Source organism: Rhinolophus ferrumequinum (assembly GCF_004115265.2).
Source record: "Rhinolophus ferrumequinum isolate MPI-CBG mRhiFer1 chromosome 5 unlocalized genomic scaffold, mRhiFer1_v1.p scaffold_110_arrow_ctg1, whole genome shotgun sequence".
Lineage (NCBI taxonomy): Eukaryota > Metazoa > Chordata > Mammalia > Chiroptera > Rhinolophidae > Rhinolophus > Rhinolophus ferrumequinum.
This window is the reverse complement of record NW_022680355.1, coordinates 9,604,867-9,676,955: the sequence shown is the minus strand read 5'-3', so window position 1 is coordinate 9,676,955 and position 72,089 is coordinate 9,604,867. Positions and strand designations below refer to the sequence as shown.

The following is a 72,089-nucleotide window of genomic DNA, read 5'->3' as shown; positions in this document are numbered from 1 at the left end:
TATCCAAAGGGCTTCCCAGTTGCAAAGGGGAGCAGGAAATGTTTTAAAAGAGAGAAAACATTTGAATTGGGCTTTAAAACACGAGTACGACCAAACCAATATAGTATTGAGGGAAGAGCATCAGAGGCAGAGGGAATGACGTACAAAAGCACCAAGGAGTGAGAAGCAAGTGACATATAGTGCAAGACACATCTCCCATGTGGCTGGAGCATATGGTGATGTGGGAGGAGGCGAGCTGGCTCAGGGAGAGAGGGCATGGCAGGAGGTGGGCTAGAGGGCAGAGTGGGGTGGAGGCAGAGGGTAGAGGTGGTGGGGAGCTGAGGGCATAGGGAGAGAGGACACTTCCTCTCCTGCCTCCTCCCTTCGTGTCATTTCCCTGCAGTCCAGGTGACTAGGCTCTCTCCCACAATAATGTGACTCACTCCTTGTCTTCTCTGCCCCAGCCTGAGAGCAGCCTGATGGAGGTGAGTGCTATTACTAACATATTCCTTCGTACACAAATGTCAACAATTAGTAATGGATGAGGCCAGGCCCCATGCGTGGGTCACCAGCTGCCAGAAAGCCGGCTCCAGAGGTGCCATCAACTCCCTGACTTTGCTTGCAGACAGGTTCCTGCCTCAGGAAACAGGACAACACACTCAGAAGGGACACACCAAGAGGAAAAATAGAAGGAAAATTACTGCAAGAGGCTGACCCAACACTTTCCAGACAGGGAGTGGCTGTGTAAAGCCCAAGGTTTTCCTCAAACATTCCAGAACAGTTTTTTTAAAAAAAATACAGGCTTGGTTACTTTTGCTGTCCCTTCATGAAGGAACCTCAGTGGGAATGGGAGCAAAGAACAAAAAGCCCCATTTGCTCGAGAGGAGAGTGATTAGCTAGCTATGTGGGAACAGACTCATAAGCAGGGAAGGGGTTTCTCAAACTGGTGTCATTTGGGAGGTTCCTTCAAAAATACATCAACCGGGAGACTATGGGGCTGTTGGAAATGCAGAGATCCTATCCTTTGAGGGTAGAGAAGTAACTGTAATCTGTAGTCAACTGCTGGCAGTTATTGTTCTGTTAACTAGTGGTAGTTATTGTTCTGTTAACAACCAGTGGTAGTTATTGTTCTGTTATTCCTCTGTGCCAATATCCCCGAGAGAGTTGACAAATCTCTTGGTATTTTGCACTTTTTCAGTGTTTTACTCAGCAAATACTTACTGAGTGGCTACCATGTGCCAGACACTATTCTAGATATTGGTAACATAGCCGTGAATAGCCAATTTATAATCCAGTGGTGTGAATTCGTTTATCCACATTTTACACTCACTTTCTCATACTGCCGAGATAGACAGAAGGGAGGTAAGAGTGTGCAGGCCAAGCTATTAGCAGTCAGAAGTCACTGGATGCCTGGATGTCGGGTGAAGGGAAGCCTGCAGGTAGGAGAGAGAAGAAAAGTGTTGTTGAAGAATCTGAAGAGAGACTTGCTGACATTACCATTTGGTTTGAGACCCATCTTAGCCATAACCAAGACTTGGAAAAGGACCTAACCACTCAGTCCTCCTACCCAAAGGAAAGCTCACCCAAAGCTCATAGATCACCAAAGCTTTCTCCTCTCCTCTGTGGAACTGGAAATATGTGGGGACCATGTGACTCAGCCTGACAGTGAGAAGCAGAAGAGGAGCAGAATGCTAATTACTACTGGAAGGGTTCTCCCTTGCTCTCCTATGTGCTGTTCCTTCTCCTTCAGAGCCCAGGTATGGAGGAAGCAAAAAAGGACAGAGGACCCGCCCCCAGCAGGGACGGTGGCTGCAGGAGAGGTGCAGGATGCAGAGCCCTGACCTTGCTCTTGGCGCTGGCCCTGGGATAAGGTTGATTTTCCTCGCCCGGATGTGTCTGGCAGCCGTTGACTACACAGCTGCAGACAAGGGCTGATCTCAGAGCTCAGGGCCTTGAAGCACATTCTGGCACCTGTGAGCTTCCCGTGGTGCTTGGCTGTCATGGAGCATGAGGACAGAGCAGGTGGCTAGAGGTGGCTTCCAGGTAACAGTGACATTCTTGAGCTCAGAGATTTTGCATCTGAGCAGCCAGCCTACCAAGGAAGCTGAGACACTTTCTTGTCTCATCAAAAGAAACATGAAGGTTTGGCATCATCGCTATATTACATCCTATGCCCTGCTGTCTTTTCTTCCAACGAGTGAACTACCTACCTTTCAGTTCAGGCTCAGCTTCCAGTCAAGCTTTGTGACTTAAGGCCACAAAAACTGGGAAAGTTCCTTCCGAGAAAATAGCACCATATTTTTCGTGTGTTGAGTACATGGGAAAGCAGGTAATTGCTTCTTCAGTTCATTTAGTACTTTCAAGTGTTATATTTTCATTACTTGAATGTACTTGTTGAGGATGAGAACTGTGTTTCTGCTAATGATCTATTTTGAGCCATTGAACCAGCCTGGATTGATTTCTGGTTGCAGTACACTTGGCTCGTTGGTTGGGGCCTGTGTTGAAAATGGAGACCAGCGTTCCTCATCTGGCCTTTTCCAGCCCGGCCAGATTACCCGGGAGACAGGCACCCGGTCTGTTTGTACAGTACACATTTAGACTCTGAGTCACCTTAGGTTCTCTCCTTGGTATCACTTTGGATTAAACTCAACAGTGTCCTAGAACTTGGCTTCTCCTTGTACAGACAGGTCGGCTTCCCAGGGCAGATAAAAGGGCTGCATATATTAGACGCCCACTCACTGGGACAACCAGGGATTGGTATGGGGTTTTATCACTGCCAGCCCTACAAAACTCACATAGGCTGCCCGAGGCAAGATAGTGAAACAAACCCAATTGATCCAAGATTTTTTTCCATCTCTCCTTATGTCAACACTAGCTAGCATATCCTTCCATTCCCACTAAAATATAGCTTCATGCAGTCAGTGTCTGTTGACATTTATTTTGCCAAGTTGTATGTGCCAGGCACTGGTCTAGGCACAGCCAACATGACTGTGAACAGAATAAACAAAGCTCCTCCCTCTTGGAGGTGTTGAAAGCTGCCATGATATCAGCTATATAAATCTTTCTTTATACTATGCATAGATCCCTGTACATAGTATAAAAGTATATTGAGAAAATTTTTTTTTAAAAAGTATACTGAAAACAAAATGTCAAATATCCTCTCAAATAGAAAAGCAAGTTACAGTCTGAAGCATGGAGAGGGAAGTAGACACTGGCTTCTCAGCGCAGTTGGTTTGAATATGAGCCTTGGGTGATCCCTGCTGCCGCCCCCACCCCTCAACCTGCCAGCCCCAGCTTTCCTTCCTGAAGGCTGCCTTCTCTGTCATTAGGCAGCTCTCTCACTCCTAATCAGGACAAGATTATGTCAAAGGTAAGAGCCAGCCCCTGCTCTATTTAAAATTGAATGACAGAGGACAGGTAGGAAGCTGGCAATAGCCTACTTAAAATTATCTGAACACCAACAACTCTCCCAACTCTAGACTTATACCTATATATCATTCTCTTTATCGGAACTACTCCACAGCGATATCTGATGAAGTTCTATCTTTTCAAGGCCCTCCTCAAATCCCTAGTTTCCCCCAAATGTGACTTAATCTTCCCCCAGTCTCACAGGACATGTCACTAGTCCCTTTTTATAGCAATTCACACCACTGGCTCTGCACTGGAACTGCTTCTATGTGTGCCCTTTTCTTCCCATTGAATTGGGAACGCCAGGGCCTAAGGCAGGTATTGTTATCTCTGTATAGATTTTAGTCCATGGCACCGAAGTGACAGAGTGCTTCACAAATCACTCTTTGCACAGCACAGGCTTTGTTTTTAGACAGACCCGGATTCAAATTCTGACTCTGTTTTCTTACTAGCAAGGTGAACTCAGGCTAGCTGATTAACCGCCCTGAGCTTCAGTTTCCTCATCTGTAAAATGCACATAACAATAGTTACCTTGGAGTCTAAGGACAGGCCAGGAATATGGTACCCAGTATTACCCATGTTATCATGACTGTGATGACGACAACAATGATGCAACATCCTCATCAACTTCTATGTATAAACAACACAATACAACTGACACCAACAGAAAACAACTATTCCATAAGAATTTCTAGAGTCTTCCTCACACCGGACATGCTAGAGTTGCTTCAGGTGATGGCTTGAATTTCTTCTAATGGTGGCACTGCAGGAATAGACAGATGAGTCATAATGTTTTGAGATGTCTTCAATGAAAGTAAAAAGAAGAACAACTACAAAGATACAGAAACGAACTCCGCTGTGTTCTTTTATCAGCTACTCAAAAAGGAATATTAATGAATAAAAAACGGACAATTTTTTTTTATTTAATTTATTGGGGTACCAACTGCCAGCAAAACTACACAGATTTCAGGTGTACAATTCTGTATCACATCATCCATAAATTACATTGTATGTTCACCACCCAGAGTCAGTTCTCCTTCCATCACCATTTATTTGATCCCCCTTACCCTCATCTCCCACCCCCCACCCCCCTTACCCTCCAGTAACCACTAAACTATTGTCTCTCTTGTCTGAGGTTTTTTGGGGGTTTTTTGTGTTGTTTTTTTTTTCCTTAGACGTTTATCATTTATATCCCTCACACTGTGGACCCCCGTCCCCCCATCTACTTTCTCTCTGACATCGCACGGAGCCATCCCATTTCCACTATCTCCACTCCCAATGCTGTACTCTGCAATTTTTTGATCATCAGTGTTTTTGTAGAATCTTCTGACAAAGTTAACATTTCAACTGAGACAAAATCTAGAATCATCTTACTGAAAGTCTCTTTTTTTGCCCATTTATTTGCTCCCTGAAGTTCATATCTGTGGAGAGAGATTGCACTACATTAGGAGCAATTTCAGCACATTTTTGAAGCATAGAGCTTCCTGACAGCATCAGGTTAAAGCTCTGCCTAGAGTCAGAATACAGGCCATGGCTAAAAAGGGAGGTGGTCATGGCAGTAAAACCTAAGACCCAGGACCACTTTTTAAAAGTATAGTTGATATACAATATTATATTAATTTCAAGTGTACCACATACTGATTCGACATTTATATACCTTATGAAGTGATCACCATGGTAAGTCTAATAACCATCTTTGTAAAAATGTACGAAGTTATTACAATATTATTAACTGTATTCCCTGTGCTGTACTTATTTTATCACTAGCAGTTTGTACCTCTTATTCCCCTTCAACCATGTGGCCCACTCCCCACCACCCCTCCCCTCTGGCAACCAGCAGTTTGTTCTCTGTATCTATGAGTCTGTTTCTGTTTGATTTGTTCATTTGTTTTGTTTTGTTAAATTCCACATATAAGTGAAATCATAAAGTATTTGTCTTTCTCTGTCTGACTTATTTCACTTAGCATAATACCCTGTAGGTCAGGAACTTTTTTTTTTGAGATGTGTCATCTAAGGTGAATGACACTGCATTTTTTTCTCCCTACTTCACTTTTGCACACAAGAAAAGTTGATTTAAAATAAACATGAAAATTGGAATGTAAATTGACAAGAAGTGACAAAAGGGCAAGGAGTGAGAAGGAAGGGTTGTCAGTGATTCTTGGGGATTTTGATGGGGAAGAATGATGGTGACATTGTGGAATATTTTAACAGAAAAACCACTGGATTTGGATTTAAAAGATCTACAAGTGAGTTCTGGCCCCTTCACTTGACAGCCGAGAGATGTTGAGATATTAATCCATCAGAACTTCTCATCCTCATCTCTAAAATGGAGATAAAAATAAATCACCTACCAAAAAAATCACCTACCCCATAGAGATGCTGGCGAATTGAGTAAGACAGAAAACAAAGCACTTTGTAAATGAGAAAGCACCATTCAAATTAAAGCAATTGTTTTGAACTCAGTGATTTTTGTTTGTTTGCTGGGTTTTTTAAATTAATTTTTATTAAATTTATTGGGGTGACATTGATTAATAAAAATCTATAGGTTTCAAGTGTACATTTCTATAATGCATCATCTATATATTGCATTGTGTGCTCACCAGCCAGTCAGTTCTCCTTCCATCACCATATACTTGACCTTCCTTTCCCTCTTCTACCACCCCCCTCCCTTACCCTCCGAAACCCAGTTGATTTTTTAAAGAGTGTAGTAAGAGAACCCAAGTAGATCAAAATGCTAACAATAGTTAATATTTCATAATGTAGTGTTTGGGCAATAATGTTGTTTGTATTTTTATTTATACTTTGCAACCTTTCTACAATGAGCATACATTACATTTGCAATCAGAGAAATTTATATTAAGTAGTTAATATATGTGTGGCTTCAAGATGCATACCATGTAGTGAAAGTGTAAAAGAATACAAAAGGATGATACATACTGATGTCAGGGTAAGATTACTGCTGGAAATAAGAAATGAGATGGAATAAAGAATGCATGGGGATGCTAACTGTATCAGTAAAGATTAATTTCTTAAGCTAAATGGTAGGTACATAAGTATTTTTTAAATTATGATTTATGCCTCTGCGTGTTTTAAACATTTCCTTATAATTTTAAAAATAAAATATCAGTTCTGGGTACAAAGGTTTATGTGCAAGCATGTATTTTATTTTATTTTTGCAGGGTTATTGCAACAGTCAAAATATTTTAATTTAAGTGTCCAACAATAGAAAATTGGTTAAATAAATTATGGTGCAGGAAAACAAACAAGATAGATTGTTAATATTACGATTATTGTGTTATGAACCTTAAGTCACCTAGTTTCATGGAGCTAGCTGCTGCATCTAGCTATTATGGGTAGAAATGACAGAAAATTGGTGTCTAATAGAAATTTTGATTCTTCCCATTTAATTTTCTGCAGTACTTTATTAAGCCCACGATGGGTGTAAATGTATTCACTAGTTGAGTATTCTTGAGGATTTAGAAATGTTCAGTCAGCATTGTAGCATTGTACATCTTGTCATAACAGGTAAGAGTATTTAATACTTGAACAAGAAGACATGAAGAAGGAAACATTTGAAAAGCCCAAATGAGGCCATCTACTCTCACCATCTACAGACCTCCGACTTTCGTATACTGGCCTCTTTACTTTCCAGAAGAGAAGGTTTGATTTTGGTTGAATTTTTGTTTCCTTCCTCTCATCAAATTGCTTATTAGGTTCCACGATGGATATTACATAGTAATGGGCCTCGCCAAGGATTTGAAATTTCTGTCCATCCCCTTTTACACAACTTACCCAAGAATTCTAAGGAAAGTAGCTTTCAAATCAATGATAAAGGACAATTAACTGGCTTTCCATTTTGTTCTCAGGTGATTAAACTGTGATTTTTATGGCTCAGTGTCAATTTTTCCATTTTTAAAAATAAATAGTAACATTGTTTTATACTAAGTGTGTATGTTGCTGATGCAGACGTGGCTAGCAACCGCTAGGTGTCATAAGAGTGAGGTACAGAATCTTTTCGGAGGATCATTAGGTTTTAAGCAGAAGAATGAGCTGGGTTTGTCTTCAGCCCCTTGAGACGCCTGTTTCTGCCCTGTTTGCTTCAACAAAGTGGTGATTTGTGCCAAACTTTCAGGAAGGGACACAACAGAGCTTTGAGGAAATATATACATATATGTACTGCTTTTCTCAGTAGTATTTGCATTTCAAAATTTATCCCAACTTGTTGAAATGTTGATTCTCTATTAATAATCCGAAACGTGTATGTGTGTGTGTGTGTGTGTGTTTATAGTTTAACCATTTGACTCAGCTCCACTTATTAGTTTTATTCTACATAAATGTCTGTGTTATTTCTCTTACATGCTGACAAAAAAGAGTAAAAATGGGAGCGTTTCATTAGTCCCTTAGTAGCTATCTCAGGTATCAGATCAACCATTGCAGTGTCACAGTGCTTGTTTTCAAGAAACCCTTATTTTACTTATAATGGCCCCAGTCGTGATGCTGGCAGTTCGGATATGCCACAGAAAAGTCCTAACGTGCTTCCTTTAAGTGAAAAGGTGTGGACAATATAATAAGATATTTTGAGAGAGAGAGAGAGAGAGAGAGAGAGAGAGAGAGAGAGAGAGAGAGAGAGAATACATTCACCTAACTCTTTTATATTGTTATAATTGTTCTATTTTATTATTAGTTCTCGTTAATCTCTTACTGTGTCTGATTTATAAATTAAACTTTATTGTAGGTGTGTATGTTTAGGAAAAAACACAGTATTTCTAGGGCTCAGTGCTGTCCGCGGTTTCAGGTACCCACGGGGCATCTTGGACGGCGCCCTCATGGATAAGGAGGGATGACTACACCATAACATGCCTCTCATAATGACACAGCTCTCTCCAAAAGACCCTTAATTTTCCTGGTTCCACAACTTAATTAGTGGAAAGACGATCTCATGACATCTCTTGTCACTCAAATTAACATTTTTTACCTTCCATAATTTTTTATTTACAGGTCCTAATGTAGATTTTCAAATTCAGTTCGCTTATTATCTCCTGAGATCATGAGGATTATGTGCACTGTTTACCACAGTTTTCCGGGCTCCTAGCAAAGTACCTGGCGCATTGTGGATGATCAATGGCTACCTGCTGATAATACACCTAAAGCGCAAAACAACAGCTAAAGTGTATCAAGCAGCCTCTCTGCGCAAGGTACTCTTCCAAGCAATGGACGGTTAATCCTCCCAGCGACCTCACAAGGAAGGACACTTACTCTATTATCCTCACTTCACAGATGGGACAGAAAAGGTTCAACAACTTGCCCTGGTTTTTACCAGTTAGGATCCACCCTCAACTAGCAAATGGTGGAGATAGGATTTATTGTATTGTGATTCCAAAGCCAGCCTTCTCCCTCCACACCCACCATCCCCCCGCCCCGCAGGTTATTGAGATATAATTAACACATAACATTGTATGTGTTTTTGATGTACAACACAATGATATGACTTACGTACACACTGCACAGTGATCACCACAATCAGCTAACACATCTCTTACCCCAGGAGGTAAGCCACCTTGACTTCCATTTTATTTACATGACCTCCTTGAGAACATTGAGTGCCTTCTCACTCCTCCCTTCCTATTTCCATTTCGATTTCCTCCCTTTCTCCTAGAACACTGGACATTTCCAAGACCATCTGTATCTGCCTTTAAGATAAAAACTTGAAGTTTTATCCTTACCCAAATCCCTGCTCCCAGCAAAACCCCAGAGGTCTGACACCTGAGAAGACTTTGCCAGAATCCCTTGTCTCTCCCTGGTTCCCAGCATGTTGTGCAAGCCCGGCCTGCTCCACCCCCTCCACCCCCACCCCCCAACCCCTTGAAGAATTACAAAAGCGGGCCTGGGAACAGCTCATGGGTCTCATTTGGTTTTGCTGCTGGTTTGGGCCTCTGCCTGTGCAGGACTCTGTTTCTCATCATCATCTCCTGTTTGCAGCGAATCCCCTGCCTGGGGCCTGGTCTTGGCTTTCCTTCTGCTTGATTGTTCTTCCTCATGTAGACCTTGGCCTGGTCACCTGTTGCTTGTCCCTTCATGCCTTGGAATGCTCAGATTCAGAATTTGGCCTTGCTTTCCATAACTAATAAGGCGATCTGCCCTTTTGATGTCTGTGAACATCTTGGCCTTGAACCTGTATTTCTTTTCCAGGCCGTGTGGAGAAGTTCGAGTCCCAGTTCTGGTCCATTTAACCCCTCTTGGGCTGTCCCTATAGCCTGAGGCAGACATTTTTACCCTAGGATTTTCTCGTTTTCTCCCTTACCAATGAAGAGCCCTTAGTGTATTCCCTTAACTCATTCTTTTCTTCCTCTTCTTGCTAATATTCCTTGGCTTATTTCCACACTATTACCTCTGGTTTCACGAGAGAACCAGATGCAGATGTGGGAACTTTCCTAATTTTTTCTGCAGAGTTGCTGTGGTGAAGCCATTTGTGCTAACAATATGATACACTTTTCTCTGTGGGGTAGAAGTGGGGATAAGGAGGGTACAGGGTGTTGACTTTAAAGAATGCTTCAGAAACTGTATGTAAGGGGCCACAGAGATAAAAGGCAGAAACGAACAAAACTGTGACCAGGAGAATATTCTGAAGAAAATAAAATCCATTAAAATAAGATCTAATTGACTCCATTAGATATGCTTTCCTTTTGTACTATGTGTTTATGTCAGGGAAACTGCTGGGACCATCTGTTAAATGTTTATTTCCATTGTTGTTTCTGAGGTGCCAAAAAAGCCTGTAATGGGAAGAAAGGAGAAATAGCCTTTAAGGTGGTTGGAAAATGATCAAGAAAATAAAAGCCAGAAACCAAATTCAGGCTCAAGTTTTACTCTCCTTTTTATAACCAGAAAGTTATAGAATAGGCAAGTCTGCCTTTTCAAGGAATTATTACTTGGATCTCTGCTTTTTTTCCTCATTATTGATACCACTCCTTTGTGGCAAAGGGAATGGGGGACTTGGGAGGGAGACATTTTGTAATTTGTCAATACTTTTTTGAAAGGACAGAGGAAATAGAGCAAAGACAGGAAACTAAACACTCCACTTGTTAGCTTTGCTGGAAAAAAAATTTGAGAAGAAGGGTGAAGTTTTCAGCCAAAATAAGGTACAAGAGCTTGTCTGTACAATTTAATTATTCATGCTTCCCCTGCCCACAATTAGGCTGGATAATCAAATACTGGGTGACCCAGAAAGACTGAAAAACAATGAAGCATTTTCCAGTGACCTCACATACTCCTAAGGTTTAATCCTGCTTGCTGACATCCAAGAATAGCTTTATCATGGAAAAATTGAAGAAGAAAATAATTAGCATTTCTGAACAAACCTTGAAAACTTGTGTTTACATTGGATTAAATTTCTAAGGGGAAAAATTGGGGTTTTCTGTTCCCTGAACTATAAGAATTTGTGTAGACAATACCTAAATTGCCAGCAGTTTCAGAGTCAATTACCCTGAATCATGTTGCCAAAAACTAATTTTATTTGGTGAAAAGCAAAGTGAGTCTACTTGTTTGGCCAAACCTCAAATTAGCCTGCAGATGACAAATTCTCATTTTTTCCCACCTAAATAAAAAAACATCTACTTAAACATTGTGAATTTCTAGGAGATTAAAACTTACTTTCAAGTACAGTAACCATTTAACAAAGATCTTTGGGCACGTTAATAAAATAAATAAATAAACCCTTTGGCTGGTGTACAACAGCAGAATTTGGTAAAAAAAAAAAAAAGTCAATCTGTTTAAAGAAAGTTATAATGAGATTTCAATATTTTATGAACTAAATTATTTTAGGCTCATCCTATGGAAGGACCATGTTTTTGGTGAAACTAAAGATTGTAGTACTTAATATGCACTATCTCATGTGGTCCTCACATGAGGACAAGGCAGGTCTTTTTATCCATATGTTCTATCTCTCTTTTTCTTAAACATTTCAGAGTAAATTGTAGATATGATGCCTCTTTACTTCTAAAAACTTTGGTGTAAATTTTCTGTTAACAAGGACTTATGTGCTTTTTATCAAAAGAAAAATAATATCTCGTTCAGGATCCAATCTAGGATCACAGGTTGTATTTTGTTGTCACATCTTCTTGATGTCCTTTAATCTGGAATGCTTCCACATTCCTTTGTGTCTTTTATGACCTTGGCATTTTTGAATGATACAGGTCAGTTATCTTGTACACTGTCTCTCAAAATATGGGAAATCTCAGCAGAGAAATAAAAACAATGAAAAGAACCAAATGGAAGATTTAGAATTGAAAAATATAATAACTGATATAAGAAAATCACCTGATGAACTCATAAGAAGAATGGAGCTGACAGAGGAAAATAAACTTGATCATAGTTCAATCAAAATTATCTAATGTGAAGTACATAGAGAAAAAAATTGTAAAACAAAACAAATAACACAACAAAATATTGTAAAAAAGCAGAACCTCAAGAACCTTACGGAACATTATGAAAATGTCTAATGCATATATATATATATACATATCCAACATATATATATATCTATCTAACATATATATACATATATATCCAACGTTTATATATCTATCTAACATATATGTGTGTGTATATATATACACACACACACACACACACATATATATATATCTAACACACACATGTATGTCCTAAAAAAGAAAAGAGGGAGATTGAGACAGAATAAAAATATATATTTGAAAAATGATGGCCCAAAGCTTCCTCTATTTGGTGAAAGATATAAATTTACAGATTCAAGAAGTTTAACAAACTCCAAACAGGATAAATTCAAGAAAACCATGGCTAGATATACCATAATCTGCTTGAAATAAATGATATAGAAAAAAGCCTTGAAAATAGCTGGAGGGAAAAAAAAGACACATTAGATACCCGGAAACAATTATCTAAATGACTGCAATTTCTTTTCAAAATTATGGGATCAGAAAACAGTGAAACAACTTCTTTTCTGAAGGACAGCATCAAATTTTTAAATGTTTCTATCCTTTATCTTAGAATTACACTTCTAGGAATTTGTTATAAATGAATGTACCTAATATTGTTCATCATAGTATTGCTTAAAACAGCAAAAACTATGAAAAATATTTATCAATAGGGGAGGAATTATTGCATATCCATATAAAGTACTATGCAGTCATTTAAAATTTTGTTCATATACTTATTGACATAGCTAGATACCCACAATCTTGTTAATTTTTTAAAGCAAGTTATTAAAAGGCATGCATGATATATTTTCTGAACTTATACACAGCAAGTTCTTATTAAAGTAAGGAAGAAACTTTGTCTTAGGAGAAAAGACCAAATGGCCAAAGTACCATTAGGTTCAGAAATGATGATTTTCAACATTATTTCATCTTAGTGTGAAAAATTTCAAACCATGGCCAAGAAGCCACGTCACCTGGATTTCAGTGAGTTCCTCTTGAAAAGCTCATTTAATATAACTACGGTAGATTGTTTCAATTGGTCCCCAATAAATCATGCCTCCCTGAGTTCCCACCCCTTGTCTGTGACTTTGCCGCTACTTCCATCAAGAGGTGGAATGTATTTCCCTTTAGCCAACTGGCCTGGTGGCTTGCTTTGACCAATAGAAGATAGTGGAAATGATGTTCTGGGATTTTTGAGCCTATACCTTAAGCAGCCTTACAGCTGCTGCTTCTGTTTTTTGGAACCTAGCAACTCAACTAAGTAAAGGCTGTTCTACCGGAGAAACATCACATGAGGAGCAAGGTTCAGGAGGATGGGAGACCATGTGAAGAGAGAGGACACACAAAGGAGAATGGAGGCAGCACAGCTAACAGCCAGCACCAAGGCCCAGACTTGGGCGTGAAGCTATTTGGAGTTCTCCAGCTCCCGTCACACTGTCCCAGCAGATACCATATGGCAACAAAGATGAGCCATTTTCGCTGAGTTCTGCCTGGACGCCTAATCCACAGGATCAGCAGCAAACAGTGGTTGCTTTAAGCCTCTAAATTTTGTGGTAGTTTGTTATACAGCAAGAGGTAACTAAAACAACACAGTTCAGTTAAAAAACTTGACATTAATTTATATACTGCTTATAGCTAAAGAAGAAACTCTCAAGAACATTATATAGTGACCATTTGAATAAAAGTACAAGAGCAAAATTGTCCCTGTTAAAAAAATTGAATTTGGGTATTCAAGCAAAGCTTAATGAATTTGCTTTCCAAGCAGGCATCAATCATCAATATCCTATTATAAGAAAAAATAAATGGAATTCTGGCACTTAGAATTGTTATGTAGCGTTAAATTCATTTTACAAAGGTATAGTTGAAAATTCACATTGACAGAGTAAAGAATTTAAAGCAATGTTCTGCTAAAATGACTATCATAATTCATGGCAGTGAAAATTTTGAGTTCATTGTAGAGACACCTGCAATGCAAACAAATGATCAAAGTGATTGAACTCAGTGACGCTCAGTGTATACATCTGTATTTAAATAACTCATACTAGCTTTGACAAGTATTGAATCTTTCTTATTCCAACTCCTGAACAAGCAATGTAGGTCCCGTCATCCCACATAGTTGACATTATGAGAAACAGATACCATTCAGTAACTACAAAAAAAAACATAGTTTGAAACAAAAGTGTGCATTTAAAATCATATTCTCCCAATTTTATTCCAGTGTCAATCACTGGCATTCATTTCAGAAATCAACCGAGTATACGATTGTAGAGATTCTTCTTGAATACATTAAAATCATTCCCCCCAAAAGAAAACTAAAGAGAGCACTATTCTTTTAGGATAAATTCTTTCCAAATTTAAGACAGTAAAATTAACAGCACTTATAAAAATAATACGTTGTGTTCTTTTTACAATTACTTATACACATTATTTTATTTGATCTTCATAATACCTTGTTTCCCCGAAAATGAGACCTAGCCGGACAATCAGCTCTAATGCGTCTTTTGGAGCAAAAATTAATATAAGACCCGGCCTGATATGATATGATATATGATATGATATGATATAGACCCAGTCTTATATTATAGTAAAACAAGACCAGATCTTATATTAATTTTTGCTCCAAAAGACGCATTAGAGCTGATGATCCGGCTAGGTCTTATTTTCGCGGAAATATGGTACGTATATATCAGTTTATAGATTAAGCAACAGAGGCCTATACAGATGAAAAAGGTGCTCACTGCCACTAGAATAACAGTATCTTTTACAATGTAAACCCAAGTTTCCTGAGAGTTAAGCAAATGTCTAATGCTTAGTTCATGTATTCTAAGTGGGAGATCTCAACATGTAGGCATAGTCCCACTATCACGCAGATAGGAGAGCGGGATACAATGCTGTTCCATGTCTCTTAAAGCATAAATTTCATGAGAATCTTTCAAATGACTGTCAGACTTCTGTCATTTTTCCTGATAACCAAGAAAGTAAAACAACTCTTTTTTAAAAGGAAACCATCATTTCCTATGATATTTCACCCTGTAAAACAACAAAAAACCCAGAAAATTGGGAGTAGATATTGAACAAAAATGATACCCAGATAGAATCTAAAATATTCTATAATATTCTGTACTTTAGAAAATGACTGTAAGTTATAATGTTCCATTATGTAAAGAAAGCTGTCCCAAAAGCTTAAAAGTCAACAATTTATCATGGGAGCTATTTTGTTGCTAGTTGTCAGAATGAAATATACCAAGAAGTCAATTAATCACAAGTTTATCTTTTAAACAATAATGTACTGACACCTCAGCAGAGATCAAAGAATTTAAAATTCTAAGAAAATTTATAATTAAGTTGAAAATGATAAATATTTATAAGAAAGCCAGGATTTTAGCAAATTAACTGTAGAAGAGTTATGAACATACCATGAATGCTAAAATGACCAGGAATGGTGGTTTTGAGAAACAGATACCATTCAGTAACTACAAAACAAACAAACAAACAAACAAACAAACAAAAAAACCATAGTTTGAAACAAAATAAATGACCAATAAAATGAAATAAATACTGATTGCAACTTGAAAATGTTGACAAATAGACAGGATTTGGGAAGTCATTTTTAGAACATGATAAAGAAAGGCAGGAAGAAAGAAGAACAAGACAGATTTGGAAGTTAGGGGAGAAATAGAAACGCATTTATTTGGAGGCAAAATTCTCCAAATTCCTCAGATGCTTTCATTAATAACTGAGTCATTTTCTTTTCTTTTCTTTGAAGATGATTTGGAGATTATTTACTTTAAGATGTGATGGACAATTACAGTGAAAATTAAATGTTCAGTGAGTGAGGCATACAAAACCATCACCATCTCCTCTCCAGTCTATTCATCACTAAATCTGCATATCTTTCTCTATTCTTGATCTTTGTGAATGGTAAAACCATCCATCTGGTTTTTAAACCAGAATCCCTCTCCAAACCCTCTCATAGAATCTGTCACCAAATCCTATGACGATAATGTAGGATTATATTAATAATAATCCTAAATATTTCTTGAAACGGCCCACTCCTTCTGGTTCCACCTTTTGAGTCCGTGCCCTGGCCTCCTAATTGGTCTCGAATCCATAAATCTAATACCCAGTTGCCACCATGATCTTTCTAAAATAAAACATTGATTATGGTATTCTACTTAAAATCTCTCAGTGACACCTCATAGTTTTCAGAAAAGTGTCAACTCATGGATCCTGCCTGATTTTCTAGCTTCATCTTCCCAACCCCATACATAGACATTTTGTCCCAGGCAAACTGAATAATGCATACTGTACTCCAAGCCATGTTATTCCCTCATGGGAACAAGTTACACATATAACTGTCACCGGACATTTCAACTTTGATTCACATGTGATCATCTCTAGAATAGCTTCTTTAATCCCTCAATCTGATTTCTACATCTTTTCTCTGGCTCCCATCCCATAGCCTCAGGTCTAAAACACAGTCAATGGCCTGAAGTGGACTAGGGAAGAGCTAGCCAGGCAATTGTCCAGGGCACCAATCTTCAAGAAGACATATGTCATTAGGAATATTCCAGAGAGAAAAAAAATGTTTATCAGTACTGTATGTGATTAGGAATACTTTGACCAGCTTCTAGAAATCAGAAGGTGAGAAGACCCAAGGATATGCTTGACTAGCAATACATTTCTAAACTGCCTTTCAAAGAGGGTGAGTTTGGTTAGCTTCTGTGTTTTAGTTGTGGTAGTTAGAGTACGCAAGTTTGGAATTAGAGCTGAGCTGCTTAGGACAACACAGGAGAGGGTATCCTGTGCCAACAGAGATCCTTCTCCATTCTTCCCTGCACTGTGTTTGTGGTGGGGTGGTCTCTGCAAAACTGTGGTCTCTCCCCAAAAGAGATGTGGAACAAATACTTAAAGAACTTTGGTTTAAAGGGGAACCAAATATCTAATTATCTTTCTCAAAGTCACGCCATGTTTCTGCCTGGTCCCAATTATAATATTTATCAAACGATCTTGTAGTAAGTCCAATTACTTGCCTAAATTCTCCATCAGCTTCCCAAGGACTGAGACTATGTCTTTTTTGTTTTGTAACACATCTGAAAAAGGCACATATTTACCCAAAGTGTTTGATCTTCAAGTATGTGTATAATGAACTGACACCCAGAGATCAAGATTTAGCAGTGTCTATCTAGCACTGTCCACAGAAGAATGACCTTCAGTCAAATAGATAAGAATATTCTGTTCACTAAAGAGGCAGGCATTCTTTATTATGGAATAAATACAGATACTTGTAAGCGAAATATCCCTTAAAATCATCCGTCTCTCTTTGGTTTTCCAAGTAAACTACTGGTTGCTCTTTTCCTAGCTATCTTTATATAAGGGATAAAGAGTCCTACACGGAGAAGACTAAATCTGTGGTCACTGGAAAAATATATCAATCATTATAAGTCAATGCAGTTACATTCTCAGGTATGTATTACTCTCTTATAAATGTGATTAACAGGAGATAGGATCTCTAAATCTAATCAGTTACATGTACATGAACAAAATTTAATTTCAGGACCTCTCAATCTGGTGACCACGTTAAAGCACTATCATCCTTTCTGAGGTCTTGGGAAAATCAAATCAAATTATATATATGATCATTTTCAAATTATAAAGCTCCTACACATATTTTTCCCTTTTGACAAGAATAACCTGCATATTTCAAAGAATATTTTAGCTTTGATTGTTTTCTCCCTAAAATTTCATTTCATTTTGGTAGTACTTTTGGCCAGTAGAAATTTTATTCTCTTGACCTGATTTAAACTAATATTTTCCTTCTTTCTGCTGCCAGTAAAATATTGTTATACTCAACTTTTCTCAAGAGAAAGATGTTCTGTATTTCTTCAGAGTAAACTACAACACTGAAGGAAAAAAAGGGTACCTCTCGACCTGATGACTCTTTTTTTCTGGAAAATATACAGAATACTGTGAAAAAATAAGCTATTAAGATCTTTTAGGATTAAGTTGCATGACTTTAATAGAAAAGAACCCTACACAGATGTGGAATTTACAAGAAATGATGTATTTTTCTGGGAATGACCCATGTTGATTTGGCAGTTGTTTAAATATTATGTCAACCAATTATATTTAAAATCTCAAGCAGATTGGAGAAAGAGTCCCAGAAAAAAGGTAATATCAAGGGCAAGTAAAATTATTTTCTGAAAACTTCTGTTATTTGACTTGAGTCTTGCAAAATTCAAAACAAATATGAATAATCTTAAATTTTGTCAAACTGGGATATTGAATCATTTTAATCAGGCCACTTGATCCTTGGGGTAAATGTTTTGGAATTAAGAAATTTTCAGATTTTCAAAAGGTAATATCATGTGTTTGTCATATATTGAGTATAGTAGTAGTAAATGGCTCTCTGAAAACTGTGTTTGTGCATACATAAGTTTATTATGACTTTACTGATTAAACAATGTATAACACAAAATTATAAATAGTAATAAAAAATAATACTCTTTCCTGTAATTTTATATAACCAATCAATTTTAACAGAATGTGTTAATGTTTGCCTAAGTCTTACATCTATCACCAACTTATGGTTATGATGAAAGAATGTAATTAAGTCATGAATGTTGTTTGATATTTTCCTTAATTCTTAAATCTTTTTTTTTTTGGGGGGGGGAATTATTAGTTCATTCTCTAGCTTCTTTAATCGAATACTTGGTCATTTATTTTCATATACATGTATGTGTTCATACACAGATAGATATAGACATGCAAGGTCTGACAATTAAGTTTGCGAAATTGTTGCAATGCTGTTGCTAACCTTTTTTTATGTCAGGGGATTATTCGTTATGAATTTGTACCAACTGGACAGTTAACCAAGTTTATTATTTTGAAATGCTGAAAAGGCTGCATGCAAAAGTTAGACAACCTGAACTTTTCACCAACAATTCATGGCTCTTGCATCACGACAACGTACCAGCTCACAGGGCACTGTCTGTAAGGGGGTTTTTAGCCAGTAAACAAATAACTGTATTGGAACACCCTCCCTACTCACCTGATCTGGCCCCCAATGACTTCTTTCTTTACCCGAAGATTCAAGAAATATTGAAAAACATTCAGGACATCAAGGGTAATGTGATGACAGCTCTGATGGTCATTCCAGAAAAAGAGTTCCAAAATTGCTTTGAAGGGGGGACTAGGCGCTGGCGTCGGTGATAACTTCCCAAGGGGGAGTACTTCAAAGGTGACTGTAGTGACTGCAGTGATATTCAGCAATAAGGCCTGTAGCACTTTTTCTAGGATGAGTTCGCGAACTTAATAGTCTAACCTCACATAAATGTACATATATACATGCATACATACATACATATACACCACACATATTAAATACATTCTAGGCCTTACATTTCTAAGTTCCACTGTAGCTGCATATATACACATTTTATGTTGTATTATCATTATTGAGTTTTCATTTGACTCTCAAACAGGTTGGATTAAATTGTTTCTTGATCTTTAGAAAAAAGTGGTGTGGAGACACTATTTTAAGTCCCATTAGATCTTTCCAAATTCCCCAGCCTAATTTACCTATTCCAACATTTCTGAAGTGTGTCCAGCAAAATATTTATATTTTACTTCAATTGACAAGTCAGTTTGGGAAGAAAGTTGAAGTGAAATTGAAACAAGTTTCCTTAAGGCAGGATTAATATGCTAATATGCATTGTTAATCTATCTATGTATATATAAAAAGACACAGAATGCAACATTTCCATAAAACTATATGACCAAATATTTTTGTTTCTTACAAAATGCTTAAGTCTCATAGAATAATTTAGAGATGTTTAACTGCTCTATCAGTATCAGTATCATTAATTCTACCTATTATCACCATTTAGTAGTGTATTAGGCAGGGTTGTTAACTACAAATAATAGAAGTCACTCTGAACAAGTTTAAGCTTAAAATAAATTTATTAAAAGTAGACCAAAAAAATTTCTCCAGAGAATCAGCTTAATATCCAGGTCACATCACTGGATTACTTTTTGGCACCACTAAAATGGCAGTAAAATCATTAAATAAGGAAGTCACAAACTGAAAAAAAAAAAAGCAGGTGAAAAGACCAGCACAGTTTGGGAGCCAAAAAGCAAGTGAATGACTGCTTACTTACTACTTTAACAGGTTAGGAAATGTTGAATGTTTGTTTCTAGTATGAAAATTCCAAATATAGGCTGATTAGCACATAAGGACCCCAAAATAGTTCAAGGGTGAGAAGTACCATTTATCTCTGAAACTGGGGAAAGGTGAGGGGAGGAATATGGAACTAAAAATAAGATAATTCACTGAAAACCTGTATAAAAAAGCAATTTGGTCTTGGAAATTGTCCCTGATACCATGTAGCAGGGTGATTGTTGATTAAGACTGCAGGTTTATTCTATGGAGAGATTTCAGATACTGAGATACCAGGCATAGGTCATGGCAGAAATACAATACTAAAAAAACAGGGAGAGGTTCCATTATAAGAACTCTACATGTTGATGATAACAATCCACAGCCTCTCTCTCTCTCTCTCTCTCTCTCTCTCTCTCTCTCTCTCTCTCTCTCCCCCCCCCTCTCTCCCTCCCTCCCTCCCTCCTCCAATTATACTTCCCTCTAGGAGTCCTTTCCAGGAAATCTAACCAGGCCAAAAGAAAATCCCTATAGACTGAGTTGAGGGTACCCACTAAAATGACCCAATCAGATCATCATACAGTGAAGACCAATAATTGACAAGTTCCATCCAGGAAATAGTTTCCAATCAGCTTCTTACTACTTAAAAATTAAATGTGAATGAGAGAGGAGGATCACTAAACTTTTAAGAAATATATCAACAGAAAAGACAGAAACCAAAACAAACAATCAAATAGTGGACTTCAGAAGAAACAAAAACAGATTTCAAAAGAATTTTTAAACTGTAATTAAATTCCTTAAAAAGATGAAAGATGTTTACATTTGTGAAACAAGAATAGAAAGCTATTAAAACTTTTCAGAGGACAAAAAAGAGATTGGGTATTAAAAACATGATTATGGAAATTAAACTTTTAATGGACGAGTTAAAAGAGAAATAAAACCAGTAAGTGGAATCCTTCTAAAAAAAGCATGTATGAATGAATTCAAAGAATAGAAAAGAAATGGGAACTTGGAAAAAAGATATTAGAGAATTAGAGGATATATCAGTTATTTGTTATTCCATAACAAATCACCTCCAAATTTAGTGGATTAAAACAATTTATTATTTCTCACAATTCTGTTGGTTGACTGGGTTCAGAATAGAGGTTCTTCTCCATTTCTGCTTAGGACAGTTACATAACTACGTCATCTGGGAACTTGCCTGGGGCTTTATAGTCCAAGATGCCCTCTCACCCTCCAAGCTCTCTCTCCACATCACCTCTCACTATTGAGTAATCTACTCCAAATTTCTTTACAGAAGAAAAAGAAGGATGTAGAAGTGTCCAGTCCCCTTATGTCCTAAGCCTAGATGTCTTAGATATCATTTCTGCCACTTTCTATTGGTAAAGCAAGTCATAAGACCAGCCCAGATTCAATGAGAAAGACAATATACTTCACTCGTTGATGTGAAGACCAGCAGGTGAATAAAGGGTGGGGAGGGATTGTTGTCCACTATTTTTATAGTGAATCTTCCACACCACATAAGATCACTTCCGGGATTTCCAAAATCCCCAAAACAGGAGTTTAAGAAAGAAAGAATAGAAACACGAGGAAAGGGTAGAAAGTTAGAAAATAACCATACTTTGTAGTAAAAATTATCAGAATTGAAGGACATGATTTTCCAGATTGAGAAGGCCCAATGTGCTCCAACAGCAAAACAAACAAGGAAAAATGCCCATACTAAGAAATATTGTCATGAAATGTTAGAATCCTGATCATAAATAGAAGATCCTCAAAGCTTCTAAAGAAGAGAACAAATAGGCTACATTAAAAAAAAAAAAAATTAAGAACCAGAATAACAGTAGACTTATTAAAAACATAGAACCTAGAAAATGGTAGAACAATAGCTTCAAAATCCAGAGGAGGAAAAAATGACTTCCAACCTAGAATTCTATACCTACAGAAACTATCAAGCTAGTTTGAAATAGGATGAAAATATTGTTAAACAAGTAATTTCTGAAATAATTGAAATACCATACATACTATTTCAGGAACTACTGGAGGATGGTTCTACCAAATTTAGTAAATAAACTAAGAAAGAGGAAGAAACTTGATCCAAATCAGGAGAAAGATAAAAGGACAATGTGAATAGAAAGGAAAGATGACTGGAGATCCATGGCTAATACTTATGCACAACCCTAGTAGATCAACCAATTTGCACTGGAATAGAACAGAGTACTCCAAAGGTAAATCTTAAAGAAAAAGATAAAATTTATTCATTATCTAATGAATTTATTTATATTTTTTAAAAATTTCCAATATCAAATTTTATTTTAAGCTATAGCAACTTAAGCAATATAGTATTGGAATAGGAATAAGTGAATCTTTGGACTAGAGTAGAAATTCCACATACTGGTATATGTAGAAATTTAGTATATGCTAAAGGTGGCATTTCAAATTAGTGAGTAAATTATAATAAGTGGTGTTAGGCCAACTGGATATCCATTTGAAAAAACAAAATATATCTTTAATTCATGCTAGTTACAAAATGAATTCCAAATGGGTTAAAGTTCAAAGATGAGATAAATGTCTAAAAGTATTCAAAACAAATAAATGAAAATATATGCATGACCTTGGGTGGATAGGTCCTTCTTAGGACACAAAAATAAAATAAAATAATAAAAGAGGAGGGAATGATAAAATTAGCTATTTCAAAATTAAAACCCTTATATGCCAAGTAATATCATGAATAAAAACGTTTTTATAAAATGGTGGACTGGAAGATACTTTGACATATATGATAGATAATAAAATTGATTTCTGGAATAGACAAAGAAAAATCTCTAAAAATGGGAGGGAATGCAAACAGTCCCCTCCCTTCTTCCCCCAAATGCAAGCAGACAAAAATGCAAGAAGGGAAATAACAATGCTCAATTCCATTAGAAATAAAGAAAATGAAAATTAAAACAGTGATAGACCACTTTTAACCCATTAGATTGGCAAATTTTTAAATGTTTGTGAATATAAACTGTAGGCAAGTATGTATTCTCACCACCAGCTAACAGAAATCTAAATGACGTATCTCATGTCCCAGTAAATTTACTCTTTAGTATCTTCCCTAAAGAAACATTTGCACTATGACAAGAAGTCATGTTCATGATATGTAAGAGTGAATTTGGAAACACCATCAATGTTTACCATTAGCGGAATGATCAAATAACCTAAGCACTTCTTCACTATGGTATATTATGCATCAATTAAAAATAATAGCTGACACTTATGTGTGTAATAATTCATCCATCGTGGGACACTCAAGTTGCCTCCATATCTTGACCATTTTAAACAATGCTGAATGCACATGTCCTTTTGAAGTAGGGTTTTGGGTTTCTTTGGATAAATACCCAGAAGTGGGACTACTGGGTCTTTCTTTGTCTCTTGTTATAGCCTTTGTTATAAAGTGTATTTTGTCTGGTATAAGTATTGCTATTCAAAATTTTTTGGGGTTTTTTTTGTTTCTATTTTCATGAAATATCTTTTTCCATCCCTTTACTTTCAGTCTCGTGTATCTTTTGATCTGAAGAGTCTCTTGCAGGCAGCATATGTGAGGGTCTTGTTTTCTTATCCATTCAGCCTGTTTTTTTTCTTTTTTTCACCCCAGAAAACCATGTTCTTTTATTTTTTGCATTAAAAATTATTTATAACATAAGTAGTATGTGCTTTTGGGTGAACACTGCAGAATTATATGAGATTTTCTTTTTTAAATGAATTCTCCCACTACATCTCATTGTTTAATATTAACAGTTTGGTGTATCATTCCAGACACTTCTGTGCATAAATAAACTATATAAACATTTATACATTTTTTGTACAAACAAAATCATAACTTACGTATGTTCTACAACATACCCTTTCAAGTCAGAACATGTGAGCACCTTCGTTGTTTGTATGATCGCATTAATGGGCATTTGGGTTATTTCCAGTTTTCCATTATTGCTAACAGTGCTGATATGACAATTTGTATTTAATCTTTGTGTACTTGTATGAATTTATCTACAAGGTAACTTTCTAGATGGAGAATTACTGAGTCAAAGAATATGCAAGATTAAAATGTTACAGAAATCGCCAAGCTGCCGAAATCAAATTTCGTCCACTTACACGTTCACATACATGCTGATGTGTGCAATTGTCTATTTCCCCACTTAATGGCCAAGTCATTTTTGAAATCTTTATTTACCTGTGAGTGAGGCTTGTATTGCAGTATTTTAATTTGCTTCTCTTCAACTGTAAGTGAAGTTAAACACCTCTTCTTATATTTATCAGCCTTTTATCAATTTTCTGATATTCATTGCTCACTTTTGAATTGTCTGTTTCTTATTGGTTGTAAAAGTGCTTTACACATGAAGGACATCATCAAATTAATCTTTGGCTTGTCATAATTATTGGCAAATATTTTTCATGTTTGTTTACATTTCATTTCCAAAATATATAATAACAGTTATCAGTATTCCATTTATGGAGTCCTGGTTTCTTGCAGAGTTGCATTTGTAATACTAGAACCTCAGTAAGTGAGAAGGTACTTAATGCGCATATTGAGATTATGCAGAGTGTTACCACTCACACTGAAGAGCGAGAGGTGCAAAGGGTCCTGTCCTTTGCTTGGTCTGGAATCTGATAACTGTAGGGAGACAAGAGATAGCATGGCATGATGGAGTGAAGTCCTAGACTTTAGTGCTCCTCCCAGCTACCCTGTCCTCCCATGGCCTCCGTTTCTCTAAATGAAATAAAATGGGGTTGAAAAAGTTTAACTCCAAGGTCATTTCCTGTTTTTGCATTTAATGCATCTGTTCATATACGGTGTGCCCTCAGACTGGCCACTGCCCTTCTTGGGAACTATTTCTCGTCTTCCATAAAAGGCAGAGATAGAACAGGGTGATGGGGTATCACTGAGGACTCATATCAGCCTATGTCTTTTGATTGGCACATTTAATCCATTTACATTTAAATTAATTATTGATAGATATGTAGTTATTGCCATTTTATTATTCATAGTTTTGATCTTTGTTTCCCCTTCTTCTTAAAAATTTCCTTTAACATCTCTTGTAATACTGGTTTGGTGGTAATGAACTTTTTTTTAGTATTTTCTTGTCTGGGAAGGTCGTTATCTGTCCTTTGGTTTTAAATTATAGCTTTGCTGGGTAATCTTGGTTGTAGGTCCTTGCTTTTCATCAGTTTGAGTATTTCCTGCAATCCCTTCTGGCCTGCCAAGTTTCTGTTGAGAAATCAACTGATAGTCTTATGGGAGCTACCTTGTAGGTAACTAACCGATCTTCTCTTGCTGCATAAGATTCTCTCTGTCTTTACTTTGGCATTTTAATTATGATGTGTCTTTGTCCACACAAAAACCCTCCTTTGGTTTATCTTCTTTGGGACTCTGAACTTCCTGGGTTTGTATATCTATTTTCTTTGCCAGGTTAGGAAAGTTTTCTGTCATTTCATGGTATCCCTTTGATGCAATTGTTGTTACATCTGGTGTTGTCCCAGAGGCCCCTTAAACTAGCCTCACTATTTTAGATTTTTTCTTTTTGCTATTCTGATTGGGTGTTCTCTGCTACCTTATCTTCTAACTCATTGATTTGGTCTTCTGCTTCACCTAATCTACCTTTGATTCATTATTCTTTATTTCAGTTATAGTATTCTTCATTTCTGACTTTTTTTTTTTGTTCTCTATCTCCATTTTTATGTTTCCTATCTCTTTGTTGAAATTCTCACTGAGATCACTGAGCATCTTCATAACCAGTGTTTTGAGCTCTGCATCTAGTAGATAACTTGTCTCCATTTTGTTTAGTTCTTTTTCCAAGCTGCACGGGAGAGACTAAGCTGGGAACTGAGGCCTGTTTCTGCTAGCGCCAGGCTAGGGGCTACTTAGCAAGGGGTACAATGCATGCTGAGGCCACATGCTGCTTGTGTGGGGTTTGTGAACCTTTGAGAGATTTTAGAAAAGTTGGCAGCATGAGCCAAGACAGGCCATTTGTATGGAAAAGCCACTGGAAGCTGCTTGAGTGGGCTCACAATTTGGGTGAGGCAGGGTGTCAAGGAATCACCAGGACAGGGCGAACAGTGATAACCAGGTTGATGGAGATTCAAATAATGGTGCCTGCCTAAGTCTGCATGCTGGGAGGGAGGAGGTCTCAATAAAAGAACAATGGTTCTGCCAGCACTTCTGTCTGGAAGAAAGCTGCCCCTACAGCCGTTGCTCTGAACCTAGACAATTCAGTTTTCCCCGTATGTACCTTTGAGCTGCTGCCCAGGCACTAGAGTTCAAAGTAAGTGAGTCTGTCAGTGAGTAAATCCATGCACTGACCCTTTAGGAGGAACACCTGGGACTCCAGCAGCCCTCCTTCTCACTCAGCCACATTCTTTGCTGGTTTTCACAGCTAGTATTGGGGAATTTCTCTTCCTGGCACTGGAACTCTAGGCTGGAAAACCTGGTGTGAGGCTGGGACCCCTCACTCCTCATGGGGGACCTCTATAGCCAAGATAACCCTCCCAACTTTTAACAGTCACATGTGGGTGTGGGGCCAGCCCATTCCACATTTCTGCCTCTCCAACCATTCTCAATGTGGCTTCTTCTGTATATCCTTAGTTACAGGTCTTCTGTGCAACTATACATCAGGCAGTTCTCAATGAAGTTGTTCTGTAGTTTAGTCGTAATTGTGAGGTGGTCATGAGAGGACAGCACAGAGTTTACCTACTCCAGTATCTTGACTGGAAGCTCCCACTATCTAATGAATTTAATTGACATAGTGCAACTGGTAGAAAGTTAGGAAATGAATTTGTTACATATGAAGAAAGCTAAGCAAATGGAATACAATTATGAATTCCAAAAATAAAAACTTATAGTATACAATGTAACTAAGCCATGGATAATATTTATAGTCATAATAATGTAAACACTAATATCGGTCTAATCCAAAAATATATCTGTATTGGGAAGATACAATGTAAGGAAATGAGTGGGTAGTGGGGCAGGACAGAGAAAGTAGAACTAATTATCTTTCATACACGAATGTAAATAGATAATGTATAAAGCTAAAATTCAGAGTAGCAGTTAAGTACGTTATCAAGAAATAAGGAGAAAAAGTGCCAGAGCAAATAGCTGATTTGAAAGTGGTTACCTCTGGGGAGTGAGTATAGAAAGATGTACATATAGGATGCTACTGATTCATTTTAGCTTTTTAAAAACAAGTTGACTTTTAAAACTAGGTATATCTATAATTTTGTTTTTCAAAACACAATTTAAAAATAATAAAGTTTCCACTGGTGGGACTATAAAATGGTGCAGCTGCTTAGGAAACCAGTATGGCAGGTTCTCACAATTTGAAAATAGAATTATGCTAAGATCCAGCAACTCCATTTCTGGGTGTATATTCAAAAGAACTGAAAGCAGGACCTCGAGGAAATATTTATACACCCAAGTTTATAGCAACGATAACTACAATAGCCAAAATGTGGAGGCAACCCAAATGACCATCAGTGGATGAATGGATAAACAAAGTGTGTTATGACATGGATGGAAACTTGAGTTCAATGTGCTAAGTGAAATAAGCCAGTCACAAAAAGACAAATACTGTATGATTCCACTTATATGAGGTTTCTAGAGTAATCAAACTCATAGGAACAGTCATAAGGCATTTGTTTTAAAAAAAAAAAAAAAAAAACTCAAAAGATACTATTAGATGGTATTAATTTTATGATTCATTCACCAAATATAAAATTTTAAAACAATCTATTGTGAATTAATTTAGAATTATAAAGTCCCCTAAAATTTATAAATGAAATTTAACCTCCCATTAGCATTTTATGGGCCACTAAAATCTCAATAAAGTCTATGATGATCACCTAAAAAGTAGTGCCACATCTGCACATGTAACTTCAGTGCAGTGACTTCTCAAGATAGTTGTTATTACCAGTATGATGAAGAAAGTCATAAGAATTCAGAAAGAGATAAACAGTTTAAAAATAAAAAACAGTTAACTTGACTAATTGCACCCTTCTATAGGTCAACTTTTGGATGTAGAGCTCTGGCCAAAATATTGCCAATTGATCAGAGTATTGCTATACATTGAACAATTTGATTGCTATACAATTTGATTTCTTCTCTTTGACCCACTTCAAGTTCTATATCCACTGAAATGCTTTGTGACTGTTCTAAGATACTTACTTGGCTTTATTTTGTTTTGAATCAGAGGAGTTTATTCTAACTTTGATTTTGAAGGAGCCTATTTATTTTTAAAGTTTCAAAGAAATAAAACTAATGATTTTAGTGGCTGGAGAACACCAATAGGGCCCACATAAATGTTTCATATATTTTACTCATGTTTCTGGATTGGGACAAAAAAATGTATAATTTATGTTTCCATGGGTTTGAGGTTCACATGAAAACAGTTTTTAAAAAATTTATTAAGTAGTCTGAATTATAAAATGTTTATAAATTGTTTAATGGATTGAAACAGTATTTGCCAAAAGTGAATTGCTATTAAAATTAACAAAAACCTCATACAAAATAATTTATCACCTTCTAAACTCTATTTTGATGGAAACATATTTTACAATTTCCATTAATATGTAATTTTAAAATTCCATTTCTCAGAAATCTTACAAATTCACTATATTTGACATTATAAAATAATGTCAAAGATAGTGAAAACTAGGAATTATAACCATAGCCTGAAAATTTATGCCAATTTTTTATCTCATAAACTATACATTTTTATTTTAATAATGCCAAGGGATGAAATCTATTTTTACAGGTCATTAGAATCACAAATGTTTGGAAGTCCTTATTCAATAGCCCTCAAAACAAATTTTACAAAACAGTATACCTGTTGAATACAAGAACAGATAAAACTGGCAATCTAAATGTCCACTAACTGGTAAATGGATAGATTGTGGTATTCATACAATGGAATATTATATAGTAATAAAAATTAATGAACTGTGGCTTCACTCATCTGCGTGGATGAATTTTAATGTTTTTCAGCAAAAGAAGGTGATGGAAGCATATACACGGTATGATTGCATTTACATAAAATTCAAAAAAATGGGGAAATTATGCAGTGTAAAACTATAAATACAAACAAGGGGATAACAAACAGAAAACTTAGGATAGCGGTACCTCTAGGGAAGAGAGTGAATGTAATCCAAGGAGCCACAGTGGGTATGAAAGGTATAATTTCTACTCTTGAAGAGGGGGTGTGAGTACATGGGCATTTACTATTCATCCATAAAATACATGTATTTGACTCCAAAGAAAATAGAATAGAAACCATGTATGCAGACAACTCTTTTTGAAGAGACTTGATCTTGATTGGAGCATAAATAAAAGAGTAGAGGGGGGAAATGTGGATATTTAGTTTTGCTTTTTTGCTTTTTAAGATATGGATAGAGAATATCTGAATGGCACAGAAAGGTTCCATTAGCAGGAAGTTGAAACAGGAGAGATGACTAATGAAACAAGTTACTTGAGTACTCTAAAGGACAGAGTTCAAGGCACACCTGAAGAGGTTAGCCTTTGAAAGCAGGAGGAATACTATCTAATTCAATTAAAGGGGAACAGGAAAGGATAGAAACAGGTACAGCAGATTTATACATTTAGTGATGGGAATCCAATGTATGTCACATCCAATAGCTGTTCCTCTTGAGTGAAGCAAGGTTATTAGCTGAAGGAAGGGCCAGAGTTGGTTTTGAGAAAAAGTGAAAGCGTACGATAACAGTTTGGGAGAGTGAGAGAACAAAAGTTGATCACAAACGAATGCAGGCTCCTGGACATTTCAACTTACTTGTTTCCATTTTCTCTACCTAGAATGTATTTCCCCTTCCTTTTCAGCTAGAAAAATGTTCCCATCCTTCAAGACTCACCTCAGGTTCTAAGTCCTCTGAATCCTTTCCTGACTATTCCATGGTATACTTTGCCTTTAAGTCTTAAAATACTTGACTGTATCATTTTTCACTTACTCATGGACTGTCTTGCACTAACTCTTGTGTTGTACATGATTTAATTTTTATGTATTGTATCCTTAACTACAGTTCTTGAGGACAGAAATTGTCTTTTTTTTAAACACTGTTCCTCCCTCTTTCAGAAAGTGTATTCTTATACACACAGTGAACATTTCTAAATGTCATCTACTGAAACAAATATCCTTAAAAGCAAATGATAAGACAGACATGAATAAGTGAATTTTGAATTCTCCATTATTTTCTTATAATTGCTCCAGTTTTTCAATTTTTGGTTTTAGAACCTACTTTACATTTATTTTTTTTAACAACAGAAATTTATTTTCTCATAGCCAGGATAGGTTTTTCTGAGGCTTCTCTCCTTGGTTGGCAGATAGCTGCCCTCTTGCTGCCTGTCTACATGGCCATCTATATTTCAGAAGTTAAGTGAGAGAGCCAATGTTAACACATATTTAGGTTAAGATTTTAAAAATTTTAAACAAATCATTCCTGCTCATTAACTATTAAATTTTTGTTTATAACTTTAAATGTTTTCCTATGGACGTAGTTATTCCAGAAAATAAAATAGAATGTTATCAGCAAAGACAAATTATGTCAGGAATGCCATCTTGTGGTTGAGAGTAGTCCATTACACTAACATATCCTTTTAGTGACAATCTTTAATTCAGAAATAAAACATCCACTAAATTCATACATGTATGGTTAAAATGCATTGTCACTACAAAGAAAAAATAAGTATGTGCATCAATCATGTGTGGTTTTAGTTGTCAAAAAACTGTTCATTGGAGACAATGGACAGTAGAGGAATGGACTCCAAATAATACAGAGAAACTGCTACCTATAACTATAAACATACTTCTATTGAGACTATTCAAATAATCTGAATTTTAGAAAACTCTTAAAATAGTAATTTTACATTTCTGAATCCACTAAGTAGTTCTATTGATTACTGCATCCTGGATTTAAATCACGTGTCTTATTTTCAAACTATAGCACTCTAACTATAAACATCCACAGGGGAGAGAAGGACAAAGCATTTATCTAATTCAGATGGTGTAGGGTACACATAATTGTAGCCTGAATGAAGAGTGAGTAGAGTTGAAAACACTGGTCTATCTTAACAGATGAACTTACTACTTCCTCCACACAAGTTAGCCATTTGAGTGGTAAATTATCTTTCTCATCAAGAGGCAACTAGTAATGGTTACACATGTAGTATTTAACAACTGTGCTTAAATATTTAACTGCCAAATTCAATACCAGACATTTTGGTCCACGTAAAAGTGTGGGTGAGGAAGTGGAAACTGACATATGCCTCATGAGTACAAAGCACAGCACAACAGCACAAGGGTCCACACACTATGCTACCTTTTTGTCACTTCTGGATTAAGGATCCAAGGAGCACGTTCAATGTTCAGTCCAAAAGATAATAATCTACATATAGACATATATATTTACATTAAAAAATGCGATAGTACTCCAAATCAACTTTTGTGATTTATTATTGCAGGCTTATTACCAGAAAAAAAAAACATTTTACTCAGAAAACTCTTACATGAATTGATTTTGTATTAGTTTTTCCACATGACTCTTCAGGACATTCACATCAGCTACACAGACCTGGTACTCCATCTTCTCTTGCTGTTTTGCTCTCTCTAATAAAGCCTCATGTGGTGGCGGTAATGCATTGTATGAACTCAGTAAATAAAGCTGACTTGATGACATTTGGTTGATTTCTTTAATCTTTAAAGCCTGCATGATAGCAGGTGTGAACTTTGAGTAATGAGCCGTTGATGAGACAATCACTGGGCAAGTTTTGTCTTGCATTCTGTCTGCAACCACTTTTGCAACAGCAGTGTGTGGATCCAAAATATACCCTGAAGTATTGTAGGTGGAGTGAATAGCTGCAAGGCACTCTTCCTCAGAGCACCAGTCGGCTACAAAATCCTGCTGAAGTTTCTCAACTAGAATCTTTTCTATCTGGAAGTGATGCTGCTCTTCTAATTGGTTAAATAATTTTGTCATTAACTGTCCATCTTTATTAGCCATCAAGTGTAAATGTCGTTCCAGGTTTGAAGATTTGAGAATATCTATTGCTGGTGAAAAGGTCTGTGCTAATTTTCTTTCCCTTAGATCATAATGTCCTGTTTTTATAAAATCAGTCAAAACATGGTTCTGATTAGAGGCACAAATAAATTTTCGAATAGGGATTCCCATCATTTTGGCATACACCGCTGCTAAAATATTACCAAAGTTTCCTGTGGGAATGCAGACATCCACTGGGCTTCCAAAAGAAATAAATCCTTGGCTAACAAGATCAAGATATGCAGAAGCATGATAAACTACTTGGGGAAGCAGCCGGCCCCAGTTTATGGAATTAGCTGAACTTAAGACTGTTCCATATTCCACAGTAAGAAAGCCAGTAAAATCAGAATCTTTAAACATTCTTTTTATAGCTGTCTGGCAAAAATCAAAATCTGACTTGACACCTACTGCCCATCCATTTTCTTTCTGACTACCAATTATTTGTGCTTTTTGAAAATCACTTACTCCATTTTCAGGAAAAAATGTGGCCACGGCTATTCTTTGCTTGTCATTTTTGTTAAGACGACTAAAACCATTTAAGACGGCACTCCCTGTGTCTCCTGAAGTCGCTACCAGTATCATATAATTGCAACTTGGTGGAATACAGTGTGTAAACATATGAGGCATAAGCTGTAAAGACAAATCTTTAAATGATCCTGTTGGTCCATGAAACAACTCCAGCATAAACTGGTTGCCTGAAAGGTGCCTGACAGGGGCAATTTTTGAGCAGGCAAAGTTTTCCCCATAGGCAGTTTCAATCATTTCTCCCAGTCTGGCAGCAGGTATATCAGCAGGATGTATACACTTTTCCAATAATATTTGTGCTCTTTCTACGTAGGTTGCTTCTACAAGGCTTTTCCACTCCCCAGAGTTTAATTTTGGAAATTCCTTCTGAGGAACAAAGAGTCCCCCATCAGAAGCTAACCCTTCAATCACAGCTTCGCTAAAGAATTTTGTTGAAACCTTCTGTTCACAGTCTTTAGGCCAAATGTATCTTGTTGAAATGAATGTTTCTGAGTCCACATCTTGGTATCTTTCAACTGCATTAAGCACTTTGTTGGCTACCTCCTCTGGGGAAGCCCCACTTTCACAAAAAACACGAGTATCATACCACTTCTTATAATACAGTCTTCTAAATTTAAGTAAGTCTATCATAGATGTTCCAGAATTCTGACCTACAATTCTATCTATTTTCATTAATTTTAGACGACTAACTATATCTATTAGAGGTACATCCAGGTATACAATTATTCCATTTTTCTTCAGATGCCACATGCTAGCCTCATGCATTGGATTGGACCCCGTAAGGGAAATCACACTTCCAGATGCAGAGAAGTTTAACACAGCTTTTCCTTCCTCTTCTAAAAATTGCTCATTACCAACATCCTGTAATTTTTTAGACACACTCATATTCCAGGTTTTTTCAAGGATATCATCATCCACATCTATGACACAACAACCCAGTTTCTGACCTATTATTCTGCCTACTGTTGTTTTCCCAGCACCAGGCGGTCCCATCAGAATAATATTTTTGTCTCCAATAAGAGAGTGGGTTGAGTGCCACGACTTCCTTAATTCTGCAAGTGCAAAGGTTCTTGAAAGAAATAGCTGGGCATGTTGATCCGTTTTAACATGTATAACAGAAAAACATTTCTGGGTTATTTGTTTCAGATGCTGACATCGGTTAAAGTGGAGCATTTTCTTTTCACTTTTCTGACCAAGCCAACCTAAAAACTGGCTTTAGCCCTTATCAAAACATAAAAACAAAACAAACAGATATTTGGTTACTAATTTCAACAGACTAACAATCCCTAAAGGATTGACTATAATCATGCCCATAGTATATAAACTGTTTTAAAATCTTCCAAATTTATGGGACATTTAAAACAGTATTCGAAACCCAAATTCTCATGTATTGCATATTATCTTTTTAAATCATTCCAAATTTCAAGGCATTGAATAATCTAAACTTTAATGATCTGTAATTATTAAGCAACAGAAACTGTATTCACAAAATGCTATATCATAGATGCTTTTTAAAATATATATATATTAAATCAAATTAGCATTTCTTTTCCTGTAATGAAAACTGTTTTATGGTTTATAACCCATATAAATAAGGATTATTTGGAGTTGGGATGCTATTTACTTGCAATTCACAAAAGCTAAATAACACTCTTTATGTTTAATTTCTGTTTAGTTATATGAACATGTGACAGACTATTAGACTATGATGTTACTCACAAATTTCTTAGTTACAGAATTCATAACAGGAAACCAGAATAAAATATTTGCTTATAAAATGCTTAATTTTTCAAATCATAGGGCAAAGGTACAACATTTTCCTTCTCATGTGCCTTTTACATGTATACTGTTAAAAATCATTCTTACATTTTCCTTATTGAAGCCCTTAAAAAAAGCTAAAGTGAAAGATATAGTATGCAAATAGTTAAGAAAAATTTATAATCAGCAGCAAGGTCAAAGGCTACATATCTATTGCCTTATCTGCATGGGACCATCACTTCTGTCTGTCCTATAACCATCATCAGTGGAGAGACTTTATTCAAATTCCAAACTCCAGAGTGACAGCAAAGAAACTCAGGAATGTTTCCGATAAGAGGAAAAATGATTCTGGCATTCAAAGCAGCTCTATAATTCCCCCATACTTGTCAAATCCATCTTTGGAAATATACTTACCACTAAAAAAAAAAAAAAATGCATGCCAGACAAGTCAAATTTTCAGTCGTATGTAAAATGCAAGTTAACTTTTGCAGCATTCATTTAACTTGACGAAGGTAATTTTACAGACACATAGTGGGGCTTTTCACATGTTTTGTGGTAGAACCAAATTGCAACTAAGCATATTAAATATGAGATGGTACGTTTAAATGTCCTGAAAATTTTCAATCATTTACTACTCTGACTATCAATGCTACTTAAACTGTTTTTTAATTAACCAATTAAAGCATTTCAAGCTAACACTGAATTTAACTTACAAGTTAAATTACAACTGTCAAGAGAAGGAATACATTTCCTTATTTGGCTTTTCAGCTTGTACGTGCTGTGCTTAATTCTCACTGACTTGTAAACATATGACACACAGGAAACAATCTTAGATGAAGTTTGTTGATGTTGAGGCAAAGTCTATCTTTGCGAAAGTGGAGTCTATAATGGAAAAAAATTTCAAATTAATCATAGCTGTATACAATATCACAAAATGCTACACATAGATTAGTCTATTATTAAAATATCTATCTGAAATATTTAAAGTACAGAAAAATAATGAATTGACCCTTTTCATGTCAACTTGTTATTCAAAGGTTAAGATACTGCTTTTTTTCAGCATGTGTCTAATTATAGAAATTTTTACTAAACAGTACAAAAGGAATTTCTACTATCAATCAATATGAAAGACAATATAAACAAATAATAACATATAAAATCTTTCACGACACCTACAATTATAACTGTATGCTTAGTGATCAAGGAAAAAAATCAGTGGACTAAAAGCTACGAAATGAGTGTTTGAATTACTCTTTCAGGTTGTTTTATCCACCTGAGTCATTATATGATTTGTACGTAATTATCTACATACAAATGAAAATGCATACAAGTAAAAACTGCAAATGAAGCATCTGCCACACACAGTTACCTCTAAACTATTTAAATGAGTTTATAATAAATTCAAAGCATGTATCAGTGGCTGGCACATAATAATATTCGTATATATAGTAATAGTAATTGTCATTCAATTACAACGGACTAAAAGCATACAAATTGAATCAGAGTATCTAGGCACAAGGCTAGGCATATTTTTTTGTAGTTTGATTTGTTTGTAAACCTTCAGAGAAAATACTGGTACTCATCTGTGAATGAAGAACTGTTATGCCACGCAGTCTAATTCTTTCCCTGGAGTAAAACCAAGGACTAGAGAACTGTATGCTTGAACCTGAACTTCTTTTACTAAACTGTATTCTGGTATTGTACCGTAACACTAGCAATTTGGTGGGCACTGAATAAAAACAGCCTAATTAACCTCCTATTCAGGAGGTTTTTGCTTATAAAATTGTGTCTTCCTTTTTAGTTCCCAATGCATACCTTTTTGATGTCTGTATTAGTAATAACTGTAAATTATCTGAGTAGCTGGTTTGTTTTTATAGACACACCAAATCTTTTAACTGATCTTTTCTTCCACTTTATGTTGGTTGCTACAATGCTTAACATCAATGACTTTTAAAGAAGACTGTAACATCAACATTATGCATGTTAACTTCACCTAATCTTTTATAATCATACTTTCCCTTTGCTTTTTATGAATTAAAAATACAAAATTGTGACAGTACAGTTTATTAATTCTGTATCAGTATTATTTCACCATAAAAATCTTCCTGTGGGTGGCCGGATGGCTCAGTTGGTTAGAGCGCGAGCTCTCAACAAGGTTGCCGGTTCAACAACAAGGTTGCCGGTTCAATTCCCATGGGATTGTGGGCGATCCCCCTGCAACTAAAGATTGAAAATGGTGACTGATTACTAGCAAGTCTCACAACTAGATTGAAAGACAATGACTTGGAGCTCATGGGCCCTGGAGAAACACACTGTTCCTCAATACTCCCCAATAAAAGAAAATCTTCCTGAATCTAGAAGAAGGCAATTAACTGCCCATAATATGTATCAAATATTACCATTTTTAAAGAAAAATAAAGGTGAATTACACTTTAAGCTACATACTAAATTTTGTTTTATAACATCTAGCCACAAAGTAACTTTAGGGCTTCAACGTCCATGGCAAACAAAATGACACGATGGAGTAACACCCACAGCATGTAAGTTTTATCTGGAAATTGAATTTACTTAAGTATATAGTCAATTCTCGTTATTAATGGTAGCTGTGTTCTATAAAGTCACCATGAATATTGAATTAGTGACTATTGAACCATTGCTCCTATGGGAATTACAGGCTTAGTTTTCTCAAGCCTCTAGTTACAACATTTTGCCAACTGATCAATACATAACCTTGTTTTATGTGTGTTTCTGTTTACAGGCATCTTATTTAACATATACATTGTTGAATCATTACCACTGAACTCACAGCCCACAGCACTCTCAACTCACGCGTGAATGAGGCTAATCTAACACTTTCTTTTTCTGTTAGGCACATGATAGCACTGTTGCCTTAGGAACACTAGGCAGCACTTCAGCACTCTGCTGGGGGCCATTTTAAACAGCAAAGTCACCAACCAAAATCACATAAGTGCGAAAAATGTGGCACTATATAGAATTAGAAAAGGACATTTGTTTACAGTATGAGACCTGAAACAAGAAGGCAGAGTATCACCCTGTTTGACCTCAGCTTGGAACATGCACATCAGACAACTCAAATTTTTCACTACTGTGCACACATCCATGAATGACTGCAAAAGTGCTGTAAATATTAATTTGGGATTAACAGTAAATTTTAGCAACTAGAATTCACAAATATGAAATCTGTGAAAAGTGAGGATTGACTGCATATCATTTCCCTTTATGATTCAAAGCCATGTTACTAGACATTTTTCATTTTGTATTTTAGTATGTTTTTCAGTATAATGGTCATAGATAGGCAATTTTTCTTCAGCCAAAGGACAAAACTAGTTCAAATTAAATGGAAGTCAATCACAAGAGTCAAAAAACAAAAACAGAACTTAAACACAACATCTCTTGGCGATAAAGTATTCAGGTTTCACTGTATCATTAATGTTCTCAAATATTTTTTGTAGAGTCAAGTTCTACACAAAAATATTTTAGTTATACTAACTCCTAAGAGAATGGAAGATCTACACAAATCCATTATACATTGATAATTTTCAAATAGGTTTTCCTACTGATCACTTATCGTGGGGCTTTTTGAACCACTAATTCCAATGGATACTTTTTAGACATAAAAGACATGTCATTCAAATAGATAAAAAGGTAGTGATGTGTCAGTATCACAGCAAGAACTTCAAAAAAAACAAAATCAGAATGTCTACATGTACATATTAATTCAAATACTGTGTGACCCCAAGGCATAAAACTTAACAATTTTATTGTGATAAGCTGATCAAAACCGAATTAAGAATTCAAGGGAAATAAAGTACAGAAATCACTTTTTAAATCATTTCCTATGAACGCTAATAAAGTTACATTTTTAAACCAGAAATATACATTAATTTGCAGGAACCTATGTTTTCCTAAGTTTACCACTAGATGATTGATAACAACCAAACTTATATTCAACCTGTTACCAATTTTTACTTTCAAAATGATCCAGAAGAATTTTTCAATCCATTATAAAAATTACTTAGTTTCCAATTCCTCTGAGAAATTGTCAAAATATTACTTAAGTCAAAACATTGCAGCAATTTGTCATCCATTTAAAATATTTATTGCATACTCTTCTGAAATAAAACATAAGACAGCACTTCAAAAATTATTTCATAATTGGCTATATAGTTCAATGACCTTATGAAAATACTATGCCGGGATTATGCTTGTCATCTATATTAATGAAATCTCTATATAAATTTCTCAGACTAATGACTAAATCTAGTCCATTATCTAATGAAGATATTCTGAGGTTTTAAAAAATTCTTAAAAATTGTTTTCCCTAAAACCTATGTAACTTTACTAACAATTGTCACCCCAGTAAATTTAAAAAAAAATTGTTTTCCAATAAGTACCATATTTTGCCATGTATAATGTGCAACCACGTTCTTGGCCCAAACTTTCAAGGAAAAAAGTCTTTCGTTTTAATTTTTTAATTCAAATTTTTGTTTATATTTAGGTACTTGTTTTCTGTATTATAAAGGAATTTTACATTTATTTGTTGATACATTATGGTATAAGAAATTTTGTGTAACAAATAATTACAAAACACAAGAACAGATACAACATACAAGAAATGTTTGTACCAGTAACAAATTTATGATATTTACACAACCCAGAAGGCCAAGAACTCTTCATCATTGCAAGTTCATCATAAGTTCAATATAACCAATTATCGTTTTCCAGGGTATTATTCTGCATACAGCTACCATTATTGATTTCTACAGTGACACTTCTAACTCATACGCATAAATAAAAGAATTTAAAACAGTTATACAGATACGGAATTAGTACTACCTATGTATAATGCGCATCATTATTTTTCCCTCACAATTTGGGCAACAAAGTGCACATTTTACATGGCAAAATACAGTAATAAGAAAAAATACAAATATACTAGGACAAAATAGGCAGGGGGAGGTAAAATTCTGCTGCTTCTGACTACTGAACAAAAATCCTTCAGTCAGTTTGCTCCTACTTCCTTGGAAACAGTGATGTGGAGAGGGTGGAAGGACCACACACCCCAATGGCATGTTGTAATCACAGGGATCTTACAATGAAAAGCATAATTTAAAAGTTCACCACTCATCTTTGCTTGTATCAAGTTGACTAAGCATTTCCTGTTGTTTACATTTGCTGTTAGATATCCTCTTAGTAGTCTTGAGTATTTAATTCAAGACTTTTTAAGTACACTTTTCAGTACTATGACTTGGAAAAATATTGTAAAGTATATCTGGCTTTATAAAGGGTTTATTTTCCTCCCAATTGTCTTATTTGTATTTCCCACCTACTCTCATTTTATTCATCTCAGTAGATAAAAATAATCTTTAGCAAAAATCCTACTTTGTATGTGCAACCATTTACAGCAGGGGTCTGTGCAAACTACCAAGCCACAGGACAAATCTGGTCAACTACCCTTTTGTAAATTAAGTTTCGCAGGAACACAACTTTACTCATTCATTTGTTCACTTGTTTAGTATTGTCTTTGGCTGCTTTTGAGCTACAATGGTAGAGCTGAGTAGTTGCAACAGAAACCATGTGGCGTGCAAAGGCCTAAAATATTTATTATCTAGCCCTTTACAGAAAAAATTCACAACCTTTAATGGTATACCAATATTAATTCCCTATGGACATACCAGACACAGGCATTTCCCTGAATAGTATTTCCCTCTTGAATGAATTATAAAAATTAGAAACTTATTGTTTGTAAACATGCTTTCAACAGACAAACAGAATTACAGACCAAGTATCTAAGAAAAAAAGCGTTCCCTTCCAAATGACTTAACAACTTCTTCATAACTGTAATCTAAATGTACCATAGTGAGGTCTTAAATTCTGTTTACTATTTTTAAAACCACAGTAATATACTGACATCAGTGAAAATACTGTATTCATAAACACCAGAAAGTCAAGACTAGCCAGTTGGTGCTTACTAAGTGGAGAATCATGCCTTTTTTCTTTGCCTAACTGGATCTTTTAGGAACTGATTAACACAAATAGTCCCAAAGGATTCCTTTTAATTACAAAATGTAGAAATTTTGGCTAATGACTATACACTTGGCTAATGATATCATTCTGAGTCCTTAGTTCAAATCTTGGCATGTACAGAGAAAAATTCTGTTCTCTCTCTGGAAAAAAAAACAACAAAAAATACTAAAAAACAAAAAAACCAAAAAACCGAAACCAGAAATACTCAAACGGGAGACAAAAAAGGGCAAATCTGTATATACATATTTTGACTAGAAAATCTGGTGAAAAAGAGAAACATTCCCAAGGTGTCACTGATCTGAAATAAAATATTTGTTAAACGCCTGGTATAAAATTTAAAATCTCATCAACTGGAAAAGGAATGATAAGGACCTACACATTCCGCATAGCCTTTTAAGTAGGAACTAAAAAGTTAACCAAGCAACCATGCTGTTTTAATCTCTCCACCGAGCACCCCGGCTGCCAGGTGACCAAAACTGGCGTTCTCTCCCATCTTCAAGCTTCTTCATTCCCTTTGGGCAGAGAGGCTACTGTAAGGTTGGTTCAGAACCAGCTATCTTCCTTCCCAGATCGTATTGCCAAAATGTCTTTAGAGACTCGGGATGGCAAAGGCTTTTAAATGCGCTTCTCTCAGCAGTCATAACGTGTATAAACAAGTTTATGAAATACCAAATGGGCTGAGAACGGAATAAAACAGCTTCTCAGAAAGACAATTTTCAAAAACGGACACCAGAAAAAAAAAAAGAGAAAGAGTGAGAAAGGGTAAAAATTAAAGGGCCCATATAAAAAGCTTCTTCTGGTTTAAAGCTGCTCGTTTAAGAAACAAAGTCCACATATCCATGGATGAAGACCTAAGAGGAGGGGACCGATCCAGAGGGGTACACAAAGGAGAGCAGAGGACCGGCGAAGCGCAAGAGAAAGCCGGAGGCCCAGAGGAGAACCCGGGAGCGACAGGTGGACGGGAAGAACAGCGGAAGGTGGGCGCACAGCGAGTTCCGAGCAGGCTGGGACGGAGCGACCGGGAAATGAGCGCAGACAGAGTTAAGATGACAACCGAGTAGCGGAAAGGGGACAGCACGAAGAGGGGAAAGGCATGAGATGGGAACGCCCTGGTTTCTATAGTCTCCCTTTCTTTCTCCTAAAATAACTCACCTAGAAAATCACACTGAGAAGACGGGGGAAAGGAAAAGAAATGGGAGGGTGTCCAGGAGCAGCCAATGTCGCGTTGGGATCGAACCCCGCACGTCTGGCTCTCGCCCCAGCTCGCCCACAGCTCAGGTCGCAACCCTCGCTAGGCCCGCCCCACCCACGCGCTGTGGCCTCTGCGCCTGCGCTAGTGTGGGCCGATGCGGCCCTACGCGCCCGCGCGCCACACCCACGGCCACAGCAGCCCCGCAATGGGCACAGAACTCTTGTCTGGCGCTCCACCTACCTGGGTCTTCTCGGCTCCTCGGACTCCTCCCCTCGTTCGTCCCGCTCTCGACGTTTTTCGTGCGTTAGCGTGGCAACAGTCGCTGGCCCCGCCCCCGCCAGAGTTGGGGCCTGCGCACTAGAGCCTTATTGTGTGACGCGTGCACGCACGCTGCGCTTCGCCTGTGCCAGTAATAGTTTTTCTTTCTCTTCAAATATACAGACAGAAAAGAGCAACATTTTTAAGGGACCCCATTTTTCACCCCATTATTCCCAAAGACGCATAAACAGTGGTCTCCATATTGAACTTTTCTGGCAGAAGATGGAGCTGCAGCGAAGAGAGGAAACCTAGTTTGTAGTGTTGCTAACCACTTCACCGTCGCCTAGTAACTGTTTCCACGGCAACTGCGCCGTCAACAACGCTAAGCAACCCCAAGAGGAATAGAAAAGTATCTTCTTCCCAAGAGAGGACCGCTAAGAAGAGGTCAAAGGGGAATTATGTGAAAGAGAAACCTTAGTTCCTTGAGAACGCAAGAGAGTAGGAAAGGAAAGGGGAAACAGTGAAAAAAGAGACGGAGATATTGGTATTGTGAGAAAAAGTTGAATATTTTGAGGAGTCGTTTGGTGGCCATGGATTCAACATGCTCTTCTGAGAGCATTTATAACCTCATACCCATTGACTGGAAGGAGCCTCCCCAGCCTCCTAGGTATGTGGGTAAGCCAAATTATTGCTTGAAACAAGAATGGGGAATAACTGTTCCATTTCAGGATTAACTAAGGATCACATGACTTTTAAAAAGAAATAAAAAATATTTTTGTCTTGATCAAGTTGCCTTGAATGGAAACTTCTTAAAGGAGAGGTTGCAAAATCTAGGTATTTAGCACCTCACAATTCAAAGGGCGATCCAGTGCTGTGAGAGGGCCATTTTTTTGTTAGTCTCCTGTAGTCCGGTATGTAACTGTTTTGTAATTTATCTAATTGTTCGTACGTACTGTGGTTGGTATACAACATAGCGTGAAATTTCTTGTTGAAAAGAGAACATCACAATTTTATTGTCCTGTGTTAGGATACTTGATATTTGGTTTCAAGAGTTCATTGTTTTGCCTCAGATTACACTACTCCTTTTCTGAAAGGATAGTACTTATTTTTTTCCCCAAGATTATTGTCAAATATAAATTTGTTTCTGAGCCTCAGTTTTTTGATCAGTGAAACAAAATAGACTAGATAGTTTCTAAGGTCTTTTTCAGGTCTAATACTTGGATGGAAGGAAGAGTGGATCGATAGAGAACCAAAAATATGTCCTTGAGTTAAAAATTTTACATAGGTGTTAGGACCTCTTAAATTCCCCAAATTTCAAAAAAGTCACCACAAAGTAAACATTCCTGTTACTCTGCTTTGCAGGAACTTAGAACTTATTTAAATCTATGGGGAGAAACTCCTTTTTCCTGATTCAAGTCAAAATCACAACTGGGCAAAAAACAAAACAAAACAAAAAACAGGCACTGCAACTAATAGGTTTTGGGATCATGAATAAATTTTTATTTTCTGATCTGTGAAACAAACTAAATGAACTAGATAATCTTTAAAGCCCCTTTCAGATCTAATGGTCAATTATTTTTACTAATAATTATGGGGGGTGCAGAACGTCTTCAACAAGTGGGCAAATCCTTCCAATTTAAGGCTGAGTATCCATGTTTTAACCAGAGCAATACATACATTGTTTTACATGAGCTTCTCAAAATCTAGTAGAGATTGGAAAGGAGAATGCAAAGTAAGATATGATACAGTTACAGATTTTATGAGGAGTGTTCAAATTAACTATTGCTGAATGGACTTTGATAAAAAATTCCAGTCTATTGTAGAATATAAAGCTCTTCCTCTTTGTAACACACCAGCAGATTGTATTTTCTGTAGAGTACTGAATTTGAATGGTATGATATTTTATTAGGTGTTCTGTTCATTGGTAAAAAAGCTTTACTATGCATCTAGGTGATTTTTTTTTCAAGAAATTTTATAGGAACAATCTCTATTCATTTGACAAGCATTAACTGAGCTCCTATTATGTGTATAATATTGCCATTGGGGAATATTCTTGGGGAATATTGGAGTGACAACACAAACTCCTTGGGTTACTCTGAAGTAATGAGTAGGAAAAAGGAATTTGTGGTGAAGGGAATAGAATGCATACACATGTGGTGCTACAGAACACTGTCAGGTTAAAGTCAGCCGACTCCGTCAGCAAAAGCATGAGGAGTTTTTAATTTGACAAGATTAAAGAGTTTCCATGTCATGCATGCAAACTACTAACTTATAAAAACAGAGCATGATAAAACATTTAAGCAATTCTTTCTCACCACACTAACACAAACTTGCCTTTACCCAATCCCCTTACTAATAGTAAGAATTAATTATAAGAAATGTATTAAGCTATGAGGCTTATTTGCGTCACTGAATTACAAACCCAGCATCAAGAAAGCTCACTGCAGCTCTTTGCAAGACTGGCAAGTTGATTGTCCGGCTTTCATAAAGAGATGGATTCTTTGGAGAAATCAGCAATTGACTGCACTGTGATCTCCCATACCTCAGAGGTTACAGCCTCCTTGGGCAAATGAAACAAATATTAAATCATTGATTAATAATAAAACCATATATTATTGAAAACCCTAATAAGAAATACAGATACTATTAATAAATGAGATAGATATATGTAACCAAAGTGGAGGAGGAAGCAACCTTTTGGAGATGAGCTGGGACTTAAGATACAAGTCAATGGGAAGCCATGAATCAGTTTTCAAAATTTCAGTTGCTCATGATACATGAGGTGGTTTCCAAGATCTTCACCAAATTTGTCACTCTTCTATTGATGGCTCCAATTATTAATATCTCCAATCATTCTCTCTTTTCCTTTTGTTTAAGGCAATGTTCCAGATATGGTCTGAACAGCCCATAGAACCATTATCTTCTTGATACACAATACTTTTATTGATGGGTTAGTAGCATTTTGACAGTCATGTCTCACCATTGTTCCACATTGAAATCCCCACATAAATTATGACTAAGTTTGGTCCCTCCCATTTTATAATTGTGTAGCTGATTCTTTTTGATCTAAAGTCATCATTAATCTATGGAGATAGTTTTGAATTTTTCATACACCCTCTTAACCATCCGTCCCAGCTGTGTGTCATTTGCAAATCTAATAAGTATGTCGTTTATATCTCCATCCATCATTGAACAAGGCAAGTACTTTGCACTTTGGTAGACACTTCTTTCTAGGCTGACAGGAATAATGTTTTTTGGGGTTCAGTCAGTCGTCCAAATGCATCCATTAATCAGTTCATGTTTTCTACCTTATCAGTAAGAATTTAATAAGAGGCTTTCCTAACACCAAGATACATATTATTATGTCAAGGTATTTGCCTGATTTATGACTCCAATAATCTTATAGTTTTTTTAAATCATGTTTGTTTTGGTAACCTGAAATTCCAAATGGCTCATGCAAGCAATCATTGCTTCTCTATAAGTTTTTAAATGCTCCCCAACAGTGTCATCAGATTCACCAGTGTGGAGTTTCTGGATGCACACTTTTTGAAAATGGGAATTTAATGTCATAAGTACCTAGGGGTCGTTCCTTTTTTAATGCCTTTCTGGTTTTCAGTGGGATAAGTGTGACATGTAGTCAGCATTTCATTTTCAGAGCTTCTCATTCTTCTCGGACTCCCTTCCATTCTATTCAACTTCCAGTTATGTCTATATTTTCTGAAGATTTGTAACATCTCCTTGTTTGAAGTCTGCTTATGTATCTGACTTTGCTAAGCAATCTTGACTATTGTGAAATCTTAGATGACATAGTCATTTTCTCTTGAGGTTCTTATCTACTTTGTTGATTAATTATAGCCAATAATTCAGTGGGGGAAAGCAGTAGTCCTGTTAAATGAACTTGTATTCAAAGAAAGACAAGAATATTCCAACATCTTTGTTTTTAGAATAATGAAAAGTTATGCTAAAATTCCCATTGCTGCAATATATAGTTTCAGACAGTTTTATGATTAGTGTTAGAAGTTATTCTTCAGATTTTTCCTCTGGCTATCCAGTCTCTGCAGACTTGCACAATAATAACACTTCTTTTCATCTCTTGTGTTATTTTTACCCAAGTGCACTTTGCTTGGTCATATATACTCATTCTTGACTTAAACCTTGTAGTTCTTATAGAAGATTTTAAGTCACCAGGAAAAGCAAGCGCACAGCTCTGAAGATGTGCTATAATTAACAGAATCACTCAAAGAATGTGGAAGAATTGATGGCCTGGGAAACTAGTAATGAAAGGGATAATTCAAAAAGGTACTTTTCCCCTTCAGATATGTGGATGAGGGTAACGGCACTCACAAGCAGGTTTCTTGTCAGCAGAGAATTGTAGTATCCATCTGCACTTAGTGACTTAATGTTTGTTCATTGTGGGTTATTGCCTCTCATTTAGATTTTTATGGATTATATATAACGTAGTATATTAGCACATCTCTCTGGCATTTCACATGCACCTAAAAATGATGAGAAAATATGCCAAAAATATTTCTCGTTGCCAGTGACATTTATGGATAAGTGAAATTTTGTGAGTGTTAGACTTATTTTTTAGATGCTTATTCCATTCCAGAACAAGGTTCAATATTTTAAGCATACTCGTATATATCATAGTATGAGAATCTGTTTATTACATGTCAGGAAAGTATGTCAGTCTACCTATCTATGTCTATTGCTTATAATACAGCATGACTCAACTTTTTAGAGAATAAAAAGTTTCTGCTAGGCTACAGGCAAAATCAAGTAAAGGGCCAAACAGTTTTTTCTTATTTAAGCAAGATGAATATCCAGTAATAACAACAATAAGAATACTACTAATAAAAATAACGATAATATGTTCAATGTATTAACATATGCAATTTTCCAGGTACTGGTCTATGGCTTACACAATCATTATTTTATTTAATTCTCACAAAGAACCCTATGAGATGAGTAGTATAATCCCAGTTTTGTGGAAACTGAGGCCCAATAAGATGAGGCAGCTAGCATAAACAAGAGCTAAGATTGAGATATGTCTGACACCAAAGCATATCATTTTAACCCGTTTGAATACTGCCTTTTAACCTGAGTAAATAATTAAAACAAACCTAACAAGTACCTTTTGCTTCAATAGCATATGTGTGAGGGGTGTGTGTGTGTGTGTGTGTGTGTGTGTGTGTGTGTGTACACATATACAGAGGGTGCCAAAAAATGTATACACATTTTAAGAAAGGAAAAAACTGCATGAAAATTGTAATACAATGAATGAAGCTAGCATTCATTTGATTAACGCCACCTTTTGAGCAAATGTCATACTACAAATTGCTACCATTTCAATTCAACTTCGAAAAGTAATACAGAAATACATATCTTAAAATGTGTAGATTTTTTGGCACACCCAGTACATATATATATATATATACACATTTAGTTTTCAGATAATATGTCATATATCAGATATATTTAGTATTTATACATTACCACATTATAATGCAATACAATTTTTAAAAATAAGGATATCAAAGCAAATAAAAAATGATAGAAAAGTAAGGTAATACCACAAATGAGCATGAAATTTCTGGTACATGAAATGTATGCTTTAAAATCTTGTATGTTTGCTTGAAGTCTGAGACTCAGTGCTAACTAGAAAGTGGGCAACCCACAAAGAAGAGATTGTTCTCATGATCTTCTAAAGATCACTTATACTCTAAGTTTCTTCTTCCGTAAGACAGAAGCAAAGCAGTAACTCAGCAGCACAAGTATTCTCGGTTTGCAGCCAGAAATACACTTCCTCTATGGTTCATAGAAAGGAAAGACAAAGTGTGGAATGTAATGAATAAAGACTTAAGCCGCACTTTCACTTTAAATACATTGAATTCCAGAGGTTTCATGTTGCTCTGTTATAGACCAGTGGCCTCATGCGAAAACATAACAATGAAAGCAGTTTTGGAGGCATGGATATGATATGGTCTGGGTATGCAACTATGTGACTATATTGTTTAATTCAAGGATTGATTTTTCTGATCTCAAGGTAGGACTGTTGAGTAGAATGTGAACCACATATGTAATTTTTAATTTTCTAATAGCCTCTTTTAAAAGGTAGAAAAAAATGTGTAAAACTAATTTTAATGATACATTTTATTTAACCCAATGTATCCAAAATAGTATGATTTCAGCATTATAGCACTAGCCACATTTCAAGTTGCTTAATATCCATATGTGGCTAATAACTCAGTATTGTCCAGCACAGGTCTAAATGAATACATTAACTATATATCTTTTTGGTATTTCTTTGATATTTATTATTTCTCTCAACAGCTTGCAATAGGCATTGAGCAGCAGTAAGATCAGAGTTATAGTCACTGACACATACATGTGTTGTCAATTAAGTCCAGAGCACAGTTTTGACAACTAGCCAAGCTGGTAGTAGAATTGGCATCCATTTGTGGAAATTGAATTACTTAATATAGTCATGCGGCTGGATTGAAGACTCTCACTTCAGTGCTTTTAGGTAGGCTTAAGGTGTTTCTATGTACATAAATAAAATTCTCTTCAAGAAATAATTTGGGGGATTTTCTACTACAGTCTAGGTCCCTAAGTTCTACAGAACAGAGAAACACTACCATGATATTGGCCCAAAATTAAAATTAAAAAAAAAAAGAAGAAGAAGAAGTAGTTATCCGATGCTTATGTAACCCATTAGGGGAAAAAAATCCCAATCAAGCATTATTAAACTGTATCAACTTTAGTCAGTATTTTTCTGTGTGATATTTAAGATAAACAGTTTTAAAAGTGTATATCTAGAGAATTGGTATGACTTACTGTGTGTTATTGGGAATAAAATAAATACAAGTATAGTATGTTCATGGAAGATGACAATTGTAATTTTATCAGGTTAGTGCAAAAGTAATTGCAGTTTAACAGGTTAAAAATAATTACAAATATCACAATTACTTTTGCGCCAACCTAATAGAATAATTAATCTATAGCTGACATCTAATAAAAACTAGAAAGTATGGCCAGTTGTCTAATAGTCCTTGCCTAGATCTTTAGAATAAAACCACACCATCAAGAAAATAGAATAAAATGTAGTTATTAAAAAGAAAGTCTAAGCTTTACATGTACTGATATGGAAAGATATCACATACTAAATTTCAAAAATTAAGTTGCAATTCATACATAAGTAGAAATATAGAAAATAGAATTTAGTCTGGAAAATGGATTGAGAAGATGGAGGGAACCTAGATTTTTATTCATTTTTTAAAATCGAAATGTAATTGACATATAACATACGAGTTTCATTTTGTAATTTTGAAAAATAAAAATTATTCATATAGAATAGAATATCTTGTTTTCTATAGCAGGTGGGTAAGCTTTGAGCACACAAAGTAATGTATTGAAATACAAGATTGCAAATTAAAAAGAGGTGAGAGTATACACACATCTTTTTCACCCTAAAGGAATATTTTATCAATTGAGATCATATCTGCCAATTTCAACTTCCATGGGAATTTTAAGACGCAGGTTTGTATTGAACCTTATTTCCTGAAGGTATCTAATGAGTTCATTCAATTTTGACCATAATTAATTCCTAGATATTGAGTTCAAGATTGAGGACAGGTCCCTAAAAGCACAAAACAATTTAATGTTTCTTCAAACAAACTTATCCACATAAGTAAGGAGAGAATACAAGTTGTTAAAAGTAGTTTAGCTGAACTTCTGCTTTCAATCAAGGATGGAATTTACTTTCTCACTTTAAACAACTGAAAAACTAAAAAAGATAATAATAATAATACAATGGTTTTCAGACACTGGACAATAGGCAGTGCAGAGCAGTCATCCCTAAGAAGAGGGAAACAAGCCCACAGTTACCCCAACATACTCCTTGGAGAGAATTTACAGGCCAAAGCCCAGGGAAGTGGAATTTAAACAAAACCCAGTAGTTTCCCTGAGTTGAGAAGACAGAGTTTAGGGTTTAGGGAGGTCAAGGCATGTAGAATTCACAGTACAGAATACGAGAGAGGTAAGTGAGAGAGAGAGAGAGAGGAAGAAAAATATGCATGAAGATTTCCCTGAAGTCTTTGAATGACAGTATATATGTGTAATGAAACTACTGAGGTCAGGGACATAACCCGCAGAAGGCAACAGAGCCAGATAAAGTTCATATTCCACCAGCCATAGTGGAAACACCTCCTAAGACACAGGGCATTGAGCAGTGCACTCAGAATTATATTGCCTTTGTAGTGGAGCTGAATTAGAACTACACTAAAAGCTCTCCTGGACTCAAAAATATAATGCACAACCAAGAGAAATAACAGTCAGTATGAACAGACAAAGAATTGACATCAATGAGAGAATTAGTAGACGAGGACATTAAAACCAAAATTTTCAAATATTCTCCGCGTGTTAAAAAACATAGAGGATGAAAACATGAGCAAAATACAAAGAGAAATGGAAGGATTTTTAAAAGATCCAAATCTAACTTATAAAGTATACCATGTCTAAAAAGAAAATAGGATACTGGATGGGATTAACAACAGATATGACACTGAAGAAAATATTGTTGAATTTGAAGACATACTAATAGAATAATACAACATGAAACAGAGAAAAACAACTGAAACAGAATCAGTGATCTGTGGAGAACATCAAGCAGCCTAACGTAAGTGCAATTAGAACCCCAGAAGGAGAGGAGAGAGATGGGTAAACAGAAGAAATATTTGAGTAATATTTGACAAATTTAATGAAATCCCTAACTCCAAGAATCACAATGAAGCTGAAGAAGGAGAGGAGAAGAAGGAGGAGAAGAAAGGGGAGAGGGAGGAGGAGGAACCATCCTACCAAAGGAGAAAAAAAACCCTATTGTATACAGAGGAAGAAAGAAGGACAACAAATATCTTCTCAGAAACAGTGGAAGTCAGAAATTAAAAAGTTATTAATGAACAAGAAAAGGTACAAGTTGGAAATTTGGATTTACACAACGAAATAACACTGAAAGTGGTAAATATATGTGTAAATATTGAAGATTATTTTTTTCTTTTTAAATTTCTTTAAAAGATGATTGGGTTTTTAAAGGGAGAATAATCACAATAAATTATGGGTTTTATAACACATAGAGAAGTAAAACACATTACAATGTTAGGACTAAGATTGGGGGAGGGGTAAATGCAAGTATTCTTTTGTAAGGTTCTTATACCATATGTGAAGTGGTATAATATTACTTAAATGTAGGATGTGATAAGGATGTATATTGTAACCTTAGAACTTTTGCAAAATAAAAACAAAAAATAAGGCAGTTATCTGGTTTTAAAAAAATGAACAAAGGGGTATGAAGAAAACAAATAACAAGATGGAAAATTTAAACGTGAACATATTTTTTAAATTACATTAAATGTGAATAGTCTAAACACACCAAGTAAAAGACAGTGTTAGAAAGGATAAAAATTCTATGCTTTCTATAAGAAAACTCCTTTAAAGGTAAAGACACAAATAAGTAAAAAGTTGAATAGAAAAATACTACGTTACTACAAATGAAAAGGAATGTTAAAGTGGTTATATTCAAATCAGAGAGGGGAGATTTTAGAATACAAAATTTTTACAAGGGTAAAAATCATTATTTTAAAATGCTCAGTTTTTCAAGAAGATATAATCCTAAATGTTATGCACCTACTAACAGTGTCAAAATAGATGAAGCAAAAACTGATGGAACTAAGAAATGAAACAGACAGAAATCCAAGATGATGGAGTAGACAAACACTATGCCTGCTTCCTTTCATGAACAAATTAAAATTACAACTAAATTATAGAACAATCAATCTGGAGAACCATCTGAAGTCTGGCTGAACAGAAGTTTTATAACTAAGGACATAAAGAAGAAGCCATGTTGAGACAGGTAGGAGGGGCTGAACTGGCTAACCCCACACCTCCATGAGAACCATGAGGGATATCTCTGCTGTGGAGGTTTTCCCAGAGGAAAAAGGGACCCCTAGCTCCACAGAGGCCTCCCAAACCCAGAGTACTGGTGCAGGGAAGAGGAGCTCCCACAATATCTGGCTGTGAAAAACAGTAGGGATTCTGACCATTCGGGTGGGATGGAAGGTGGGAGAAAACCTAGGCATCCTCTTAAAGGGCCTTCGCACAGACTCTCTCACTCCAAAGCACTCACCTTGGGCACCAGTGGAGGGACAGTAACTCAGGGGGTGTCGGAGACATACGGGGAGGCAGACTGAGTTGTTTGCCTTGGGATTGAGGGCTGGAGGACAGTCAGCATTTTCCCTATGAGGGGTCCTTCTCCAGTGCAGCCAGGAGGCTGGCACCATCTTTCCTGTGTTGAGCCTCCCCGCTACGCTTACAGTCAAATCTGACTATGATTGATCTGGTGAGCACCACAGATCCGCCCTGTTGACTCAATGGAACCACACCCCACCCAACTCCCACAACACCAGAGGCACTTTCCCCAAGAGCGGCCAGTTCTGCCAGACTGCATTGCACTCTCTCTTGGAAAACTATCAGTCCAAAATACCCCGGGTATGCTGAACCTTAAGGGAATGGGCAAGTGGCAATAGACCTTGGGGTGTCTTAGCATTTTTCAGAGTTACCCCAGACTTGGTACTGGTGGCAGATATCCTCAGTTTGTAGCATGGCTTCTCCCACACATGTCTAGGATTAGCAGGGGCAGTGAACAACCTTGGATAACTTAGTAGCTCTTACCAGGTAGTCCCTTGCCAGTCACAAGCAGTGGTTGACCTAGGACTGCACTGAAGCCACTCACAAGAGGCCCCAGAACCAACATACTTGGAGATTGACTTCAGACACAGCAGAGCACTGCCCAATTAGCCCCATAAGTGGCACACCCAAAAGGCAGTCTCAACAGGCACCAGAGCCTTCTGGGGTGAGTCCCACCCAGTGGGATTAGCCCTGAGCACAGCAGCCTGTAAGCTGTGGCAAAACCTCACAGCCATTCAGCCTGAGGGTCAATCCCAACTACTGATGGTCCAATAGCAACCAAAGCTCAACTATAACAGGAGGGCACACAAAACCCACACAAGGGATACTCCTGGAGCATTCAGTGCAGGTGACCTGAGAGACTGCCAATAGGCTCCACAAGGCACCAAAAACATAAGGACACCTGGCCAAAATTGGGGGATGCAGCAGATCTAACTAATACCCAGAACAAACAAAGAGGCAGACAAAATGAAGAAACAAAGAAATAGGCAGACAAAATGAGGAAACAAATGAAAGAATGGGAGAAAACTCCAGAAAAAGAACTAAACAAAATGGAGGCAAGCAATCTAACAGAGTTCAAAATGTTAAAAGGATGCTCAAGGAACTTAGAACTTCAACAAAGAGATAGCAAGCATAAAAAAAGGACATAGAAACCATAAAAAAGAACCAGTCAGAAGTGAAGAATACAATAATTGAAATGAAGTATGCACTAGAAGGAATCACCAGCAGACTAGATAAAGCAGAGGATTGAATCGACAGTTTGCAACACAAGGTAGCAGAAAACACCCAATCAGAACAGCAGAAAGAAAAAAGAATCCAAAAACGTGAGGATAGTTTAAGACATCTGTAGGACAACATCAAGCACAACAACATTTGCATCATAGGGGTAGCAGAAGGAGAAGAGAGAAAGCAAGGGATTGAGAACCTCTTTGAAGAAATAATGATGGAAAACTTTCCTAACCTGGCAAAGGAAATAGACATACAAGCCCAGGAAGTGTATAGAGTCCCAAACAAGCTGAACCCAAACAGGCCCACACCAAGACACAATATATTAATAATTAGGATGGCAAAGGTTAAAAACACAGAGAATCCTAAAAATAGCAGGAGAAAGTTAAGTTAAAATAGCAAGAGAAAGCAATTTATAAGGGAGCTCCCATAAGGCTGTCAGCTGATTTCTCAACAGAAACTTTGCAGGCCAGAAAGGATTGGCACAAAATATTCAACATGATGAAAAACAAGGTCCTACAAGTTATGACAAGGTCGTGAACTTGCCGCCATGCGTTTACATTGGCAGCACTGTACCAACAGCTCGGTAAGGTTTCATAACCTTACTATATCAGTGTCTCACAGCTGTGTTCATGTCAACGTGTGGCGGTGTCTTGCTCAGTGGCATTCATCATTGTTGTTGCATGTTATTGTGTGCTGTCACAAGAATGAGCTTGAATTAGAACAACAAACAAACATTAAATTTCTTGGCAAGAATGGAAGTGGAGTCAGAGACGTACTAGTCCACGTTTATGGGGATAATGCCATGAAGAAAATGGCAGTGTACAAATGGATTAAACGTTTTCCTGAGGGAAGAGAATGTGTCACTGATGAAGAGAGGTCAGGGTGGCCAGTAGCGAGCAGAACTGACAAAAACATTGCAAAAATTCATTGAATTGTGTGTCAAAATCATTGCTGACTGTGAGAAGCATAGCAGACCAAGTAAACACTGACAGAGAAACAGTTAGGAAAATCTTAACTGAAAATCTTGGCATGAGAAAGGTGTGTGCAAAAATGGTCCTGAAGGAGCTCATCGATGAACAAAAGCAAAGGAGAGTTGAAGTTTGCCAAGACCTTTTGGAGCATCAAGATGATGTTTTGGGCCATGTTATCACTGGTGATGAAACATGAATGTACCAATATGACCTTGAAACAAAGCATCAAAATACACAATGGAAGTCAGTCAATTTTCCATGACCAAAAGAGTTCCATGAGGGTCCAAATCAAGAGTCAAAGCGATGATGTTAAACTTTTTTGATATCAGAGGGATTATTCATTATGAATTTGAATCAACTGGACAAACAGTTAACCAAGTTTACTACTTGGAAGTGCTAAAAAGACTGTGTGAAAAAGTTAGACGAAAACAACCTGAACTTTTTGCCAGCAATTCATGGCTCTTGCATCATGACAATGCACCAGCTCACACAGCACTGTCCGGGAGGGAGTTTTTAGCCAGTAAACAAGTAACTGTATTGGAGCACCCTCCCTACTCACCTGATCTGGTCTCCAATGACTTCTGTCTTTACCCAAAGATAAAGGAAATATTGAAAGGAAGACATTTTGATGACATTCAGGACATCAAGGTTAATACGACGACAGCTCTGATGGCCATTCCAGAAAAAGAGTTCCAAAATTGCTTTTAAGGGAGGACTAGGCGCTGATGTTGGTACATAGCTTCCAAGGGGAGAATGTCGAAGTTGACCATAATGATATTCAACAATGAGGTATGTAGCACTTTTTTAAGGATGAGTTAATGGACTTAATTGTCATTCCTTGTACAACTAAGATTACTCTACCCAGCAAAGTTATCATTTAGAATCGAAGGACAGATAAAGAGCTTCCTGGACAAGAAAAAGCTAAAAGAGTTCATCATTACCAAACCAATATTACAAGGAATGTTAGAGGGACTTCTTTAAGATGGAAAAAAAAAAGATCAAAATTATGAATAATAAAATCACAATAGCTACATATCTATCAACAGTTACTTTTAGTGTAAATGGGTTAAATGCTTCAATCAAAAGACAGGAGGGCTGAATGGATAAGAAACCAAGACCCGTACATATGCATATGCTGCCTACAAGAGACTCACTTCAAATTGATAAGCACACACAGATGGAAAGTAAAGGGATGGAAAAAGTGATTTCATGAAAATGGAAAAAAAAAAAGCTTGCGTTGCAATACTTATACTGGACAAAATGTACTTAATACAAAGGCTATAAGAAGACACAAAAAAGGACCCAATAATCCCACTTCTGTGTATTTATCTGAAGAAACCCAAAACGCTACTTCAAGGGGACGTGTGCATCCATATGTTCATTACAGCATTGTTTACAATGGCCAAGATGTGGAGGCAGCTTGGGTGTCTGTCGGTGGAAAAATGGATAAAGAGGAGGTGGTACATATATACAATGCAATATTGCTCGGCCATTTAAGGGAGTGGGTTCCTACCATCTCTGTGTGGCAACATAGATGGACGTGGAGGATATTGTGCTGAATGAGCATGTCAGACAGAGAAAGACAGATGCATTGAGATTTCAATTATATGTGGAATCTAAAGAACAAAATAAACAAAACAGAAACAAACTCATAGATACTGAGAGTATTTTGATGGTTGTACATGGGAGAGGGTTTGTGGGTGCAGGTGAAAAAAGGGGAAGAAACTAAGAAGTACTAATTTGTTGTTACACAGTAATCATGGGGATGCAGGGTATTTCATAAGGAATATAGTCAATAATATTATAAGAACTATGTATGGTGTCAAACGGTACTAGATTTGTTGTGATAAATGGGAGGGGGTTGGGAGGAAGGGTGTAAAAATTGAAGGGAATGGAAAGTAGAAACTGATAGTTACAAAATAGTCATGGGGATGTAAAAAAAACAGGGAATATAGTCAGTAATATGGCAATAACTATGTATTGTGCCAGGTGAGTACTAGACTAGTCAGGGTGATCATTTCTTAAACTATACAAATGTGTTTACTACGATGCTGTACACCTAAAATTGATACAAAATAATGGTGAATGTCAACTGTAATTGAAAAAATAAAAAAGGAGGGAAATGGTGAAGGGAATAAGAGGTTCAAATCTCCAGGTATAAAACAAATAAGCCATGGGGATGTAATGTATAGCATTGGAAACATCGTCAATAATATTACGATCACATGCTACAGAGTCAGATGGTTGCTGGACTTATCATGGTGATCACTTCTTTAGGTATATAAATGTTGAATAACTATGGTGTACACCTGAAATTAATGTAATGTTGTATGTTAGAGATATTTTAATAAAAATCTTTAAAAAATAAAATAAATTGAAAAAATAAAATAGCTGAGCAAAATAAATAAGTAAATAAAAATTAAAAAAGAGACAGACAAATCCACAACTGTAGTCAGAGATTTCAGTAATTAATAGAACTTAGAAACACTACCAACCAATTTGACCTAATTTTCTTTTATGGAACATCCCAGCCAACAACAGCAAAGTACACTTTCTTTTTGAGTGTATACAGAAAATGTACCAAGATACACCATACTTTTTGCTATAAAACAAGTATCAGAAAATTTAAGAGGATTGAAATCATAGAAAGTGTATTCTCTAACCTCAATAGAAATTAATTAGAAATCAGAAAGATATGTGGAAAATCCCCAAATATTTGGGAACCAAACAAAACACATCTAAAGAAAATCCCAAGTCAAAGAAGATAACAGAAGGGAATTAAAAAGGTATTTTGAGCTGAATGAAAATGAAAGCTTCGCATATCAAAATTTGTGGGATGCAGCTATAAAACAATGCATGGAGGGAATTTTATAGCTTTAAATACTTCTATTAAAAAAAAGCAAATTAAACCCCAGATAAGGGAAAATAGTAAAAATCAGTGCAGAAATCATTGAAATGGAAAATATATACACATTAGACAAAATCAATGAGAAGCTGGTTCTTTGCGAAAGTCAATACAATTTATAAACCCCTAGCCAGACTGGTCAGAGAAAAGTGGGGGGCACAGTGGGGGAAAGGGGATGGGGAGGGAAGGAGGAGAGAGAGGGAGAAAGGACAAGAATTATCAATATCAGGAAAGGGAGAAGTGAAATCACTATTGATACTTCAGATGTTCAAAATATAATAAATACTATGATCATCTTTACGCTGGCACTTCTTAGGGCAATGCTTCCATCTAGCTTACCTAAGCCTGATAGACAGGGCTCAGATAATTATGCTTTATGGCTATCTCTGATTATAGACTTACACAAAATAGAAACGTATATCCTTTTTCAAAATTTAAATAATTTAAAAAAATATATAAATGCTACAACTTTTTTTTTTTTTAATTTTAGGTACATATCAGTTTTTAAGACATCTGTAAAAGAGGACATGCAAAAATTTAAAACTGCAATGAAAACCATGGGACCACCAAAAGTTGAAGTACCTTCTCCAAAGGATTTCCTGAAGAAACATTCAAAGGAAAAAACTCTACCACCCAGTAGGTTTTATCACTCTTTTTAATATTAACAGTGTTAAGTAATTCAACTAAAATTAATTATTTTATTGTCTATGAATATTAAATGTTCACAGATGATAGCCACTTTGTCTCATATTAAACAGAATTTGAGAGGCTAAAAGAAAGTAGAAGTAGAGAATGTGTCGAAAAAGAGAGTAGAGAATGCTAAGTTGTCCCCAAAATAGACCTTCGTTTTGGTCATGCAAGCATCTTGTATACACCTTGGACTATCCAATAAAGTCCCCCTTCAGCACCACATGCCTTACCATCTTAGTCCCTAGCCATATGAATTCAATAGCAACAAATTATAAGAAGAATTCTAAATCCCAGTGAGCAACAGTCTTTTCTCCAAGAGATAAAAATTACAATCATTTGTCGAAGCAACTACCAGGCTCACTTTAGGCTTGAGTGTGGGCTTTAACTCTCCCAGATCTCTGGGGCCGTTAGGACAATAAATGAGTTGGATATAATGGAGGAGACTTCATGCATGAGTGGTAGACAGAATCAGTTCTTGGATATGCTACCTGTGCAGTCACACGGGGCTCTATGCTTAGATGGATCCCGTGGTTGATTTAATGCTCTGCTTTTGCCATCTCGAAATTCTTCATTTTGAATCAAGGAGCCCCACATTTTCATTTTGTACTGGGCCTCAGAAATTATGTAATTAATCACAGTCATAGAGTCTATAGATATAGGGAAAGAAGGCTATCAGAAAAATGGAGAGTGGATGAAAAGGGATCTGTGACAGGTGTGTGTGAGCAAGCAGCTTCTTCCCATCCAACGTGTGTCTTCCCTAATGTTTTAGGACAATAAAGAGGAGAGGGGTATGAGCCTATCTTTTTATAAAGTTAGCCTTTTTAAGTCATCTGTCATCAAAGAAACCATGCAACATCTCAAGCCCAGCTAGGGTGTACCTTTTGACAAAAGTGAAACTTCTCCCTATGTCCATATTTTATGTCCCACAATCCTCTCATAACCCATATGCCATGACAAAGGATGAGGGTAGTATTAGGAAAGATGGAAGAAAACGAGTTTGAAAACAATATTCATGCTTAAATTCATGTCTTCAAAAGTCTGTTTTGTATTTCCCTCAAGTGGAGTCTTGGTATTTTGTGACTCATAAGCACTTGTGAACACAGGAACATCTTAAAATGGAATTAGTTTTTTCTTAGTTCCTTTGGACCAATGATATTACTCAGGTCTTCATGTATCCACTCTAGGGTTAAGCATATATAATGCAACAACCAGACTGTATAAATCCTAAGTATCAAATAAGAAAAAAAGGGAAGAAGCCTATATTTTCTTTTATAAACATTATAAGGTAAAACAAACACAAAACTTGATTGGCCTTAAGAATAATTAAGAAATTCAGGGTATTGCAAGAGCTTTAAAAGGCCAGTCCAAAGCTGCTGCCAATCTCTTTTTGAATATTCTGCCATTTTGAATATAATACTTTGCTAGAAACACTGGAAAAGACTTAACAGATACATGAACATTTCTCTAAATTCAATTGATAGAACATCTGCATGACTATAAGGCTATGCTGACATTGCCGTTTTGACATACCCTAAAAACAAGGAAAAGAAAAGAAAAATTGGTTTCCAGGTTTATTATCACTACCACCAAATAATTTGTGAAGAGACATCCTGCCCCCATTTTTCAAGCTTCACCCCATAACCCATACCTAATCCTGGGATGAGAGAGAAGATGATGTTTAGATAAATATAACATAAACGAAAGGCAGGAATAGACTTTAGTTACCACTAGGTGAACAACCATAAACAATAAAGTTAAAATTTATTCAACTTACTTACCTAACAATGGATTATTAGTCTTTCCAAATGGTTTCCTTATATTCTGAGAATTCAGTTTTACCTCTTATATTAACATTTCTAAAGCGATAGATTCTCTTATAGTTACAGGAATCATTTGGACATTCTTTCAATTCATGATTAATTTTGGCTTCTGAATACTTTCCATGTGAAGATCTATAAGATAGATACTTCTGGTTTTGTAGGCAAATAGATCATGCAAACTTTATTTGGTTGGGTGTATCTGGTAAAAGGAAGCTACTTGGGTTCCACAATGAGGCCTTATTCTCTGTTCCAGTCTTCATAACGTGTTTCCCAGAAAATAAGACCAGTTCTTATATTAATTTTTGCTCCAAAAGATGCATTAGGGCTTATGTTCAGGGGATGTCGTCCTGAGAAATCATACTAGGGCTTATTTTCCGGTTAGGTCTTATTTTCGGGGAAACACAGTACAACTCCATAATTCAATTTCTAACAATGTTCACGACACCTCAGTAAAACGTTAAATAGGAAGATGATACCTATTTTGTAGGTCAAAAAGAGTAAAGAATTTCACATATTGTTCAACCAAATAGATACATTATATTCTGCATATTAAATTTTATTTTTTCTTCCCCCACTATAATGTAAACTTCATGAGAATAAGGACTTTGTCTCTTTTCACTGCTATATATGCATTGCTAGAACATTACCGGGGGATATAGTAATTATTGAGCAATTAGCTGAACAAAAATATATTTTATTAATTAATGAATATTCGAAACTCCTTTATAATAATGTTCCTGGAGGTGTTGAACTAATATCAGAGGTGTATTGGTTTGCTAGGGCTGCCATAACAAAGTATCACAGACAGGCTAACTTAAACAAAAAAATTTATTTTGTCACAGTTCTAAGGGCTAGAGTCCAAGGTCAAGGTGTCCGAGTTTGGTTCGTTCTGAGGCCTCTCTTCCTGGCTTGTAGATGCCAGTCTTTTCCCTCTCTTCACATGACCTTTTCCCCTGTGTGAGCTTGCGTCCAAACTTCCTCCTCTTAATCAAATGTCAGTCATTCTGGATTAGGGTTCACTCTAATGACCTCATTTTAATTTAAGTATCTTTTTAAAGGTCCTGTGTTCAAATACAGTCACATACTGAGGTACTGGGGGTTAGGAGTTCAACATATGAATATTGGAAGAACACAATTCAGCCCATAATAAGAGGTTAATCCAGTCTATAGACTTTTAATAATAAGCATTATGTTCTTTCTGATAATAAAAATTATATAAACTCATATAAAGCTCCAACAATCCAGAAATGAATTAAGTCAAAGTCCCTAGTAATTGTGATAGGGTTAAGATCTGAGTCAGATTTTTCAAGAGAATTGTTGCCTTCGGCTCTTGGAAATAAATTGTAATTATTTTACATTTTAATATTTCTACGTTTACAAACATTTTTATAAATATTTTAAATCTTTATACAACCATTTTAATGTGTTTGTATCGAAATAGATAAATTGGAATGGTCAAGTTGAAGAGGTTGTGTATAAATGGCCAGTTTCACCTGCCGCTAATGAAGAGACTGTAGTATAGAGAAATAAAGTAAATTCTGGACAGTGGTTATTTTAGGAGGTGAGATGCAGTCAGGGAGGAGTGAATAGGTTACTTCAATTATTTTGGTAATGTTTTATTTGTTAAGTTGCGTGTTGGGTTCATAGCTATTACATAATTTTTATATCTTATAATAATAGTAGTTTTAATGAAAAAAAATTCCATAGATTCTTGGACTTACAACACATCAAGTTTGATTTATTTACATGGTGATTTTACAACTTTCCTCTAAAGAAGCAATTATTAGTAATGTTGATAGAACTCAGAAAAACGTTGTAATATTTCTTTGAACTTTTTTCAATGGGAAACCTGAACTTTTGTTGTTGAAATTGTTATAAGGAAAAGTTTTCACAATAGCTAATGAAAATGTATTACCTAGCATCTGATTTGGGATATTTATCTTCTTCCTTTAGATTTTTATACTGTCCGTCAGCATATTATTTGATTATGTTGCACTTAATTTTTTGCATTTATGATTACTGATCTTTTACCTTAGATATTTAAATAAGTTATTAATAAAACCTCAATATACTAGTGGTAAAATATCTGGATGTTATAAATAGCACTGAGTAGCAATGTTTATAGTTGAATATTAACAAGGTGATGTTATGTTTAACAGAAAAAGCATTTGATCGGAATAAGCCCAAAAAGCCTCCTGTGCCACTGAGGACTGATCATCCAGTCATGGGAGTACAGAGTGAAAAAAATTTTATCAACACAAATGCAGCTAATGTCATTATGGAAGTGGCTAAAAAGCCTAAACCAATTTATGTTGACAAAAGAACTGGAGACAAGCATGATCTCGAAACTTCAGGACTAATTCCAAAGCACATCAATAAAAAGGTAGCCTTGTGATATATTAATGTGATCGGCCTGAAATTCAAATAATTTAAGTAGAGTGTTCATAATGATTGTCTATATTATCATTACCAGTGCTCTAACTAGACAAACGATCCAGATTACCAGTTCTCATTTCCTCTGAAATCCGTGTTTGGTCTACATGGAATGTGACAAAATTACAGAGAATTTGGGATGAATACCATATAGTTCAATAGAGGAAAACGATAATTTTCCCCCTTACTTTCAATTGTTAATATATTTTATAATTATAATAAACATTCTCTAAAAGATATTAGTTTTAGCTGAGGTGGACATGTCACTAAAAATACAATCATTATTATAAATCTAGAAGGAATAACCTTTAACAAGATCCTAATAAGATTTAGTCATTAGGTTTCAGTGTCTTGGTAGCAGAATGAGAGAAATGAAGAGGAAAACAACTTTAGTGCCATCCATCCTATCAGTGTGGTGTAAATAATTCACATTACTATTTCAACTTGAATCTATTCATTTGTTTTTAGTTTGGAGTAAAGCAGACTTTGAAAGTGCTGTACAATAATCTAGTCTTTTGGGGACTTTTTTTTCTATCTGAAAAGGTGCTCATCAGATAGGAATATAATTTCATTGGTAAAAATTATAGAAGCTCAGGTTTAGTTTTTTAAATGGAAGAAGAGCTTTAAAATTAAAAAAAAGCTTACCAAAAAGTACCGGAAACAAAACCTATTTTACTTTGTATACTTACAGATCATAAAAATGCTTAAAACACACATAATAAAATATAAATGAAAAACGCTAAGGAATAATAATACACAATAGTAAGGTGTATTATATTGTGTATTATAATAATTCACAATAGTAAGGTGTGACAAAAAAGAAAGGAAGGAAAGAAGAAAGGAAGGAAGAAAAAAAAAGAAAAAATTGCAATAGCATTGTATGAGGGGCTTGCATTGAGGTAGTCCAGTGATCTACCATGAGAAATCCTGTGCCTGTTCAAAATCAAAACAGGAACCTTACAGCTGTTGTCAGAGAACACTACGTATTCCCTGAGAAGCCCCCACTCCGTGGGCTAAGAGACTTTGGAAAACTTTAGCAGGAGTCCATGAATTGGCAGCACATGTCAACAGCTCTTTCAGGCTTCTCTAGATACCATGTTTCCCCAAAAATAAGACCTACCTGGATCATCAGCTCTAAAGCATCCTTTGGAGCAAAAATTAACATAAGACCCAGTATTATATTACGTTATGTTATATTATATTATATTATATTATATTATATTATATTATACTATACTATACTATACTATACTATATTATATTATATTATATTATATTATATTATATTATGTTATACAAGACCTGGTCTTACATTATAGTAAAATAAGACTGGGTCTTATAATAATTTTTGCTCCAAAGGACGCATTAGAGCTGATGGTCCGGCTAGGTCTTATTTTCGGGGAAACATGGTACTTCCTTCTTCTGTGGCCAGGAGGCTGCTGATAGCCCTTGTCCCATAAAGTATGGAAAAGCAGAAATTTCACTTTCCAGGCTCTTTAAAGCTGTTTCCAGTCCATTATTTCTCCACTACCAGTAAAACCCCTTCTCCTTTGATGGTCATACCACCAACTGCCACACAGTCTTCCCCTTCTGGCTGCTTTCTGTCTAGGCTGTCCACTTCAATACATTTTCTGCCTTGAACAGAAAATTGAACAAAAAATCCATTACAGAGACAGAAAAACGTTAAGTTAGTCTACCTGTGCTTGTTTACCAAGCCATGCAAACACTCGGCACTTATTGTCCTCTTGGTGTTGCTGGCTAAGCAATCAAGGCTCATAAAGGACTTACTCAACTTACTTTCCGCTTTTCAGAGTTAAGTCCCTTTAAGGGCAATGTCGCTTTTTAAAAATGAATGAACCTCATGCTTTAGTTCCAAGTAAAATATTATATGCCCATTTGTGCCATGAAAACAGTTTGTGAAAACAAACTGAAGGATGGATGATTGCCCAAGGTATACAGTAATAGTAGTTAGACATCATTTCAAATTCTGACTCTGGCCACTTACTTAACTCTGTGTTCTTCAACAAGTTCTTTGATTTATCACAGGGTTGTAGTGAGGATTAAATGCTATAAAAATATGAAGCACCTGACACAAAACCTGGCAGCTAATAAACGTTCAATAAAAAGCATATATATTATATGCAATTATTAGTGTTAATAGTAATGCATTAGCTCTCAATGATCCTGCACAGAGGAATATTTCAGACCTGAGGTTTTTCTATTGAGACTTTTACCCATTTGTAAGATATTTCTTTTTCCTAAAATGTATCACGTCATTTCCCTGTATTAAACAGAGAATGCCAAATATAATTTAATCTTTTTTTGGTGACACAGAACCATCATTTAGAACATCAGTAATTGTCCTGAGCTGTAATGAGGTGTTGCCCTCAGTGTTTCCTGGACTGGATTGGACTGTTTACTCCTGCACTAACCAACCTGAATACTGTGCTCTTGGAGTTTATTTGCATAGTGCTTTGCAATTTTCCAGAACACATTTATAGCTAAGATTTCTATCCCTTGTTCAGTGAGGATGGGGTAGGTTATGCTGTGGTAACAAATAACCTCCACATCCCAGTAACTAAAAGCAACTGAGTTCTCTTGTTTGCTTGTGCCACATGTCCACTGAAGGTTGTTGGAAGCTCTGCTTCCCGTCCTTATTCCATGATCCAGGCAACAAAAAACTTCACCCATCACTATCCAGACAAAAAAAGAACATGGCAAGTCATCCATTAATACTTAAGGCTTCTACCCAAAAGGACATAGGTCATTTCTACTCACACTGGCAAGTCAGTTTACATGGCTGCATCTCACTTCAAGGGAAGCAGGAAAGTGTCCTACCGAGTGCCCAAAGGGAGAGAACCAGAATATTTGTGAACGGTTTGAATGACTACATATATCTCAACAGCTGCTTCCTCAGAGAGGTCTTCCCTGACCTCCTTATGTATCTAAAATAACTCCTATTACTTTCTTTCCCCTTACTCTGTCCTTTCGTTTACTTTGGAGACATATATATATATATACACACACACACACACACACACACACACACACACACATATATAAATATTATATATGTAATATATGTATGATATACGTATATATGTATATATATATATAATATATAGGTGCCAAAAATATGTATACACATTTTAACAAAGGAAAAAACTATTAAAATTATGCTGATGGTAACCATTTTGAGCACCTCTCGTAATTGCAGAAGTCAAACGTGACTTGTATTCATCTTTTGTTATTGGTACATTGAGTATTACAATTTTAATAAAGTTTTTTCCTTTCTTAAAATGTGTATACATTTTTCTGGCACCCTCTGTGTGCGTGTGTGTGTGTGTGTGTGTGTGTGTGTGTGTGTGTGTAATTTTATACTCTAATTTTGGTGAATTTCTCTCACCATAGAATGCAAATTCCATGAGGACAGAAACTTTGCCTCTCTTATTCACTAGTATATCTAGCACCAAGTACATTCTCAAATAATTTTTAAAAAAATAAACAGAATAGTTCTATTTCTCTATATAGAGATATCACATGCATTCAGTAATATGAAAGAATCACAGATGATTGCCTCACTATCAGTCCTTATAAGCAGCCCAGGAGCCTAAAAATGTATTTTGCATTTCCAAGAACAACCAAGTCAATTTTCTCTTAAAGCAGACTTGCTTAGTGTCTTTTGAGAGTTTGTTTTTGAAAGCATGTATCCCTTTTTATTGAACAAGAGTTTGCAAAAGAGACCTCAATATAGTCAAGATATTTCAAGATAAAAGCTGCAGCATCGAAAAGAAATAAAGAAAAACTAACGCTTAGGGGTAAAGTAAGGGCTGAGTTATCAGCCAAGAGCAGGCACTGGAAACATTCAGAAGAGGAAAAACAAGCAGCCACAATAACAGCTCAGATGGTTTTCTTTTAAAAGACCAGAATCAACTAGATCCCCATGGGGAAAAAAGTCACTGAATTTTGTCAATTTACAGTGGTTTAAGCAAAGGTTTTAAGTCTGTATCATTTCTTTTCCTCCCAGTCATTGGTTGGTATGTATACACATATAAGATTACATTCAGGATATTGATTTTTTTTCTGAAAAATCCTTTTAAGGATTACGGTGTCACGCCCAAATATATATGTCAGCGAAATGAGGAGGTAAAGAAAGCCCAAGAAGAATATGATAACTATATCCAGGAAAAACTCAGGAAAGCAGCTATGAAAAGGCTATCTGATGAAGAAAGGGAAGCCGTTCTGCAGGTAAGTGTTCTGTAATTTCTATTCCTATGTCACTCTTTAGAACATTTCTGAAAGAAAGTTCTGCCATCAACGGTTATTAAAGACAGCACTTTGATTTTTAAATCTGATCACTCTCTTTTGGTTGTGGTGACAGCTACATGCAGCAAAGTTGACTCTTTGGGGAAAGTAAAAAGTTGTAATATAGGGATTATTGAATAATATTTTGTTTCCATCTTGGTGACTTCTGTTTTTTCCTGAAGTAGTTAGTGTTGTAAGGAAACCCACCTTATCCTTCAACGAACATACATAAATAAAGCAAAAAAGCATTTTTATTTTTATTTTCGTGTCCCTGAATTAAAAAAAAAAAAATCCATAAATTAGATATTTTTCACTAGATGGAGCTCTAGAATAATTGAAACTGTCTTTAGCTCCAAATTTTTAAAAACTTTCCTATAAGCCAAATGTTCAAATTTTAAAATAACCAAGTGTTAGGTTTTACATATATTTTCCTTATTTTGAATAAAATAGACTTAAAGCCATATTTACATTGGAGTGTTTAATGCAAGACTTTTATCCAAAGCATTTAAAATATTGGGGGATGTGAGAAGGGATGCTCCATCATCATCTTCAGAGAGTATTTATTATGCACCTACTCATACTCTCCTATAGTCATGCTCTCTTATAGAGGTAAACGAATAGTACTTTATTCTTTGTTTTGTTATTTTGGAAGCTTTCTACAAAGCCATTTGTAATGACCTTTTAAAAGTAGAAAAAAACTCCTTACTGCATTAATTTCTGTTGAAAAATGGATTCATACGCTGTTATAAATTCTTACCATTTTATCAATGCCATAATAATCATCAATAAACATTTATTAAATGTTTCACATAGAGTATTATACTAAACGCTAAACATTTTGAGAAGGGCATAAGAAAATTTCTGCTATAAAGAAGTTGCAATTTAATTGATGACAGGTGGTATTTAAATATGTACCTGTATAGATATGAATGTATGTTTGTACAGATCGTGAGTTTTATCAGGTTCCAAGGTACAAATATCCTTTAAAAGATAGAGGTAGGTCTTTAGCTGGACTTTAACCTGCAGTATAAAAGGGGGCCCAAGGCAGCAGGAGTGGCCTAAGGGCAGAGACTGTGTCTCTTTGCTGACAGCTGTCTCTCCAGTGCCTAACCCATTGCCCAGTATAAACACAGGTGTTTAACATGTGCTGGAAAGAAGAAAGGAAGACAGGCCGGCAGACGTGAAGGTGGGATTTCCATGTCACTTTCAGGAAGAGCACTGGTCTTTGGCCCATTTGTGTGCTCTCTCTCTCTCTCTCTCTCTCTCTCTCTCTCTCTCTCCCTCTCTCTCTCATTTGGATTCTACCATTTTTAGAAAGTACATGCTTTTGTGGAAGCCAGGTTTTTATATCTAAATTATTCTGAAAACTAGGGAAAGAGAAAAAGAATTTCCCTCAGAAGGAAAAGGCTCTTCTCCCTCACTTTTTTGGCTATATTGGGTAAGCTACCCCCTGCTTCGTAACCTGTCGCTAGAGTTTCCTTGCTTGCCCTTTGATGTGACAGTAGCAGATGGCCCACTGGATGCCTTATTAGTCACCTAGGGCAGCCGCTGTGGTAACACAGCCCATAGCTATGCTCCTGACAAGCCCCGAACCATGCTTTCCTTCCTGGTTAAGAGTTGCTTATAGTTCAATGACAACATGATTGTATGTCCCCCAGCAGGCCACATTCTGCTCATTCTTCGTAAAATAACAGTCTCACTATACCTGGAAAGGATCATCTTGTCTAATGATGCCAAAACTTCTCATTTTACAGAGGAGGATATAAAATGCAAATATGTTAAGTAAGCTCATTTGTTCACACATCCATGCATCATTTATTGAACATCTATTGTGTTCCAGGCACTGTACCCAACCTGGGGGCACTGTAGTGAGCAAAACAAACGCAGTCCTTATCATGGAGTCAAGAGGGACTAAAACTCACATCAACCAATTTCCAGGCCAGTGTTTTCCCACTGCACATTACACACGCGCATAGGAAGTAACCAAAGGAGGCTCCATCAGTCAGGGCTCCAGTAAGAGATAGAAAGCATGCTCAGCTGGGATTCTGAAGAGAATTTTGAAGGAACTATTCCCAGAAGTGAGGCAGGGCTAAGGGAAACAACAAGGAGCACTGAGGCAACCCAGGACAAAAGAGGGCGAAAATCCACCACCACCCGAGGCTTGAAGGGCTGGGCAAGAAACGAGGTCACCAGAGCCCATTTAGAGCTGGAGCCTGGATGATGGGCCACCTGACAGGCGTTGTAGTCACAGATGAATGAGCCAGAACTAGTGTCAGATAATGTCAAGGGAGAGGGGGAAGAAATGCCCCAAGCTCTCTCTCCCACCAGTGCCTTGTTGGCTGAACTCAGGCAGAGGCTGAAGGACAAAAGAGCAAGGGGGTGGGGGTGGGGGTACAGCCCAAAGAATCAACTCTACCCCCATCCCACACACCCCCACTTCACCCCTAGTCACAGTGCAGGAGAAGAAGGTGGAGAATGGATGGTGGTGGGGTGGGTGCAAAAGGAGCATGAAACTGAATGAAGGCAATATTTTATTACTGCTTCTCCCCATTTGAAAGTTTTTCCAAATGAATATTATTTCAGCATTAAAATAGAAGTGAGAAAAATTAAGAAATAAAAATAAGGGGAAAAGACCATTGCTGCAATGGGTAGAAGGTTTTTTTAGATGAAATAACAAAAGTCTTAAGAACAGCAAAAAGCATATTTTAATATAATATGAAATATTAATTACATTTAGTTCCCATCCTTAGCTGTGGACTTTGATCCAAACATTACTGTACATACTGGAAGATAAAGCAAACTATCCTTTAAAAGGAAATACAAAGACGGAGTGTAGCTGCTGTGACCACAAGTAATATGGAAATATCACCCAACTAGCAATGAAAAATCTTTGATATTTGAAAATGTATAAATACATAGATTTCCTCTCTGTAGTAGGCAACCCAGTAAAGCTATGTGGAAACGTATTTCCAATTTCATAATGAAAGACGATGGGACAATAGAATTCCTTTGCGGACTTCTTTTTGAAATAGATCTCATAGATTATTAAGAACTGTGTTAATCCATCCCCCTCTTAAAAATTTAAATGGATACTTTTCCTTCTATCTTTTTCCTTTCCCAAGTCCTTAATATAATCTCATTCAAGTATTCAAAATTTGTTGTCCTTATTTTCAACCAACCTATTGTATGCAGTATGCCCTAGATTACCATTATTTTTACCTAAGCATGGAACTTAGTCAATGAAATTTTATTGTCCCTGAAAAGTTTCTACAAGATTAAATTTGTACTATGAGGGCTTATTATGAAGACATTATTTAATAAGATACATCTCATTTTCTCTTAAACCTAAATGTATAGCCATGGACCATATTTTCAAGGCAATATTTTCATTGTACTTCAATTTTACTTTGTGTTTTGTGTAAATATAATGATTTGTGCACTGACAGTGAATAAAAGAAAGTGCTAATTTATAAACTTTAATTGCATGAATTCAATTAGTAGTTTAAGATCGTTTTGTCAGCGGGACCTCTAGTGCACTGTGATGAGAAATGGTAACTATGCAGAGATGGAAATAACCTTTACTGCTCCTACGAGACCCCTAATTTTGAATTTGTTGGTTATTGAGAATATAAAAAATTAACTACATTATTGAATTAGCATGTGTGTTACATTTAATGACATTTCAGTCATTTCTCGAATACATTAATGGGGAGTATAGACCCCTTGACTATATGGAGGAAGAATTCTAATATACTGAAGAGACATAAAAGGTCATCTCTTGCTAAATTGAATTTTGGTATTTTGTACAATTCCATTTCATCAGATACTAGAAAATATGGCCATGCAAGTCAGAAACAAGTTTTTAAATGTGATTTCTCTGTTGAAAATGGGGAGAGTGGTTTAAAAGGAAAATTATAAAGAAAAAAATAAACCTAAAATTTTTTAAAGAAATAATTTCTTTTCAAAAATGTTTTTTGCTTGGGGTTACCAATTTGAAGTTGTCATTTTTACCAAAGCATTTGCTATGACCTTAGTTTTTATACTACTCATAACTGCATATGCATATTTGATGGTAAAAACAAGTACAGTAACATTAAAAACAGAGGAAATAAATACTCCCAGTGGGAACTGAGCAGACAATCAGGACAGGGTTTGGCCTCTGTACAGTATTTTTATTACTGTGGCCAAGTACTTGATAAATACATATCATTTTCAAAGTTATTTTCTTCAGTTTGTTTCTTTACCTATTTACATTTTCCTCACCAGTGCAGTTTCCTTTACCATTTACTTTATTATTACAGTTTACTTGAGTATTTAGGGGTTTTTTTGTCATTTGCAGGGGCTGAAAAAGAACTGGGAAGAGGTGCATAAAGAATTCCAGTCTCTCTCGATCTTCATCGATTCCATACCAAAGAGGATGCGTAAGCAGAAGCTGGAAGAAGAAATGAAACAACTGGAATATGACATTGGTGTCATTGAAAAGCACAAAGTTATTTATATTGCCAATAAGTAGTAATGGATTTTTAAAGTATGGTTATTTTAATATAGGAAAAAAACGTGGAAAATATGCAAATGAAACTAAGTTTTTCAAAGAGGGAAATACTATGAGGAGAATAAAAATAGTCTTTACCAAACTGCTTAGGCAATGTTTAAAGAATAATTGGATTTTTTTGCTTACACAAGAGAAAAGAAATTTTTTTTTACCAGTGTCAGGTTTTCCACGTGTAAACCAATTAAAGTTTAATGTTATCTATTCCAGTTCTATAATGTAAGTCATTATTATTATGTAGTTGTTTCACATAAACATTAATTTCTGGGCCCTGAAAAATAAAGTCACCACTCAGAACTTCATTTACACTTTTTTTCTACACTGCATGATACAAGGAACACATTAAAAACTCTTAAGTATTTTGAATTGGAGACTGTAGTATATGCTTTCTTACTACACTAAAGTGTTTTCCATGTATTGATTCAGATCTTCACAAACTTAAACAGTGTATCTTCTATTGTAGCTTATGTCATCTGCAGCTATTTCCAACTAAAAATATTTTCAATATCCATAATGCTATATATGCTGAAAGCCATAGAGTGGGGGTGCCAAAAAAATGTATACACATTTTAAGAGATGTTACCTATGTTCAAGCAGTAGTTCGCCATAATCAGAAGTGTCTGGATGCTGATGGTAACCACTTTGAGCACCTCTTGTAATTGCAGAAGTCAAACGTGACTTGTATTCATCTTTTGTTATTGGTATATAGTGAGTATTACAATTTCAATAATTTTTTTTCCTTTCTTAAATTGTGTATACATTTTTTTGGCACCCTCTGTATTTGAAGGAAGAAATATTAAGAAGATAACATAAACTCAAGAAGACAGCTTATAAAATGCATCGAGGCGGGGGATTAAAGAGAATAGCCTCTCTCTTGACATCCAACTTTTAAAAACTTGTATTTCACTAAAATGGGATGTTCTTTTTCTTTTTGATCCTCCCAATCTTTGAACATAGGATATACTTCCATTTATTTTTGTCTTTAATTTCTTTCAGCAACGTTCTGTAATTTTTATTATACAAGTCTTTCACCTTTTATGGCTAAGTTAATTACTAAGTATATTTGATGCTGTTGTAAACAGAATGGTCTTTG

General features: G+C 36.0%; 2 protein-coding genes across 6 annotated transcripts; one reads left to right on the top strand and one right to left on the bottom strand.

Moving 5' to 3' along the window:
- Positions 1-31,468: 31,468 nt before the first annotated feature.
- On the bottom strand, positions 31,469-41,920 carry THNSL1 (threonine synthase like 1). Of its 5 annotated transcripts, XM_033100712.1 has the most exons (4): positions 41,557-41,726; positions 36,417-36,576; positions 35,070-35,238; positions 31,469-33,819 (listed from the first exon to the last, which is right to left on the bottom strand). In XM_033100712.1, exon 4 carries the CDS (start codon positions 33,769-33,771, stop codon positions 31,540-31,542), a length of 2,232 nt encoding a protein of 743 aa, XP_032956603.1. In that variant the 5' UTR covers positions 33,772-33,819; positions 35,070-35,238; positions 36,417-36,576; positions 41,557-41,726; the 3' UTR covers positions 31,469-31,539. The 5 variants fall into 5 exon arrangements, with proteins under 5 accessions (XP_032956603.1, XP_032956605.1, XP_032956601.1 ...); XM_033100714.1 differs by lacking the exons at positions 36,417-36,576; positions 41,557-41,726 and adding an exon at positions 41,837-41,920; XM_033100710.1 differs by having other exon boundaries at positions 35,070-36,576.
- A 311-nt stretch (positions 41,921-42,231) lies between these two features.
- Positions 42,232-71,660, top strand: ENKUR (enkurin, TRPC channel interacting protein). The gene is made up of 5 exons (XM_033100715.1): positions 42,232-42,521; positions 57,690-57,835; positions 61,869-62,092; positions 66,244-66,390; positions 70,787-71,660. Exons 1-5 carry the CDS (start codon positions 42,445-42,447, stop codon positions 70,958-70,960), a joined length of 768 nt encoding a protein of 255 aa, XP_032956606.1. The 5' UTR covers positions 42,232-42,444; the 3' UTR covers positions 70,961-71,660.
- The last annotated feature ends 429 nt before the right edge of the window (positions 71,661-72,089 follow it).

Bases quoted from the DNA above. Each gene is read 5' to 3' on its own strand.
- THNSL1 (XM_033100714.1), bottom strand. From the start codon at position 33,771: ATGCTCCACTTTAACCGATGTCAGCATCTGAAACAAATAACCCAGAAA.
- ENKUR (XM_033100715.1), top strand. From the start codon at position 42,445: ATGGATTCAACATGCTCTTCTGAGAGCATTTATAACCTCATACCCATT. The intron at 57,836-61,868 runs GTAGGTTTTATC...TATGTTTAACAG, and splicing joins GGAAAAAACTCTACCACCCA to AAAAAGCATTTGATCGGAAT. The intron at 66,391-70,786 runs GTAAGTGTTCTG...TGTCATTTGCAG, and splicing joins AAAGGGAAGCCGTTCTGCAG to GGGCTGAAAAAGAACTGGGA.